We start from the raw sequence: 72,089 nt of genomic DNA on the forward strand, positions 1-72,089 counted from the left end.
ATAGATTTTAAAAATATCTTAATTGGAAATTAATGTACATTGTATTTTTGTCTTTGCGGACTCGGGTGACATTCGGGTGTGTGTGAAATGTTATAAATGAAGGACCAGAAAAGAAAAGGAGGAAGACACCACTGGCATGGATTATCATAGACATTAGACAAGTTTGAACGAAAGGAAAGTCGAATTGTGTACCAAAGTGATTGTTGCCCGAGTCCGCTTAGGTCTACCACAAAACTATTTGTCTTTTTGAAGTATTTAGATATACATGTATATCCCATATATATAAGATTATTTGTATCAATATCTTATAAAATCTCTTTCTGTCTCTCTCTTCCTTCCCCCCTCCAACTCCCCCTCTCTTCCCCTTTCTCTCCGTCTCCCTCCCCTTCTGTCTCTCTCTCTCTTTCTCTCTATTTCTTATCAAATTAGATTGTAAATATGTAAATAAAACTACCATCATGTGAATTTTTTCCCAATGTAAAATTGTATCGGGAGAGGGCTTAATATAAGTTGGAAAACTTGTGCCCAATCCCTTTGTAACAAATTATAAATTACAAATAAAATATGTTTAAATCAAAAATATTAACAGCTAAGGTCATTTAAGGACGGCCTCCCGTGCGTGCGATATGTATGTTTGTGGTGAGTGCGTATGTGTGTTTTGGGAGGCTGCGGTATGTTCGTGTTAAGTCTCCTTGTGATAGGCCGGAACTTTTGCCAATTTATAGTGCTACCTCACTGAAGCATACTACCGAAGACATCCAGCAGCACACCCCACCCGGTCACATTATACTGACAACGGGCGAACCAGTCGTCCCACTCCGTGTATGCTGAGCGCTAAGCAGGAGCAGCAACTACCATTTTTAAAGACTCTGGTATGTCTGAATGTTGAATGTCGTATGACGAGCTGCAGAACATTCAAAATCCGAACATCGTATGTCGAGCCGCTGAACATTCGAAACATCCCTCGTTGGCCAGTGATTACATTTTAAGTGTTGAATGTCGTAAGTCGAGCCGCTGAACATTCAAAAGATCTCTCGTTAGCCAATTATTACCTTTGAATGTTGAATGTCGTATGTTTAGCTAACTTCACACAACTATGGATGGAGGCTTATATATACACCAATAGCTGCCCATCGTCTGCGTTGGATAGTGCACTCTAGTACGATAGATTAAAGTCCAGGTAGTTCGAGGTCAGCACGTCGTCGCACTGGAATGTCTAAGCGGACATATGCAATAAGGCCACCTCCGTGCGCGTTTCTGTCGTTCCTGTACACCCTTAAACCGTTTATGTCAAAGTAAAATTTATTAAACGTGTCGTCGAGTTTTGTTTCTGCTAGTATAATGTTATCAGAGTTATTCTGTCATTACAGAACATATTTCAACGAACCTATTACACAGGCTATATTTAAATGGACATTCCTTCGTTCGAACGCCAGATAATGGTATGACGATCAACAACAGTATGCAATCATTTACTTAACATTAATCTTGAAAAGTATTTGACATGCATGTAGCTGATGAAGCCATGCACATTTTAGCAGTATACACAATGTTGCTATACTGAAGCTTAAATTATGCAGTAGTGAAAAGAAAAGACCATTTCTTACATAAATTCCAGTTATCCAAATGATTAATAATAGGCTAGTTGATAGATATTCTAGGCAAGTAGCTTTTGAAAATGACCTTGCCCTGGATTAGTGCATAAGATACATATATCTTCTCCCCTGACTCATACAAATATGATGACTATTAAAGAAATTATCAACTTTCTCAGTGAGGTACCCCCTTCTTGATTTTACTTAAATCTGTCCTGTGAACACTGCAATAATAAATCTGAATTTATCAATATCTCTCTTATAACCCGACATTTATGAAAAGTTTCTGGTTTTGTAATACAAAGTTGATCTAAAACCATTTTCAAGCCCATCACAAATGCATGGCAAACATTTTAAAAAGCCTCCCGAAATATGCAGATTCTTCTTAGATTCAGTGCTGATTTATGTAACTTTCTCAAACAAAAAAGTGTATCTAGATATTTGTTTGGTTTCTCCTAAGCATTAGTTCTCCTATTACACAAATAAGATTCATAGTGTTGAAATGCTATAATTATAATCAAATCATAGAATACCTTTAAAGTATTTAAGTATGCATCTTGTAAGTTGAAAATTGCTGTTAAAATTGTAAAATTTCTTGTTTTTTTTTTGTAGGAGTACCAGAAATCCAAGGACAAGGATTTTAGGCTATGTTGATGATGTTGTTCCAAAATATAATGCTACACAGAATTTCGTCGCATGTTTCGAATGTCGTGTGAGACAGTTAAAATATTAACTGATAACTTGAAAGAATGTCCTGAATTGATTATAATGGGAACGGGTAGAAGGGAACCCATCGGCGTCCAGAAACAACTTTTGATCACACTTTGGTACCTTGGAGGAAATGACAGTATAACAAAACTCGCAGATAGGTTTGGCATTTCTGAATCAAGCGTGATATTTTCACGCAGTCGTGTCATTGGTGCAATTTTGAATAATTCAAAATCGAAATTCATCACACAACCAACAAATCAAAATGACTGTGTTTCCAAGTTCTGTAGAAGAAATGGATTTCCTGGAATTGTTGGTGCCTTAGATGGCACCCATGTTTCAATCAAAGCTCCTTATGATAATCCCCAGTCCTATGTCAACAGGAAAAAGTTCCACTCCATTCAATTACAAGCGGTATGTGATACAGATATGGTATTTACAGACTGTTTTGTTTGCTTTCCTGGGAGTTGCCATGATTCCCGTGTTTTGAAGAATTCCCCACTATGGGAATGTGGACCAAGAATGTGTGATGGTAACCATTAGCGTCGCTGGTGGTTGACACCCTATAGAGATAATGGCCATCTTAATCAGGAACAGAGTAGTAATTGAAAGGGCATTTGGGTTGCTGAAAGGCAGGTTTAGGCTGACTCCCAAAGTGTGAAGACTGCTTCCGAGGTAATCATGGCTGCTTGTGTGTTGCACAATATTTGCATTCTACAGCATGAAAACTTGGAAGAGTTTATGGATCAAGACCAGCCTGAACACGATAGTATCAGGCATAACTTGGCTATTAATGAGCATGATGGTGAGGGTGTTGTAAAAAGGAATTTAATAGCTAGAAATCTGCAAGCAAGAAGAGCAAACAACTAGACTGATGACAAAAAAAAAATGATTTTATTATATAAATTCCTGTTTCTTTTTCTTGCGCATGCCGCAATGAAATTACATGTATTAAAATAACAAAAATCTGTATTGTTGAACATTTTCCTTATGAGTTTTATATGGGTTTTAATTGAATTCTTTGGAATCAGTTTGAAACATTGAACAAGATTGATTTGAATCTTTCAATGCAATATGACTAGAAATAAGAATGGAATATCTAGGAATATCACAGGTTAATTGCTTAAACAGTAAATGACATGGAAAAGGAAATTACTTAACCAGTACATGACATGGAAAATAACATTGCTTATCCAGTACATGACATGGGAAATAACAAAAGGTCCATAAAAAATGCTCCTCAATCATCATGATTACATATATAAACACTTGGATTCATTGATGAATAAGTGCTCTGCAAATAGGTCAGTTGACACATGAATCTGCCATTGCCATTTGACCATTCAACACTATTCAAAAGAACATTCCAGCTTTCATGATGGAGAAAGCTGCGATGTGATTGGTCAAATTAAGCACATGACAAAGGTCATCCTGACTTGACCCTGTACAGCCTTGTGTCAGACCCTACGCAACGCATCTATAGAATGTAGGGTCTGATTTCAATTCGACTGACTAGAAATGAGAATAGAATATCAAAGAATATCACAGGTTGCTTTACCAGTACATGTTGTAAAATAAAAAAGGTCATTGATATCAATGTCCATCAAAAATAACGTCAATCACATGATCACATAAACACTTGGATGCGTTGACGGATAACTAATCTGCAAATAGGGCAATTGACACATGAATATGCACATGCCCTGCATAAAAACTAAGTGCCCACAATCACATAGAACTGTGTTTCTGAAGTCATCCATACAGACCACACATTCTGAAAAATAAAAAAACAAAACAGTATTAAATGTGGTAAAATTTTGACAACGATAATTTATGAAGTAAACATTTTATCCTTTCAGTTTGGTTTGGTTTGGTTTATTTTGTTTAACGTCCTATTAACAGCTAAGGTCATTTAAGGACGGCCTCCCGTGCGTGCGACATGCATGCTTGTGGTGAGTGCGTATGTGTGTTCTGGGAGGCTGCGGTATGTTCGTGTTAAGTCTCCTTGTGATAGGCCGGAACTTTTGCCGATTTATAGTGCTATTTCACTGAAGCATACTGCCGAAGACACCCAGCATTATACTGACAACGGGCGAACCAGTCGTCCCACTCCAAATATGCTGAACGCTAAGCAGGAGTAGCAACTACCATTTTTAAAGACTCTGGTATGTCTTGGCTAGGGGACAGAACCCAAAACCTTCCTCACAGCGGCGAACGCTCAACTAAAGGCCAAAAGTGAGGCATTGTCAATGGAGACATGGGGAAGAAGAAAGTTGTTAAGAAAGAAGAGAAAAGATAAGATCCGAAGTTTAGTCGCCTCTTACGATCATGCAATGGGGGCAGCAGGTACAATTCTTACGCCCTACCTGCTGGGTATATATGAGGCAACTTTCCATTATACTCTCCATCTGCTTTCAAGCTCAGATTTTGCACAAGAAATTTTTTATTCATTGCTGAGTTGGATGTCCTGTTTTTAACATTATGAATGCAAGTTATTAACATGACTAATTCAAATAGTGATAAACATATTAATAATTGGTATTGACAAATCAAACATTACTAAAGCACCGCCCATATCATTCAGATATGATACATGTAATAAAGCCTGTGCCTGTCATTCAATGAATTAGCGACTGGCATAAAAACAGCATAGTGGGAACTTCTCCCATTTACCTTTCCTATTTATCTGAAAATGATTTCAGCACATCAATTAAGTTGCCCATCATTTCCAGACGTTTCTTTCGGTCTTCCCGTCGTTCTTCAATAAACCCTTTGAACAAGTCATGCATTTCATTTGTTTGCCTTTTAGGTTTTTTAGCAGAAGTACTACTAGACTGCACGTCACTGTCCTCATCCTGATCAGAATGCTTAGGGCGTTTGATTGGTCCACTAGAATCATTGTTTTCAGCGGATTGTGAGGAAATTGAGAATTTTATTTATTATAGGATTGTCTTCCAAAACTTCATCTGATTCAGTTTGATATTTGTGTGTCTTGTTTGCTGATCCACTTTTTTTGTTATTGTCCGTAAAATTTGTATACCCTCTCAACAAAGACTCCCAGCCCCCAGCAACTTGCTGGGCACTGAAGCGATGACCATGCTTTGCTAAGGAGGATAAAACTGCTTCCCACATAGCATTTTTTCTCATTTTGCCAGATTTGACAGCAGGTTCATAATGTTTTTAGCTGTCAATTAACAACAGTGTTGCTGCCCTGCTCTAAATACTACTACTACCTGCAGCATTACCTTTTTTCTATATTTTCACCCAAAGATCCAGTGACAGTGTTGTTGGTCTGGTCTAAGGTATTCCTGCAGGCATGTTCATTGAACACTTGCATGTTGTCAAAAAATGCTTTGCATTCATCACACTGAAACATCGTGCTTGAGTTCTCATCAAATATAATTTCTGTAGTAGGCCTTGGGTCTGGTTTACTTTGTTTGGTTATCTGAATTCAAAGGTAAATGATGACCCTATAGATTGTTAATATTTTCACAGAAGTTGATGAAATCGTGCTTTTCAAATATGATTGACAGAATCTAGGCCTAACTGACAGAGACCCCTTCCTTAAAAAATCACTAACGTTGTACCGTTGTACCGGTATGTATTTAAATATCAATGGTCACTTTACATCTAGGATTTTAAATGAAATTCAAACATCAAAATAACCAAAATCGAAACACGTGTTTTTTTTTTTTGATTTATGAGGTGATTTATACCATTTCTGAAGCAAGGATGTTAAAAGACCAGTTTGAAATATCTACGTTATAAGCTAACCTTTGCTGAAATTACACTTATGTGCAGTGGCAGCCGCGTTTGTAGCAAAATAGATGCCACATGCACATTTGTAAAATGTTGGTCCACTGTTTGCCGCCATGGTGCTTAGAGCTTGATTACGTCACTGTGCCGACTGTTTCTCCTTTCTCGCGGGAACAGACTCGACAGGTCCTGGACAGTGTTCTGTTACGTTCGATTGCGGTGCAATGTGTACAGGTTGTCTAGGACAGCGAATCGAACACACCCCTTGTGATAGGCCGGAACTTTTGCCGATTTGTGGTTTTGGTTCATTTTCTTGCATCTACAAATGGTGCAAAATTGAAAGAAATTGGAATGGGGGTGAAATGTTGACCCCCACTTTTGCTTTTAAGGCATTCTTTCTGTATGTGACCACTCAATAATGAAATGTAAGTTGTCGGCAACTTTATTACAATATGGGCACAAATCAGAATATCAAATCCTCTATCGCTTAATATTTTTTCTATGTGAAATTAAATCAAAAATAATCTTTCGTTTGAAGGTTTAAAACATATTCTTTATGTCATTGAATATATATATGCATATAAATCTCTTATGTCTGTCTTTTTACACTGAAGAAGATTATTTTATTATTATTCTTTTTTTTGCATGCATGCATGCGTGTGGCGAGTGCGTATGTGTGTTTTGGGAGGCTGCGGTATGTTCGTGTTAAGTCACCCTGTGGTAGTCCGGAATTTTTGCCGATTAATAGTGCCACCTCACTGAAGCATACTTCCGAAGACACCCAGCAGCCACCCGGTCACATTATACTGGCAACGGGCAACCATTCGTCCCATTTCCAAAATGTTGAGATCTAAGCAGGAGTAGCTCCTTCCATTTTTAAAGACTGTGGTATGTCTCGGCTCGGCTAGGGAACGGAACCCAAAACCTTCGTCACAAAGGCAAAGACTCCACTAAAGGTAAAAAATGAGGCATTGTGAAGTGACGAAGTTAAGAAAGAAGAGAAAAGATATCCCTAATGTAGTCGCCTCAGCTACGACTATTACGCACTATTGCAGGATATAAATAAATCTGCCGTCTGAAGTATTAGCATTAAAACTTCGTTGTCACTATTGATCGAAATGTGCTTCATGTTTCTTTCCAAATAGCATGTGATAACAATAATAGCTTATGAGAGAACATTAAATAATACAAAACCAAATCATATGTATGTTTGACTACTTAACCGATTAAGGAGGAAAGTTCAGCAAAGACAAATCAAATCAATCACTGGTGAACGATACGATGATTAGTCCTCCACCGGAAAAATCGTGGGGAGGGGGCTATAGTATTGAGTTTCAGTCCGTCCTGCCGTTCTTCCCTCCTGCCTTCTGCACGTTATTTTCTACACTGGAACTTCATAGTATGGGCGTGGATTCCCTTGAATCAGGTATTGTACTAAACGTAGGTCACTTTAACCCTCATTACATCAAAGTAATATTCTATCAATTATTCAACGCCAAACAATTACAGAAAAAATCTGTTTTTAGCTAAATTAAAGAATTTTTGAAATCATTTTATTAATCATTAAATCACTATCGATATAGGTCAAATTAATTGGAATAAATATATAAATTCTCGAGGGACACAGGGGTCCGTTTTGGAGCTTTATAGTAATGTACATGTACTCATTGATACCCAATTTTTACATTTCAGAATGTGTATGAGTATTTACTTGATTTTAAGTGTCTTGCTGATCCAGATGAACCTGTGATATCCCAATCTAAATATCTCATAGAATTAAGAATTAAATCATTAACCTTCGTGGCAAAACATTACTTTTTTCTTGCTGCTAATTTCGCGGTCTTTAAATTCCTCCTTTGTACATTTTGCATCCGCTTCCCGTGAAATTCCAACAGGAACCATGCTGTGTCAGCATCAGGGCAGAAATCCCATTATAAACTTTTACTTCGTTTTCTATATTTGCATGCTTGTGATAGCACATGTTGTCGAAATCGGCCTTTGGAAATGAAATGAAATCAATGTCTTTTACATGGACCTCAGAGCTAACTGATGAAGTTTCACATCCTACTGCTTATTGCTGACAAAGCGCGAATGAAAATGGCGAGAAAACAGGATAGCATTGAATTTCGGAAACTGCAGTTGACTGTATACTGTTTGCAAACAGGGGAATTTATGAATACGTTTGAAGTAAAGTGTACGTTAAGATCTATGACTAATCTCGCGATACTCTTATACTTCGTATTCCTTGAACTATTGACATAGTCCCTCGGAGTTCGAGTAAGCGAAGTTTTGTTCAGAACGATTGCTGTCTTTGTGAATTGGGTAAGAAATATTAACCTGTTAGCGGATCATTGTCTAACCTCAGAGAGACTTGGTTTTTCCTTACAATGACAACATATTTGACATCTGTTCAGAAAGATCACTGTTTTTATTTGAGAATTTGTTTAGAACAATTTAGCTAGAAGCTGAGCATCCAGCATTTTGAACTCTGGTCCAGTAATTAAGAGTGTAGCCTTGGCGACATCCGGTAGGTCCGCCATTATGGATCCGAGCGTAGCTCTCGCAGTTAGGAGCACATCCTGAACCTCCTATGTATCTAGACATGTACCTCTGGACACAACCCGATGAGCAGTGAAGGTCAGCAGCACAGACTTCCAGGGCTGCAATTGGACAGGTACACAGTATACACGTATACATATACTAATACTAATACGTTTAAAAATATAATCTCAATAAATCTCTAATAGGTTGTAAACTGTTCCGGATCCATGTCGCTTCTATGTGAGGTTAACGAATTATTATATTTAAAAAATAAATTTTGAAATGTTAGGTTAACAGTATTCTGTATACCGTATAGCGGAAAATTTCAGCGGGGCTTTTATAGGTCGCCAAAATTTAACCCGTCAAATATTAACACTGCCAATTAAAAAGACGCGAAAATTTCAATTCCACCCATAGTTTCCGTTCCGACCGTCATTTACCTTTTGATAACTCCAAGAGTAACGAGTGGTGCGTAACATTGGTTATTGCCTGGCAACTGTCGGCCGAAATGTCAAAAGGTACATAAGAATAGCTAGTGACTACTACTCACAATACATGTATAGCAATACAAGGAAGACATATAACACATTATAATTATTTTTTGTGAAAACAAAGCTATCTACCCATACCATTTAATGAACTGATGTTAACACTTTACATGTATATTAATTGTTAAACCTGTACGTATACATATCTTAAATAAATACCCACGGCGATATCATACGATTGGTTAAATTTGCGTTTGTACACATACTCATATAAACACCAATATAGCAAATCTACATAATTTGTATATGTGTTCGTCTGACGATTTTGGTAATAGTTTCCGGTTTCGAGACAGAAGATCGATAATACACAACACACTTTAATCAACATGTATATGATGTATGGACCTAACATGATTATTATATATATATATATACCGGTAGGTAATACATATGCTCAACGCCAAATGAAAACCCTAGATTTAAAGTAAATCGCTAAATTTTAACCCACCAAAATTTAACTTTCAGGTTTCATGACCAAATCGCCAAATTGTATGACCGCTAAAATTTCCTTGTATCCAGTAAATAATGATCGAGTAATAATGGCGAATAATCATCTTAATGAGCAGGAAATGCACTCATTAAAACACATGTTGAATTCCGTCTCAGTGCGACACATTTTTATACTTTTTATACTTGACTTATTCACTTACACCCTCCTGGCATCCCACAGTCCTGCCAGTATACGTCCTTCAGTTGGAAGTATCCACAGGAGTTAGAGTTAACATCCCAAGCACATCGTATTGCTCTGCATCCAGACTCGACCTAAAAAGATTGATGTTGGTAGCACAAACCTTAATTAAAAATAGAAAACAAACGGAACCGAGAGGGAGGGGTGTTGGGATGGCTTTAAAAGAATTGTCCCATTAACATAAATACTACTGTTAATCAATGTCAAACAGACGGTCAATCGGCCTATCACATGCTTTAAGCGAAATGTTACGAACGATAAGGACAAGTTTATTGTTTAGTAGGTAGAACCGGTACTGAAATGATATTGTTGATCACGCCTATTTACCGAATATGATTAAAGGAATGCCATTTTGGCGGCGCGATCTGCTTTTTCAATAGTAATCCCCGTATGTCCAGGAACCCAACAAAATATGATATGGCAAACGGGGGATCATATGGTAACGACAACCACTATAACGATAAATGCAGCCTTATTATGCCGTCTTCTAAACGACGCTTCGATATTCTCTTGATTTTACTATATCAGATTGCCTCAAATTGTCATATTTATTTTGTTAACTTCCTGTTAATAAATATTTAATATCATAGTGGCAAGATGAATGGAATCAATGCGACTCTTTTTAAAACTATTTGCATATATACAATTTTGAATTATCTAAAAGCTGTTGGTCTGTGAAACAAGTTTTGAGTAACCATAACCACTTTGTTTCGTTTCGTTTGATTGGTGTTTGATTTGTTCCCCGTAGGTCTTTTTGAAGTGTTGATTGACCGTTAATAATCAAACTTGATCTACAACCTACACGATATAGATTTGCATTTTTAGTATGTCTAAAACGTCTATTCGAGAATGTAAACATACACATGATTATGGACTATCTGAAAGTCGTCGATCTGTAAAAGATATAATCAACCATACCCACATTGGTTTGTTTTAAAATCCGTGCATTCCGTGTACCCGGAATAAAAAATGATAAGATTTTATTCCATTTGTACCACATCTTGGCTCTTTTTTTTCCCCTTCAACTATTAATTAATCATCTTGATTGATTTATTGCACTGAGACTTAATATGTATGCCCCTGTCAGGGCAAAAGGCTTTGACGTCGGATAATATGAAAAGAAAGGTATTCGACCGACCTATATTGCTTTGTTAACTAGCATTCCTGCCTATCTACAGTTATGCCATTATACATGTAGATTAACAAGTGTCAAAGGTGCCTCCGTCTGGCAGGTACCGTCCGTTCTGACATATCTATAACACAAGGGCTTTCGTAAACCAAGTAAATCATATGCTCTCAAATGATATGACTTTATTTTCTACATCTATAAAACATGGATATTCATTACAGAACTTCTTTTAAATTACATCCTGTTCGCTGAAATAAGTATATTTCCAGTATTGCATAATATTCATTGATAAAAAGAAAGGCGTGGCTAGTCTACATTACCTCAACTTATTATCAAACTATAGATATATGTTCCTGTAGATGTAATATGTCATTGAAGAAAACCGCTGAGTCCCATAATGGTAGGGTTTAACGAGTAGGGTGTTGGACAGAGACTGGATTCGTTTTTAGGATCGCGAGCTTCCCTGAAAGAGTCTTGAACACAGAAACATATCGTTCGTCTGTCCCACTTTCAGCAAACTGTACCCTTTGTTTCAAACCGCTGACAGGGGATATAAGCGGAAATTACACACTGTCTTCATGCGTGTTCCGACATGCATACACAACGTGTTTTTTCCTTCTCATTACAAGCTTTTTCAACTATTTGGGAAATAAACGTTTTCGCAATAGTTAGGGTCATTTGAAGACTGGTGTCAAGCAGACGCCTATAGCGGGAAAAACACGGAAAGAAAGAGCGATGAGGAAATAAAGATAAGATCCCAAGTGTTGCAAAGGGGTAGGACGTTTATCTGGTATCTTCAATGTCCCTTACCAAAAGACACGGAAGAAATCCTCCGATTCTTCAGGGGACCACGTTTTAGTTGCTTCTTACGACACAGTAAGACACATGTACAGCAAGTATATTCTTTCCCCGCTCCTACATTGGTCTATGGGTGTGTAAACGTTGTCATTTATAAACATCTATTAATATCACAACAACAAGAGGCACATGGGCCTTGACAGTCACCTGAGTTTCGAAATATTTTAGTTAATCTAATTGACCCTTTTTGGAACACCTTGGCTGTTGATAGGACGTTAAACAAATAAAACCAAAGTTTTAGTCAATTTGACCTGTTTTGGCACCGCCCCTAGAGTTCAGGACCATATAATTCATAATTGCGGTTCACCTTTAGCCATTGAAGCTTCCTACCAAATTTGATTTTATTTGGTTTATCGGTTTTGGAGAAGTCGAAAATATAAATTGTTTACCGACGGACGACGCACAAAGACGGACAAAAGGCGATTAGAATAGGCAACTTGAGACTTCGTCTCAGGTGACCTAAAAAGATTATTAAAACTATGTTTTATCACATGCCAGGCTGCATAAAATCTAATAGAGTTGATTAGTTTGCGTTGAACTTGTGAGGTCACGTTTTGGACACCGAAACGGGGTCATCGCTTCTGTGTCACACTTCCAGAAATATTTTTATTTCTTTGAAACGAAAGTCGCTATGGCTTTCGTGTTTTCTCCACTTTCATTTATAAGTTTGGGCATTTTCAAATTTCATAAAGCAAATCGTTCCGGGTACACTTTAATACAATGTTTGCTCACTATTTGCCTGTCCATTGACTTATTACATGTCGATGGACCTTTAAGAATATATTTATATAAATTGTTAAACCTTGATGCATTTGAAATCAGTGCGATCTTGGCTTCTGCCATTGAATGATCTTAAAAGGTCCAATGATAGACTAATATTTTCTCTACTTTTTTATTCTTAATTGTCATTTGATAACCGATAAGACTCAAAATTGAATCGGCGCATATTTAAATTTGATTTAATTAGATTTACAGATTTTTTTTCTCAAATAATTTGTTTGGCTTAATATTCTTGAACCTTAATAATTTTTGAAAATGACATACATGGTCTATCTGTCAAATGTTTTTCAATGCGTACCAAACATAGTAAAATTTCTTTGAAGTTTTAAGCATAAACACAATATTTTAATGGAATTCCTGATGTTATTAACTATGCATATTTTGCTTTACCCATGGTTTTCGTTTGTTTCTGGATTTCCAAATATGCCATTTTGTAACAATGATGATAGGATTCAAAGTTAAAGAATTAAAATTTAAATGATAACAAGAACACATAACATCTGTTTCAGAAAAAGTATAAAATTCTTTTTGGTTTGAAATTCTGTTGATTGCTCTATTTATAAGTGTTGTTGCGTTTCATTATTGACATTACAAAAATAACATTTTCCATCTGATAGACCCATTTTCATAAGTTTATGAATTGTAAAGACTATATTATGAATACATCTCCAATGAAACTCTTTACTTTTTCTGTCTGCTATAGGTATTGTTAGCGGGGTTGTGGAGAAGAACTTCTTCCAGACAGAAAATTAAGCTGGAATCACCAGGGGAAATTTAAACTATTAGGTATAACTTACAACTTTCAAGCAGAAAAATTTTTTGAAGATAACTTCAGACAAAAGTTAATTGCTGTCAAAAAATTATTGAATAATTGGTCTTTTAGAAATCTTACATACATTAGAAAAGTAACGGTCATAAAATCACTGGCATTGCCCATTTTTATTCAAACGTTCACTGTTTTACCAGATCCAACAAATTAATGTTTGTTAGAGTTACAAAAATGCTTCTTCCAGTTTTTATGGAATGACAAAATTGATAAAGTTAAGCGAAATGTAATGTATGGTGATTATAATGAGGGAGGACTACGGGTGCCTCATATAATTTCATTTTGCCATGCTTTAAAAATGTGCTGGATCAAAAAATTACTTGACCCTTTGAATTCTTCTCCTTGGAAAACACTGATTCTAGACAAAATTGAACCATATGGAGGAGATAAAGTTTTTAAAATGAAGAGGGAAGGTCTTTTAAAAATTTCTAAATCATTAAATATTTTCTGGAGTGAGATATTTAATGAGTGGGCTGAACTAAATGGTGATGATCTCCCCACAACCCCTGAAGATGTGGCCTCTCAGCCAATATGGTTTAATAACTTTATAAAAATTGACAACAAGATCTTTATTTATAAACATTGGTGTGAAAAGGATATTTTCTTTAACACATCAATACTTTTGTGAGAAATTTAATTTGCAAATTAATTTTATTGAATATTATGGTGTTTTGAATGCAATTCCAAAGTCATGGAAACTTATACTTTTCCGAAGAAATGAGCGGATTGAAGCCAAGCAATGCATATTTATAGAGTACTTGAAGAAACATGAAAAGGTAACAAAATATTTTTATAAATGTTTAGTAAAAACAGCAACAGAGGTACCAAAGAGAAGTCAGGAAACATGGCAGGAAATTTTACATGTCAACATTCCCAAGGAATCTTGGAGTAAGTTTTATTTAATTCCAAGATACATAACTGATGACACAAAACTTCATAACTTTCAATTTAAAATTCTTCACAGAATAGTATATACTAATACAAAATTAATGCAATGTAAGTTGATTGAAACAGAAAGATGTTCTTTTTGTGGGGATGGGAGAGAAACATTGATTCATTTATTATGGGAATGTTGTCATGTACAATCCCTTTGGTCATCCTTTTTGGATCTCTTAAAAGCAAAATTGGGTATAGTGATTACAAAAGATCCTGTCAACATGTTGTTTGGTATTTTTGAATCGGATCATGAGTGTGAATTAAATTTTTTAAGTTTATTATTAAGATATTATATCTACTTGTGTAGAACAAGGGGTAAAATTCCAACAATCATGGAATGGAAAACATACATGATCTATTATAAGAAAATTGAAGAAATTGGACTCTCTGCATATCCAAATAAAACAAAAGTTATGATAAATCAGAGATGGAATACTTTTGAACGACTGTTCATGGATACATGATATATATAGGTACATGTATATATTTAATTTAATTTCATACATTTAATGTACAAATACTCATTTGCCTAAATCCCCCTAAAAGACGATATACCAGTACATACAGTGGCCTTTTACTCCTTATTTATTATTATACCAAATTTAAGTATAACATTATATTATGTATTATTTGTAATAAACATATGAAATGTGACAACAAAAACCTGAAAAAAAAAAAAAAAAAAATTAAAATTTAAATGATAACAAGAACACATAACATCTGTTTCAGAAAAAGTATAAAATTCTTTTTGGTTTGAAATTCTGTTGATTGCTCTATTTATAAGTGTTGTTGCGTTTCATTATTGACATTACAAAAATAACATTTTCCATCTGATAGACCCATTTTCATAAGTTTATGAATTGTAAAGACTATATTATGAATACATCTCCAATGAAACTCTTTACTTTTTCTGTCTGCTATAGGTATTGTTAGCGTTTTCCATATACTTTCCCAATCAAATAGTTTATTTATATTTAATGATTCCCATTTGTGATGCGCTTTAGATTCATATCTTTGTTCCAGTATAATATTTAACAATATTTTGTCGTTTGATTTATTTGTTTCTATAGCTGACTTTATGTTTTTGATAATCGAATTCTAAGTTATTATATACTGTTTTTCATCAGGCAATAGGTCATTTGACTTCAATTTAGATAACCACTTATTAGGTATTGCATGTTTAAGTCTTGAAAAAATTCGAAATCCAATTTCTTTTTTTCTTAGCTTTTGCAGTAGTGTTTCTGATGTTGTTCAAGTTTTGCTTTGTACATCCCATGTGTCTTTAATCATGGCTATTTTGGATTATGTCCAGTTCTTTAAAGATAAGGGACTTCTTTTGAAGATTATTTTATTATTTCCAAAATTATTTCTCTGGGAATGCCAAGAGGTTCAAAATCTACTTATATTTTTCTCCTGATGCTTTTTCATATCTTTTAAGCGTTTTAAATGTTTCTGTACCTACGAAGAATTGGGAGTCATCAGTAAACATACTGTACTTATGTTGGCCTCAATGTTTTCATTATCTAAAACTGGGATAGTTATACCTGTAATGTTTTTACATTTTGTATTGTTACGTATGGAACAAGCTAAAGGCTCAGCTTGTATAATGTAGATTAGAGATGCGAGAGGGCATCATTGTTTTACTGAGCGAATTATTTTAAACACCCTAGAAAGAAAGCCATTTCAATCCATTGTATAAGTCTTTGTATAAGTCTGTTACCAAAACTAAATTTCTCTAGACTTTTTTTTAACCCATCCCCATTTTACTCGATCAAATGCCTTTTCTTGATCCAAAATGATTATCTCACCATCAATATCAATATACGTTTACATAATCCGTGATATATTGAATTAATCGTATATTTTCCCCGATGTTCCTGCCTTTTACGAGACCTTTTTGATCTTGATGCATGATGTTTGGCGAAAAAGTTTTTATTCTCTCAGCTAATATTTCAGTTATTTTCTTGTAATCATTAAGTATTATCTTGTAATCATTATTTAATAGAGTATTTGGACGCTAATTTATTTATTTCTTCTCTTTTTCCTTGTTTATACAGCAAAGTTAATTTACCTCTATTCTGAATCTCGGTTAATTCGTTGGTTTCGAAAACGTGTTATTACCTCTGTGAGCTCATTTTCGCTATGTCCCATCGTTCTTTTATCGTCCTGAATTCCTGCTTTTTCATGAGTTCCAAAAACTAGTAAATGCATTTTTATAAACGGCCACTATCTAATATTTTTCATTCATATTCCAATACCCTGGCCCTTTTATACTATTTACAAGTTTGATATTGAGCTAAGGAACACCAAAGTGATCTGTTTTTTGTGAAAGGGCAAAACTCTATGGATTCAGTGGTGACATTTTATCAATTTCAACATATTTTTTATTGACTGATGTTATATCAATATAGGATAAGACATCAGGCAGAGCCTATATAAGTCCTTTCCTTACATAAAACAGGTAAACAAACTTAAACATATTTACATACAACCAATATGGATTATACAATAAGAAGGGAGGTATCTTAGATTGTTCTGATTTTTGGATGATTAGAAGAAAGTAACTTCTTAAAAGATGATTGAATTGTTGTGAGATGTATACATATGCCTATTTGGTCAAATTGAGCTTATTCCCCCAACAGTTACAGGCCGACAGTGGTTACATTAGCATCAAGATATTTAGATATATACAACTTATTAATTCGGGAACGTTTATTTCCTTTTCCATAGCTTCGTTTGGTGTCTATGCATTAACTAAAATACCGTCCATCTTTATCCTGAAGTATTTTAGTACGTTTTAATGTACTCCTTTCCTAAATGAAACAGCCGCTCCTCTCAAAGCTGATGTTCCATTAGACCAATAACTTTCACTATCCCATTCACCTTTCCATCTAGATAAAGAATTATTATCACCACAATGAGGGCCACATTCTGTTTTCTCGATCAGACTAAAATTTTACCTACATGTGAAGTTCGAAAAACATCCCTTTGTACTTTTCTAGAAATATCAATGGCAACAACTGTTACCACAGGCCACATACCACAGACGTAGGGCTAGCTAAAAGGGATGGTGGGCTAAAGAAATGGAGGAATTCCAATTGCTTAACTTCAGTATTTTCTAAAATGGAAAAAAATGTGTATACAAAACATTAGTATAATTTGTTTGATAATAAAAACAAATCCTATAAATCCTATGGTAGATACAGGTGACCACGGACAAATGCTCCAAATATTGATATAGGATTGTATGCTTCCATATATCAAGCTTCCGGCACAATGTGAAATTAATTACATTTTAATATGGCCTTACCTGACAAATACATGATAGACACTTTGCCGATACATCGCCTGCAAATATAAAAAAAGAAAACCTAGATAAAATGGGAGGACACTATTACATTGAACAATAATATGTTAGAGCAGCAATCATAATGGATTAAAGGACTAATGCTCTTACTAGGGATAAAATGCTTATCTGTTACACAATAATTTCTTGGCTTAAATGTCAATGTAGATACCAGCGATGAAGATTATGTTCTTCACTTAATTACCTGTGGCAAGGCTGCTTCGAGTGGACGTTTCCGTGCTAGTACCACTACAGTGTGACGACGAAGACGTTCTGAGATAGTTTCCGGCAATCCAAACTCTCTGTGACAATGTATGAAAGAGAAAAACTACAATTTAGAATGAAAACAATAATAAAGTATCAATTTAAAGTTAATTCCAAATGGATTTTATTTAAATAAGTTTGCAACTTGTATGGTGGAATGTGGTTGTAGCAGGGACATATTTTCGTGTGTTTTGGTAGTTTTATTTTATAGGATTTTGCCGTCCGTCCAACGTAATATGTAACGTGTCCGTAACTTAATTCGTCCGTTATAGTATCGTCCGTATTATTGTAGTTATGTATACGTTTTGTGTGCGTTCGTTTCGTTTGTGTTGTACTCCTTAACAATTGTAGTATCCGGATGTTCAGTCTGTGATGTTACGTCATGTAGTGACTGCTATTTCATTGGTTTGCTTATTGGCGGGATATATTATTTGTTAGGGTCAGACATACATTTTCCTCTGACTGGAAAGGACTTTCAGCAACTTCTTTGTGACCCGACCTAATCGCTTTTGTTACGTAATACCCGTAGAGGTACGTGTAATGCACGGGTGCTCTCTGTACCTGGACGTTTGGAGCTTTGAGCCATACTCAGGAATAAAACCTCGAACATAACCCCGTGTATTTTTGCAATAAAATCACCTCCATTACATTGGAGCCCACAGTAAGCATTTATTTAGAGTGTCGGAGCCACTTTGTAGCTTGACGTAGAGATTCTACTGGTACATGAGTATTTGTGATCATGACCGTGTCAAGGTTGTGTCCCTATCTTCGACTCGTTTGATTCAAATGTCTATGTGATCATCACGAGTGAAAATGGCGGTTTGGTTTGGTTTGTTTAACGTCCTATTAACAGATAAGGTCATTTAAGGACGGCCTCCCTGCGTGCGACATGCATGCGTGTGGTGAGTCCGTATGTGTGTTTTGGGAGGCTGCGGTATGTTCGTGTTAAGTCTCCTTGTGATAGGCCGGAACTTTTGCCGATTTATAGTGCTATTTCACTGAAGCATACTGCCGAAGACACCCAGCAGCACAACCCCACCCGGTCACATTATACTGACAACGGGCGAACCAGTCGTCCCACTCCAAATATGCTGAACGCTAAGGTCATTTAAGGACGGTCTCCCGTGCTCGCAATATGCATGCGTGTGGTAAGTGCGTATGCGTGTTTTGGGAGGCTGCGATAAGTTCGGAACTTTTTCCGATTTATAGTGCTACCTCACTGAAGCATACTGCCAAAGACACCAAGTAGGACACCCCGCCCGGTCACATCATACTGTCAACGGAGTTGCCGTGTAGAAGACATGCTTATCAAAGCTTCTGAATGCATCCAGCTAGAAGACAGTGAGACAGATTCTATGTTACGGACTGCATTTTGGAATGGTTTGAAAGCAAAGTTGAAGGATACAACTGGGTACATATATGAGCAGATTGGTGGTTTTGGTGAACTACGTGTAGCCATCAGAAGAGTTGAGAGGGACCATGCTGATAGGAAATCATCTTCAGAAGACCAGACTCAAAAGAAACGGATGTCTGCCCAGTCTGCTATAGCTGTTACTCCTTCTGGTGGACCTGATATAGAGGAACTGAATGGAATGATTCAACACCTGGCCACAGACGTCGCCCACATTGGTTTGGTTTTATTTGTTTAACGTCCCATCAACAGCTAAGGTAATTTAAGGACAGCCTCCCGTCCGTGCGATATGCAGGCGTGTGGTAGGTGCATGTGTGTTTTGGGAGGCTGTGGTATGTTTGTGTTAAGTCTCCTTGTGATAGGCCGGAACTTAACCGGTTTATAGTGCTATCTCAATGAAGTATACTGCCGAAGACACTCAGCAGGACACCCCATTCGGTCACATACTGTCAACGGGCAAAGCAGTCGTCCCACTCCTAATATGCTGAGCGCTAAGGATCAATGAGAAACAACAACATCATCAGCAACCCAAGCAGCAGCAGCACTCTAAACAGCAGCAGAATCCACAAAAGCCATTCCAGCAACCATTCAGACAGAATGTCAACCCTAACAAGCAACAATGGTAGCCCAGTCCAGGACAGGACATTGTAGATGGACCTGTGTGCTATCGTTGTGTGCAGTGTGGACATATTGCCGTTGTTTGCAGATGGGGTTATATCATCTTAGAAGAGATCCTTTAAACAGGAACGGACCTTCGTCGGGGGCAGATGTTAGATCGACAAGCTTGGGGGACACGACAACCTGCTGATTTAGTTGTAAAAGCCACAGAATCATCAGTCATCATTGAGGGTAACCATGTGAAGGCACATATGGACACTGGCTCTACTGTTTCTTCTGTAAGCCAAGATTTTTTTTATAAACAGCATCTTTCACATCTGGAATTACTTTCTCTTCATGTGATTTTGAAACCTTACAAAGGAATTATAGAGGCTGATATTTCATTCCTTTGTACTGGGATCACATATTAGTGTTTAGTATTGAAAGGATGATTCCTTGTCGTCCCTACTAGCTCCTACAATACTACTTTACCAATACTCATTGGAACTAGCATCTTAGATGTTCTTATGTCTACCGTTAAGGAGGAATGTGATATTTGTTTTCTACAGAAAGCCACACTTGTGACTTCATTACGTATCTTACTTTCAAATGTATGGTACTCAGGGAACAAACTCCAGAGGAACCAGAACAAACTTGCTATTGTGAGATGTGCAGAAAGAAGACCTGTGACTTATATGCCCAACTTAACTGTAATAATAGAGGGATATCATGAGTATAAGAGTATACATTTACCCGGAGTTTGTGCATTGTTACAGGCTACTTCTGGCTCTGCAATACCTGATGACGTGGACATAAATTCATCCATTATTCCAAACCATCAAGACACAGACACTTAGCCCTTGACATGATTGATCAGGCTACCAGGAAACTGAATATGTTTGTGTGTGTTTGTATATTCTGTGTCGGTGTATGAGGATGTGTGTATGTTCTGTATGTTTGATGATGATGATGATGATGATGAAAGACATAATTTGTGATGGTGAAAATGAAAGTATGAAAAACATACCGATTGGAATCGATGTATGTATGTGTGTGTGTGTGTGTGTGTGTGAATATTATTGTATTTATGTATTAAAAATGCCTTAAAAATTAAAAATTTAAAAAAAAAAAGACCAGCGATCCTCAGTGCAAGCACACGTTAGTAATCTTTCTACTCGGACTGTCACTAGGCTTAGGCTTTGATATGTGAACTACATCCAGTCACCGTGGAAGATGTACAACAGGAGACAACTGATGTATCTGAAGATATCCTGGACCAGGTAGAGGTTTCCTCTAACAATGTTACTCCTGGGCATAATAGAAGAGTTAGACAGCTGTTGGCTGCTGGCATTATTCAACATTCTCATTATCCATGGAGTTCGAATGTGGTGTTAGTACGGAAGAAGAATTGTGCACTTCGTATGTGTGTGGACTTTCGTCAGTTGAACAAGGAGAACTTTAACACCAGAAGAAGTGCGTCAATTTCTCGGTTTTGTTAGATTCTACCGACGTTTCATTCAGAATTTCAGTTGTGTTGCCAACCCGTTGAGTATTTGATGCCCACTCCAGTTTAACCAAAACGAACCAAGAAGAAAGATAAAGCTGTTCAACCATGGGTGTGGGAATCTGAGCAGGAATCTGAGCAGGAAGATGCTTTTCAGAAACTGAGGAATTGTTTAACAGGACCACCTATTGTAGAATATCCCGACTTTTACCAATCTTTTAAACTCCATACAAATGCCTCCTTGTTAGGACTTGGTGCTGTGTTATATCATGAGCAAAATGGGGTTGTCATTGCCGATGCAAGTAGAGGTGTATCAGAGTCAAGAGATATCCTGAATATAAGCTTGAATTTCTGGCGTTGAAGTGGGCAGTGACTGAAAAGTTCAGCGATTACCTTAACCGATGTCAGTTCACACAATCACCTACAACAACCCTTTGACATACATGTTGGCATCACGAATGATTAAAACCATTTACCAAGGAGTCATTGTCATTGCTTCACCATTTCTTAATAGCTTGTCTATGTTTAACACAGGTGTTTGATGACATACCAGACAATCATCACTATCAATGGTTTGGTTTGGTTTATTATGTTTAACGTCCTATTAACATCTAAGGTAATTTAAGAACGGCCTCTCGTGCGTGCGACATGCATGCGTGTGGTGAGTGCGTATGTGTGTTTTGGGAGGCTGCGGTATGTTCGTGTTAAGTCTCCTTGTGATAGGCCGGAACTTTTGCCGATTTATAGTGCTACCTCACTGAAGCATACTGCCGAAGACACCCAGCAGCACACCCCACCCGGTCACATTATACTGACAACGGGCGAACCAGTCGTCCCACTCCTTGTATGCTGAGCGCTAAGCAGAAGCAGCAACTACCATACTACCATTTAAGACTCTGGTATGTCTCGGCCAGGGGACAGAACCCAAAGCCTTTCTCACAGGGGCGAACGCTCAACTAAAAGCCAAAAGTGAGGCAGTGTCAAGGGAGACGTTAGGAAGAAGAAAGTTGTTAAGAAAGAGAAAAGATAAGATCCCAAATTTAGTCGCCTCTTACGATCATGCAATGGGGGCAGCAGATACAATTCTTACGCTCTACCTACTATCAAAGATGCCTGATATTAGAGAAGCGCAGAAGAGTGACTCCACTATTCGATTTTGGATTTCTCGGGTACAATCGGGTCAGAAGCCTAAACGAGATGAGATACCACAATCAGCTGCAAATCCACTTTTGTGAAGAGCTTTGAGAAATTGTGCCTTCGAGATGACATGCTGTATAGAGAGACCAGTAGAGAAGGGAAACCGATATACCAGCTCGTACCAGGGTTTCCACCATACTGACCATAATACACGATGACACGGGACTTCAGGGTCGTGATCAGACATCATCATTCATTCAGGATATGTATTTTTGGATTGGCATGATCCGAGATGTTGCGAACTACATGAAGAGATGCGATAAATGTTTGCTTAAGAAGACACCACAAACCAAAGAGCGTCATTGGTGAGTATCCATACCTCTCAGCCTTCTGAACTTGTCTGTATGGATTTTTTTAAAAGGAAGACAGCAGTGCATACTCGTCATTACTGACCATTTCACGAGATATGCTGTTGCTATTCCCACCATGAACATGATAGAAAAGACAACAGCAATCATTATGGACTGCCTAAAATAATACATTCAGATCAAGGTCCAAACTCTATGAGCAGACTTTGTACCATTACTTGAATGGAGAGGTCTGACACCACACCGTACCATCCTATGGGAAATTGGCTCTGTGAGAGGTTCAATCGTACGCTCCTTGGCATTTAAGGAACTTTGTCTGAAGATAAGAAAACAAACCGGAAGTCCCACGTTGTTCCACTGGCTACACACCGTACTTCCTTATGTTCGGTCGAAATCCAAGATTACCAGTAGATCTAGCCTTTGGAGTTGACAACACTTTTGATTCATCACGATCTTTTACAACTTACGTTGATTCCCTGAAGGACAGACTTTCAAAGGCGTGTGAACTTGCATCAGCGTTCTCGAAGCGGAAAAATATGAGACAAAAGGATGTGTATGATTCGAAAGTTAGAGGTGCTGTTCTTACCGTTGGTGACCGAGTACTTGTCAAGATTGTTGCTTTTAATGGAGGAGCACAAATTTTCTGACAAGTGGGAGGAATATCCACATGTCATTTATCAGCCAAAATCCGACGTACCAGTGTGTGAAGTTAAGAGAGAAGATGGAGAGTGAAGGTTTGAGACGCTTCACTACAATCTACTTCTACCAATTACCTATCTACCTGGACGACAGCAGCCTAAGCTAGATTGAAAGGTGCGAGCTCAATGTCTGAAGTCTGTCGCAAGGTCTAATGTCTTAAAAGGAAAAGAAGATGATGTCGCTTCATCCCTACTCAACAGCATCTCTGGACAATAAATGTGTTTTAATTTTATCTATTTGTTATTCTAACAAGTTTTCATTTGTTTCAGCATGTCTTCTTGGTCATTGTCGGGGACGACTTTTCGCAAAGTAGGGAAGGATGTAGCAGGGACATATTTTAGTGTTTGATAGTTTTATTTCATAGGATTTTCCCGTCCGGCCAATGTAATATGTAACGCGTCCGTAATACAAGAGGCCCATTTTACCTTTTCCTCAACAGAATTTATCAGAATCATGTCATTCAACAAAGAATTTAACATTTTTTTATATTGTTCAGTATGTTATCTGGTTTCGGTGTGAAGATATAATCATAAATATTGCGAAAGACATTATCTGTACAGTACTAAAGGGTTAAACACTTCAAAATAATAAAGAATATACAAAATATGGATTTTATTGTGCTGATTGTACAGTTAAAACTTTCTGATGGTTACATACCTATACACCAGCATGTCAATATCTTATCTAGTTAAACTGAAATATACTTTAATCAATCTAAATTGTAACTTTAAACCTAAAATATGAGAGGGAATCAATTTAAGAAATTTATAGCCGCTAATTCAATAAAACCAATACAGGCTGATGTAACAAAATGAGGGTCATTATGCAATCATTACATAAGTTAATTATAATTACATAAGTTCATTATCAATTAATTGCAATTTCATCAGTTCATTGCTACTTTATTAATTTAGGAACTTTTGAAATGTCCAACTACCTTTGGTTTAGGTTATATAGCCGTAAATTAAATGTAGCACTCTAGAGTGACCAATGTGTATTGCTTGGAATGATAAGATAATCATTTGAAGAATTTTAATAAATGTTGTCTCCATCTGGTCAGTCGACCCACCAGGATAAACTGAAGTCTAGATTTCGTGTCCATTTAATTAACAAGAGGCCCATGGGGCCTGTATCGCTCACCTGGTTGGATTAGACCAAATGTCAAAATAATGTTTATATTCAATTTGTTTTATTTGTAAATCTCTAACAATGCTATATATGGTTATAGTGTGGGAATCCGAACTGCTTTAAAGATTAATGAAGTCCAGACTCTCTAAGGTCTGAAATACCTCAAGAATTGTTTTTAGAACATGCATGCATTCATCACTTTATGACTAGTAGCGATTTAAAGGAATTACCTCTATTTCCCCTATTGGGCCCCACCCTTTTGGCCCCTCGGAGGGTCAGAGTCACCATTTATGCAAAATCTGTTCACCTTCCCCCAAGGATGTTTCTGACCAAATTAGGTTCAAATCCATTCATAACTTTATGACTAGTAGCGATTTAAAGGAATTACCTCTATTTTCTCTATTGGGCCCCGCCCCTTTGGCCCCTTTGGCCCCTTTGGGGTCAGAGTTACCATTTATGCACAATTTGTTCCCCTTCTACCAAGGATGTTTCTGACCAAATTGGGTTCAAATCCATTCATAACTTTATGACTAGTAGCGATTTAAAGGAATTACCTCTATTTTCTCTATTGGGCCCCGCCCCTTTGGCCCCTTTGGGGTCAGAGTCACCATTTATGCAAAATCTGTTCCCCTTCCCCCTAAGGATGTTCCTGACCAAATTTGGTTCAAATCCATTCATCACTTTATGACTAGTAGCGATTTCAAGGAGTTACCTCTATTTCCCCTATTTGACCCCGCCCCTTGGCCCTTCGGGGGTCAGAGTCACCATTTATGCAAAATCTGTTCCCCTTCCCCCTAAGGATGTTCCTGACCAAATTGGGTTCAAATCCATTCATCACTTTATGACTAGTAGCGATTTCAAGGAGTTACCTCTATTTCCCCTATTTCGCCCCGCCCCTTGGCCCCTCGGGGGTCAGAGTCACCATTTATGCAAAATTTGTTCCCCTTCTGCCAAGGATGTTTCTGACCAAGTTCTGACCTTCGGTCCAGGTGAGCTAATAATTCGTCCGTTAAAGACTATCGTCCGCATTGCTGTAGTTATGTATACGTTTTGTGTGCGTTCGTTTTGTTTGTGTTGTACCCCATAACTGTAATGTCCGAGTAGTCAAGTAAGTGTGATGTTACGTCAGGTAGTGTCTCTTATTCATTGGTTGTTTTATTGGCGGGATATTTTCTTTGTAAAGGTCAGACATACATTTTCCTCTGACTGGTGTTAGGGTCAGACATACATTTTCCTCTGACTGGACAGGACTTTCACCAACTTGTTTATGACCCGACCTATTCGCGTTTGTTACGTAATACTCGCAATAAAATTAAAACTATTACATGTACATGGTGATAGATCAGTAGGATAATTAGACTTTAAGGTTGATAAAATGTAGGTGATACCGGTATTTTATTTAAATGCATATCTCACATATTTCAACATGAAATACTTCAATTAACTCTCTAAGATCTGTCTTAATTTGTGTTGTTGAAAACATGTGCCCAATAATCTACGAACCCATTGCCTTTGTTTTGTTTTTATTAGCTCACCTGGACCGAAGGTTATGCCATGGTGCGGCGTCCGTCGTCCGTCAACATTTGCTTCAAATCGCTACTAGTCAAACAGTTCTTATTGGACTTTGACCAAATTTGGTCAGAAACATCCTTGGCGGCATCAGATTTTGCATAAATGGTGACCCTGACCCCTAAGGGGCGGGGCCCAATAGGGGAAATAGATGCAATTCAGGGTGACCTTTGGGATATGTGTATGTCACTTTCAGGGCGAATTGTCTATTTGTCGATGAAATTAAAGCAAACCATTTCGGCACAGCCCGTATATAGCTACATGTATATGCTACATAGGACGAAATGACTTGAAACAAATTGACAGATCATGAACTATAGTCATGCTAATTCGGACATATACAATTCTGGAAGTAGTCATTTGATTGGCTAATCCAAAAGATCACCCTGACGTGACCCCATATGGGATGTTGTTAGATGTTCATGTAACGTAGTGAGAATGACCATCTTGATTTTAGTTAGATTATTCAAATCGCTACTAGTCATAAAGTTATGAATGGATTTGAACCCAATTTGGTCAGAAACATTCTTGGGAGTAGGGGGAACAGATTTTGCATAATAGTGACTCTGACCCCCGAGGGATCAAAGGGGCGGGCCACTAAACTTATCTTTCCTCTTCTTATTTTTAACAACTTTCTTCTTCCTAATGTCTCTCTTGACAATGCCTCACTTTTGGCCTTTAGTTGAGCGTTCGCCGCTGTGAGGAAGGTTTTGGGTTCTGTCCCCTAGCCGAGACATACCAGAGTCTTTAAAATGGTAGTTGCTACTCCTGCTTAGCGCTCAGCATATTTGGAGTGGGACGACTAGTTGGCCCGTTGTCAGTATAATGTGACCGGGTGGGGTGTGCTGCTGGGTGTCTTCGGCAGTATGCTTCAGTGAGATAGCACTTTAAATCGGCAAAAGTTCCGGCCTATCACAAGGAGTCTTAACACGAACATACCGTAGCCTCCCAAAACACACATACGCACTCACCACACGCATACATGTCGCACGCACGGGAGGCCGCCCTTAAATGACCTTGGCTGTTAATAGGACGTTAAACAAAATAAACCAAGCCAAACCAAACCCATAGGGGAAATGGTGGTAATTCCTTTAAATCGCTACTTGTAATAAAGTTATGAAAGGATTTGAACCCAATTTAATCAGAAACATCATTGGGGGAAGGAGAACAGATTTTGCAGAAATGATGACTCTGACAACCCGAATGGGGCCAAAGGGACGGGGCCCCATAGGGAAAATAGAGGTAATTCCTTTAAATCGCTACTATGCTACTAGTCATAAAGTTATGAATGTATGTTCTAAAACAATTCTTGAGGTTTTTCAGACCCTTAGAGAGTCTGGACTTCGTTATTTCTTTAAAGCAGTTGGGATCCCCACACCATAACCAAATAAAACGAATTGAACATGAAAATTATTTTGACATTTGATCTAATCCAACCAGGTGAGCGATACAGTCCCCATGGGCCTATTGTATTCACTCATGCCGTAACAATGGTAAAGTTTACTTACGTGATGTCCGTGCACGTCCTGAAGCTCGTACCAGTGGTACCCGTCATGTGTCCGAATTCCACCATTGAATTTGTAGCACTCGCCGGAGTTCAAGGTGGCCAATATAGAATTGCTGAGACCAGCTGTTGAGCATATAAGAGGTTATACTCATTACCTTCGTAAAACATATATATTTAGTGTTTGAAATAATATCAACAACAGACAGATAAATAAAACGGCGACAAAGAAATAGAATATTTCAAAATAAGACAATGATTTCGTCCATAAAACCGTTAGATGTCACATCAATGTATAGCGACCGAGCTCCCCTTTAGGTGGAAGGCGAATGTCGACTTAGCGTTAACAACCACGTAGAAATTAATCGTATATGTTAGTTCTTGATTGTAGATTTTGATATGAAATTATACTGGTACATTTAAGGGAAAATTTTTAAAACTTTACATAACATAATTATAACGTCATGATACAATTTGTACATAATACGAAGTAAAATAACAGTTTGAGTATGCGAAGATAGGGAATAAAGGTGAACAGATTGGGAGAGGATAAGTTAATAGCCGCATTTAACATTTTTAAAACGCTATACTTCCACTTCTCTGTCCTGTAGGGTGTAGGGCGTAAGAATTGTACCTGCCGCCCCAATTGCATGATCGTAAGAGGCGACTACTAAATTTTCGGATCTTATATTTTATCTTTTTTCCTAAAAACTTTCTTCTTCCTAATGCCTACCTTGACAATGCCTCATTTTTGGACTTTAGTACAGCGTTCGCACCTTTGAGGAAGGCGTTGGGTTCTGTCTCCTAGCCGAGAAATTCTAAAAAATGGTAGTTGCTACACCTGTTTAGCGCTCAGCATATTAGGAGTGGGACGACTGGTTCGCCCGTTGTGAGTATAATGTGACCGGGTGGGGTGTCCTGCTGGGTGTCTTCGGCAGTATGCTTCAGTGAGGTAGCACTATAAATCGGAAAAAGTTCCGAACTTATCGCAGCCTCCCAAAACACGCATACGCACTTACCACGCGCATGCATATTGCGAGCATGGGAGAGCGTCCTTAAATGACCTTAGCTGTTTATGGGACGTTAAAAAAATAAAACCAAACCAAACCTCCACTTCTGGCGTTAACTCCGCTGGTTGTGAGACATACACAGGTACCCGATGCGATGTGACCGGAAATACTAGCTGAGATAATCCCAACAAAACCTAAACAACAAAGTAACGTTGGCAACATTTCTATTGGTGAGCGACGTGTGTGTGTTCTACTCTTTCGAAAATTCTTTATATATTTGCATAAAAGGGAATTACCATGTTTAAAAGATAAGGTTCACACCTTTAAAACCAAGATATGATGTTTATCTTGACAACCTTTACTCCTGAACTATTTATTTTAGTAAGTAGGCCGTAGTATAATGTTTTCTTTCTCTTCAATTTAAATTGAACCAATGTAAGTCCTATTTGCTACCACTGAAAACTAGTTCAATGTCATATATGTAAGTATGCAGTGGCCTGTTTTAACACTAAATACTAACTTAATGTTACATATGTAGTGGTCTGTTTTACCACTACAAACTAACTAAACGATACATAGGAAAGAATTAGTGGCTTGTGCGCGCGTTGTTGAATATTGAAATAAAACAGAGGCCAATAACTCTCACCGATAAAAAGACTGTCGAATCATCTTTCTGGAAGATATAACTTCATAACAGTAAATGTATTATATCAAAATTTGAATGAGATCTCTATAGATGTAGAAGATTGCCGGACTAAAATCAACTACTGAAATAAACAAAGGGCAATTACTTCATGATTGTAACGCCTACCAAGTGTCAAGAAATTTATTGGAAATGCAGATATCCGGACGAAAAATTGCATACTGTAAAGCGATTCTTATCATTATCATAAGCTACATGGTACAATAAGTATTTACATATTGATATATTAAAAACGCTTCCGTACCTATCCCCTGTGTTCATTGAAGAATTAAACAAATCTTTTGAGCTAGCATTTTGTTCTAATGCTCTTCTATCTAGGGAAAGCAAAGTCTTTCTTTAATAAAGCACTGGACAAAGTGTCAGTGCATACTACCCAACAGAACTCCAAGTAATTTGCATGGAACTTGTATCACCTATCTTTGACCTTTAACTTCCAGGTCTGAAGCCATATGTATTTTTCCAAGCCAAATACTTTCTTAGTAGCAGTGACCTTGACCACCAAGCCTGATAAGTTATCCCGGCAAGTAAGTACAAGGTAGAACTTGATAAAGTCTCATAAGCGTGATCAGCTCAGTTGAATTCGAAATATGTTCAATCTAATTAAATTCAAGATGGGCATTCTCACTACGAAATGAACGTAGTGAGAATGACCATCTAGATTTTAATTAGACTGGAATATGTTGACGCATTATCAATCACCTGGTTTTCTGGACCTCTTGGCTAGTGAGAGAAAAAATGTGCATAGACATATATATTAGCATATTTCACTCCTGTGAAATTGAATGTACGTAATCGTCGTTCATTTTAACAATCTTGGAATCACTACACCACAGCATACAAACTACAGTGCCAATATCAGGTCCCTTGGCATTGGTTACTAAGATTTTAGCATATCTGGCCATGGCTATGTGAACTTTAATTAAGGTAAATGTCATTCCTTAAAGCAAACATGACTGCCTTTCGGGCAGGTGATCGAGTTAAAAATAGACAGACAGTTGGACACCTTATTACCACATCACATCTAGATAAGGCGTAAAAATGTACCTGCTGCCCCCATTGCATGATAGTAAGAGACGACTAAATTTGGGATCTTATCTCTATCTTTCTTCCTAATTTCTGCCTTGACTATGTCTCACTTTTAGACCTTCAGTTGAGCGTTCGCCCCTGTGAGGAAGGCTTTGGGTTCTGTCCCCTGGCCAGGACATACCAGAGTCTTTTAAAATGGTAGTTGCTGTTCCTGCTTAGTGCTGTGCATTTTGGGACTGGCACGACTATTTTGCCCGTCGACAGTATAATGTGACCGGGTTGGGTGTCCTGTTGGGTGTCTTTGGCAGTATGCTTCAGTGAGGTTGCACTATAAATCGGCAATTACACGAACATACCGCAGCCTCCGAAAACACAAATTCACACTCACCACATCTAATAATGTATGACCATAACTTCAATATGTTCATTTGAATCGTAGAATCCACATTTTTGACCCCACTCTTCCCCTTAGGACTGTAACTCAAATATAATCAAAAGAAAGAAAATCAACTAGAAGTGCACAAGTAAGTAACTGATTGTCATGTCGAGATACATCCAAAGCCAAACGCCTGATACCTAGGGCAAACATAAAACAAAGTATCAAAATAACCCATTATTAAGGAATGGTATTCGATGCGCCCGCTGTATCTAACTGTATGTCGTGAGAGGCGACTAAAATTTGGCTTCCTGATAACTGATTTTCTTCCGTGTCTTTTATTACGGGGACATTGAAAAGATTTAAATAGATGTTTGCCCCATTTTGGATTTAAAATCTTCACTTTCATTTCTCACCGCTATCTCTTTCTCTGCTTTTTTTTCTTACTCAGTCTCTTTGAAACCTGTTCTCATATGACTGGCTGTTGAAAGGACGTTTAATCCCTTAAAACGAAAACAAATGATTTCCCAGACAAACAAGTGTAAAACTGCCCTAAACACATAAATGAAATAAAGTGATAAAGTACCACAATATTAAACAACCTTATAGCAATACAGCCAATAACCTAATTAAAAAATGAAATTCGACCAACTTAAAATAGACGAAATTTTCCCAACACATTATCCGTTTGGACAATAAATGTAACAGCAATAAACTCTGAATGCATCGACAAGACCAATTACAAGAGAACACTTTTAATGCTTAAGCAAAAGCATTATCGACTATAGAGGATAAATTTAAAACAAAGTAAAATTCTACACAGATGGTTAATAAACTTTAAACGATAAAGAAGGCCTAGTTTTTATTTATTCTTCTGAAGAATTGAAATGTCAGTCTGAATAATTGTATATTCCATGTACGCAAGTGAACTGATAGCCATTGGACATTATATATTAAAAAACGCAAACAGGAGCAGTTATCATGACAAGACAGCCTATCATCCTTAGTCTGTGCAAAATCGAAAAAGTACCGACCGACCTTAGTGATAAGTTCTATCTTAAAAGGTGGGGTTTCCAGCAATGTTAATTTCCCATAGGTATCGGCCTTCAGATTTGTTTACACTTGGAGACCTCTCGCCGATAAATTGCTTTGTGCCATCAAAGTTGGTTTTCTTGGCTACACATTTAACCCAAATTTATCGATGATGCACTTGCCCAATTAACAAATCGTGTAACTTAATTACTAAATTAAAAACGGAGATTGTCACAAACAGATGAAAAAACAACAATTTATATGAATGAAAAAAAGACAGTTTGATCCAAAAACTAAGTACCAAAATACCAAAACAGAAAGTGTACCGCCAATAATGTTTTTAAACACTTTCTGAAAAAATTGTAATTTGTTTACAAAAGATGCGTTTTTTCACTAACAAATTACATTTAAAATTTCTTCCATATTCAGTCCGCTCAAAATTATAAAACATATGGAGAGCTTTATTACTCTAATCCTGTCCAGATATCAAAACTTCAACATTTTTGCAAAGAGTAATTTTTGGTTTTGATGTGTCGCCCCTATGGTTTGGTTTGGTTTGGTTTATTTTGTTTAACGTCCTATTAACAGCTAAGGTCATTTCAGAACGGCCTCCCGTGCGTGCGACATGCATGCATGCGTGTAGTGAGTGCGTATGTGTGTTTTGGGAGGCTGCGGTCACCCCAATGACTTGATGAACGATAGTGGACATACATTGTAACAGACCACTCTGTAACAATCCAAACTTTAATGCACACAGGTGCCTTATCTAATATATAACAACTACCAGGACACATAAGTAATGCCGACATGTGAAGGCAACATTCTTAAATGACCATCGCAGTCAATTATAATTAGAACGTTTAATACGATATATTACATGACCGATATTGACTAAACAATTCTTGCAACAATTTACTCCATATACGCAATCTCATTGCTCTTCTGATATTACTTTTTACATTTTCTTTAAGTAAATATCTTCTTTGTCAATGATATGAAATGTTGTATTAAAGTGCTTCTATCCTATTTACAAAATCTCCCCCCTGATGGAAACACAGTATCATGCTCACAAATGGGAGTTGTGAAGTTGTCTTGAAAATTAAAACCAAGAAATCTGCTAGAAACAGAGTTCCTCAGCACAATTAGTTGCTTGATGTTTTAGAAGCAAATGGTAATAGGTTTTGTGATGATGAAGACATTGGCTTGCGTACAAAGTAATTTAAGAATTATCAGAAACGAGACTCATTCAAATTGTTCAACATTTCTTTCCATTTTTCCTTGGACTTGAAACATTCTTGAACATAACACGATTTTCTCTGGAGCATTTTTTGACAAGCGAGCGACTGTGATACTTAAGTATAAATGTATCTTTATTCCAGCTCCATAGAATGTTCTACTGTCACCAGAAGAAGCGAACTAATTGATGTTCATTAGCATTGCTCTGCATAATGGTTACATTCTGGATAAAGAAGGCCCTTTTCCTTGAAGCGATAATGATGCGAAGATTACAAAAGCCGTCATGTCTCTCCTGACTGGAGAAAGATGAGAATGTCGTTATTGATTGGGGTTGATATATGTGTAAGCAGATTTGGAATTACGTGGTTTGACAACAAAGATGGCGTCTGATCTTAAACCTGGGCAAACTAAGCTTGGCAGATCCAGTTGGGTAGTAGTCATATCACACATGATTCAAGCATTGGCTATTTTTCAAAACACAACTTGCCCTCAGCTATTTCATTGATGTCATCGAGGCACTCGGTAGAATAGTAACAATATGTCTTAATGAAATCCGCTGACCCAAATATATCAAAACACTAGAACGACATGCATTGGATAGGGTTGGTTTGGTGTGGTTCATTTTGTTTAACCGCCTATTTACAGCTAAGGTCATTTAAGGACGGCCTCCCGTGCATGGCACAACACTCCTGATTACTATTTTTGGACAATTTATTTTCTTCTGTTTGGAGATGAAGCACATAATTACGAATGGACAGCAATAGGAAGTTGTATTTTTGAAAATAGAACATTTCGTTTAACGTAAAAAGAACAAAAGTATTAAAAACTGATATTTTGCATTTTCCCCGAAATCCATACATTTTTTTAAAATTTTGGCACAAAAAGGGCGCTACGATATTGTGTATGAACAGGTTTGAAATTCAATGTCAACTTGTAAACGTAGGACTACATAGTCTTCTTATAGTATATACACGTTATCGTATTTGCTTCCTAGGCCATTTTGAAACCTCTCAAAAAGCATGGTATAAGCATTTCACTCGAATATGTACCAATACATATAGATGTTCCAAACAGTTATAAAGCAGTCAAACAACCCAACAGCGCACTGAAACATGATATACATTGGGAAGTTAACCAATATTTTCTAAAAATGTTTATTCGATGATAAATCCCAGAAAAATAATTGTCTAGGAACATGGTTTAGTTTGGTTTACCTTGTTTAACGTCCTATTAACAGCTAAGGTCATTTAAGGACGGCCTCCCGTGCGTGCGACATGCATGCGTGTGGTGAGTGCGTATGTGTGTTTTGGGAGAAATACACCTCTTTATACTGGCACTTCAGACTTGTGTATGGGTTCACATAAATGGAGCAGTGTATTGCGTGCAGAACGTAAGTAACTCCATTGAAACCTTTGACCCACATTAAGAAAAAAAGTTGCCCGTTCTCTATCTCCTACAGTTCTTACACTGGCATTTAACCAAGGGACTTGTTTTCACCAAAATGAGGCAGTATATAAATGTAGTCCGACACTCTAACCACATTGTGACATTTGACTTACATCAAACAGACCGACATCAGAACTACTGTGATTGAGATAATGGAAAAAAACAACAGATTCTTTCTTTCATGTATGTTTGTAATAATTTAGATATTCACTTTCCATACAATATGTTCCTCGTTGTGTATGGTGACAACGAAAGACAAATATTCAAATATTTCTATATACAAATTTTTTCTACATGTTGAAATATATTGGGAAGTACACTTTATATATCAAAGGAATAACTTATTACACATAAGTGAAAATATTGGAATACATGGACTGACTTACAAAACTGTTTATTTTAGAGTAAGGCTCTATGACAACTTGAGTGGTTAACTTTATTAACTACTCTTGTTAGTAGAGATTTTCAACATAAACTTGTATGAACTTATGCAAATAGGACTTCTTGCATGTAATTCGACTAGGCAAGTGGTCAGTGCCTAGTTCACTGGCCCAGTTGAATTATAATAAATAATATACGGCAACGAGGGAATAATTCTTTACAGTAACCATTGCAGAAATATCTGTGTTTAGTTTGTTTTTGTTTTGTTTAACGTCCTATTAACAGCCAGGGTCATTTAAGGACGTGCCAGGTTTTGGAGGTGGAGGAAATCCGGAGTACCCGGAGAAAAACCACCGGCCTACGGTCAGTACCTGGCAACTACCCCACGTAGGTTTCGAACTCGCAACCCAGAAGTGGAGGGCTAGTGTTAAAGTGTCAGTCCTTATTGTGACTATTCGTACCATGTAAGACTATAACTCAGCTGTGAAAAGGAGATTTTACATGTTTTAAACAATTGATGACATCTCCTTTCACTCGCTCTTTCTTTCGGTTGATGATACTCCCACTCCCTGCTTATTAGCATTATGACATTGACAATATATCTGGACAAATGTATACACCGAAAAGATCACTTAAGGTTCGTCAAACCAACTGAGCTTTTTCGTTACACACCCTGTCATTACTGAGCTTCTTACTACCTATCAACACCTTGACCACCCCTAATTCTCCTGTGAATACAGTGTATTTCATTTCCTGCCCTGCTATGCAGGTAGGATGTAAGAATTGTACCTGCTGCCCCAATTGCATGATCGTAAAAGGCGACTAAATTTGGGATCTTATCTTTTCTCTTTCTGAACAACTTTCTTCTTCCTAATGTATCCCTTGACAATGCCTCACTTTTGGTCTTCAGTTGAGCGTTCGCCCCTGTGGGGAAGGCTTTGGGTTCTTTCCCCTGGCCGAGATATACCAGAGTCATTAAAAATGGTAGTTGCTGTTCCTGCTTAGCGCTCAGCATATTAGGAGTGGGACGACTGGTTCGCCCGTTGGCAGTAAATTGTGACCGGATGGGGTGTGCTGCTGGGTGTCTTCGGCAATATGCTCAGTGAGGTAGCACTATAAATCGGCAAAAGTTCCGGCCTATCGCAAGGAGACCCACATGCACGGGAGGCCGTCCTTAAATGACATTAGCTGTCAATAGCACGTTAAACAAAATAAACTAAACCAAACCAGATATTGACATATTATTTCACTTTCGGTGGAAGGGCTGTCATTGGCTGAATTGTCTTGATCATCTGTTTAATAGGACTCTATAATCTCTTTTTAGGATTTTTTACCTTTGACCTATTGTTTTTGATTGTTTCTCATTATTTTTCTGCCGTTTCTGTGGCATCTAAATATTTTGATCGGTAAAGAATTCATTAAGACTTAGTGTGTTGTTGGCCAAGGAACGAAGATGTTTTATCAGCCTTTTAAATAGGTCAGAAATTATATATGGCCGCCATGACGTCATAACTAAAAAGTTTAAAAAAAAAAAAAAGCCATAATTAAAAAACAAAACGTTGAATTTGCAGGATTCGTGAAATTATATAATTTGAAGAATCACTTTGGGGCTAACTTTTCCCCTATCCCGTGTTAATACAAAACATGTCTAATTAAAAAGCTCGCTGAGGAGTAAAGTTCGTCTTCTTTTTTTTTTTTTAGAAAATCTTTATTTTTCAACCATTTTGATTTTTTTCTCATAGATCTATGTAGTATGTCATTCCTATTAGTTTGATGTCTTTAGTTTTTCGGTAACTTTTACCGTTCACCTAGCATGCCAGGTAAATATTTTTGGTATGCCGTCCATTCACATTTAAAACTTCTATGGAAATTTCTATGATTGTGCAATCATTTCCAAATCTTTAAGCGACAACTTATCAATAACCAAAAATTGAATGAAAGAAATGAATGACCTTGACTTATATTCAAGGTCATCGGGGTCAAATAGGCTAAACAAACTTAAATGACTTCTTCTCAATAACCAAGAAGGGACCAGGGACTTGATATTAGGCATGTAGCATGCTGGGTAAAGAGCTACTTAGTTTGATCAAATGAATGACCTGGACCTACATTCTAGGTTGCAGGGATCAGATAGGTGAAAACCTTTAAATGTCATCTTCTTAATAATCAACAAGCCAATATACCTGCTATTGGGTCCGTACCAAGCTGGGATGTGGGGCTACAAAGTTCGTTGATATAGATGACTCCAATTCAGTTATAAATGTCATATCCGCCTTAAAATTGTCATAGGTGTAAAGCCCGTCATATTGTCCATGACGATTTCCTGTTTAATTTTGTTAGGAGTCTAACATCCTTGCCACAGCCAGAGACATGAGGATGGTGTCAAGGAGACGTCTATAGGAGAAAACAAAGCAAAGAATGACAGAGCAGTGAGGGTAGGTTTAAGATCTAAAGAATTGCAATAGGGACAGGAAACCTATTTTGGTCTCTTTTACATCCCTTTAATAAAAGACACGGACGAAAATTCCCGATTCTTTAATATGACAAAAAATAATACCAAACCAAATAGCACATGAAGCTTAATCTGTATGACCATAGCTATTGGTACACTAGTGTAGGACATTAAATAGTACAAGCCTTACTTGAAAGCCTAAAAAGATCATGGAGAAATAAATTCATTCTTCTCGGGCATAATCCATTGTTCATGCAGAGATGCACAATGAGAAAACATAGTTAATAAACGGTTCTAACCTCAGGGGGACACGGTCATCTTTACAATGACAACACATTTGACATACATATACTGAAGACCTGACTTATTCGAACCAGTATTACAACCCTTGTCCGTCGAACTGTTCGCTCGGTCCCAACCGCGTCCTTGTATATTCTTTGTAAATCAATCTCGAATTGCTCGAATTGCTCGAATTGCTCGAACCGCTGCGTCACACATGGCTGCGTCGGACCTCTTACTGCGGTCGATCTTACAGGTATCGGGTAAAGACTTTGGTTTGGTTTATTTTGTTTAGCGTCCTGATGACGTCATGATTACATGCCTACACTACCTAGTACTTATTAAACATTCTGATCAGTCTATTGTTTGTTGATATGATAGCCTCCAATCGCTGTACAAACGGAAGTTACATGTCGATGTAACTGTAAAACCAAATTACGAAATGGCAATATCAAACGAAGGTAATAAAGGAGTATGATTTACATAAATGTGGATCGCAATATTTGATATTTATAGAAGGGACTGATTATATTGCTTATTGTGATATTATACAACAGAGATAACTTTACTTACTGTTTGTCTTGAACCTCCATACACACTTTTTACAGTTTCGTAAATTCAAATTAACCGTGAACGGATGTACTTGTATGGTGGACTATCAGGTAGGACTCTTATGCCATTTCTTGCAACTGGATGAATATAGCCTATATCTTAAAATAGTTAAATTTTTCGTTTTTATGTCTGAATTTTCCGTACTAAAGTATTTAAAATCATTTTAAATCACGAGTATCACCGTGGTTTCCCTTTAGACTACTAAGTACACTGTGCAGGCAAACAGCGAAATGTTAAACTTAAGATTACGTTTGTTGTCAACAATTGACCAGTACGTTATGATCTATGAGGAACGCCTCGTAAGTCAAATACCTCGTATTCCTCGAACTATTTAGCAATTAGCGGATCACTGTTCTAACCTCAGGGGGACTTAGCTTTCCTTACAAAGACGACACATTTGACATGTGTTCAGAAAGATCACCGTTTTTATTTCAGAATTTGTTTAGAAACATTTAGCTGTTAGCTGAGCATCCAGCATGTTGAATTGCGTTCCAGTAATGAAGAGTGTTGCTATGGTGACATCCGGCAGGTCCGCCATTATGAATCCGAGCGTAGCTCTCGCAGTTGTGAGCACATCCTGAACCTCCTATGTATCTAGACATGTACTTCTGAATACAACCTGATGAACAGTGGAGGTCAGCAGCGCAGGCTGCCAGAGCTGAAATTTGACAGGTAAATATATACTGAAACGTTTGAAAAAAATATAATCTCGAAGCATCCCTTATAGATTGTAAACTGTTGCAGGTCCAAGTCACTTCAATGCGAGTTTGGGGAATAGTTATATTTTTTTTCAAAATTTGTGATTATAACAGTATTCTGTTCAGTCAATCAATAATTATCGAGTTATAATGACAGATCATCAACTGAACGAACAAAAAAGTTCGAATTACACCTCAGTCCGACACATTTGTTTCTATCTGTTAAGCTGGATGAAAGATGTTAACAATATATTTGGTGGCGGTCATAGGCCCGAATGTTTACAGATGATAAATTGACTTACACCCTCCTGGCCTCCCACAGTCCTGCCAGTATACGTCCTTCAGTTGGAAGTATCCACAGGAGTCAGAGTTTACATCCCAAGCACATCCTAATGGTTTACATCCAGACTCGTGCTAAAAAGATATATATATATAAGTAACACAAAACTGAAATGGGGAAAATTATATAAAAAAAACGTTACCGAAGGATGTTTTTGATTTTTTTTAAACATTGATCGCATTAACAGAATAAATTATATTATCAATCGGTTACAAACAGACTGCCCATTGGCCCATTACATGCTTCAAGGGAAATGTTACGAAGGTGGAATTTAGTTTAGTATCTTAGCAGCCAACATCCCAATGTTTCATATGACGTAACCATGGCTACGGCTACCTTATGATCGCCATTAGAATTGTCAAGGTCCATTGCACACGATGCACTGAGGTAAGACTCTGTTCGAGTCTGTTAGTATATACAGAATTTTGAACTGTCTGAAAGTTATGGTCTTTATCACAAGATTTGAGTAACTGTAGCCAATTTTTGATTTTAAACTGATCGTGAGTGTACCAATATATATCTACATTTGTACATGTTTCGGTTTTTTTAATGTGATTTTGTCTCTTGCCCATTTTGCTCTTGTTTTTAATAACTTTTTTTTTTGCCCTTATGACCTTCATAGTATTGAGGGCCGTTAATCATTGTAACTAATTAACTAACTGTCAATGTAAAATTATTGAAAATCAGTATGTTTTGACTGTAGATTAAACAAGATGAACGAAAGATATAATTAGGGGCCAGTGTTTCATAGAACGACTCCGTTTTTATCTGTCTTTTAATCTTGATTACAGTAATCTTTATACATTTTTTTACACAAAATACTACTACTACATACTCTTACCTCAAGTTATTATGTAAGTCTGCTTGGTTCCTGAATATACATGAGCACCCAGGTAATAAAGAAGATAGCGCCGAAAAACGGCATTATCACTTCCACCAACTGATTTTAAACTCATTTTACCGACTGTGAAACTATTATTACATTTTAACATCGCTATGGGAACACGAATGGAATCAATGTGAAGATTACAAATTAGAGTTGTAATGAAGAGGCTGTCCTCGCCAGTACTAGGATATATATACATTTTGCAGATGAAAATTTACCTGATTTTGAAGACCCCATAGAATCATTTAGAACAAAACTTTCCAAGAAAGCAAAAGAATGCATACAAAAATCCATAGGTAGACAAAACTCTAAAATGTGCCTGGATTGGGAATTCAAATACAGTACACCAATATCATTATGAATAAATACGAAGTTGTATGGAGTAGTAAAGCTAGAAGGACATTCCGACCTAACAAAAAGATTTCTTAGAAATCCTATTATTGCAACTTAAATTCGAATACGTCTATGAAAAAAGAGATGGTCAGGCAGATCAGTTTAAAACATCTGTAGAACAACAGGACATTTTGAATCTATACATAACATTGCTACATTAAATAAAAAGGTATTGCCAATGTTCTGGTTTCTATATTTGCAAATAGTTCATCCACTTATAACTATGATAAATATATATATATATATTGAAACTTTCCTTTGATAATAACGAGAATTATAATAAACAATTAACATTGTTTGAATTCCAGGAACCACTACAAAACGCATGATTCGGCACATGTCTCGATGTCCATCACTGTCGACACCACATCAAAGCCACGTACACTTGATTAAACATTTGCGTCGGGCTTTTCTAAAGTAGGGACACCTGGTTGCTGTTATCTTCGATTTGGAAAAGGCCTCGACACAATGTGAAAATACGGCATAATGAAAGATCTTGATGACACAGGTATTCGTGTTAAATTGCCAAATATTATTTCAAGTACGGAACGGAATTACGCATTTGGACGTAAGGATCAGGAAATGGGTGTATCACAGGGAAGTATACTCTCTGTTACATATTTGGACCTGAAAGTTAACAGTACTGTCTTTTGAGAAATATCGCCCAGTACTTTTCAAGACGATAACAAACTTAACTTCCCTCTTGTACTTTTGCAGAAACAATTATGACAAAAATTGTTAACGCACGGACCACAGACGTAGGACTGACTAAAATGTATTTGTGGGCTAAAGAATTGAAGGGATTCTAAATGTTTAAGTGGCATAAAAATGTTACAAGGACAAATGCACGCTCCATTGTTGATATAGGAATGTAAGCTCTTACATATTAAACTTCCATCACCATATGAAATTAATTACATTCTAATTAGCCCTTACCTGACAAATGCATGATAGGCAATGTGCCGATACAACGCCTGCAAATATAAGAAAGAAAGGCCTAGACACAATAGGAGGACAATATCACATAGAACAATAATATGTTAGAGTAGCAATCATCAATTGAAATAGATTAATTCTAATGATAAAATGCTTACCTGTAACACTAACTGTAGATCGTTACAGTACTAGTACTAATACTATAAAACTTAACTCAATCATAACTTAAGTGAGATAAGTTAAGGTTGCTGTCCAACTTCTGGGACGACCGGTGCGTTCGTTTTCAGTATAATGTGACCAGGTGGGGTGTCCTGCTGGTATTCCTCGGCAGTATGCTTAAGTCGGATAGGATTATAAAATCGGCATCAGTTCCGCGCTATAACATGGAGGCAAATACCAATATACCGCATCCCCCAAATACACACACATTCATCATCCGTCCTTTAAAGCGATAGATGTTGGTAGGATTTTAAACAATTTTAAACCAAGCTACCCAACTTTGACCTTTAGTTCGCCCCCGTGAGGAAGGCTTTTTGTTTTGTCCAGTGGTTGAGACATACCGGAATATAACAAAATGGTAATTATTTTTACTTTTGCAAACGCTTAGCATTTTAAGAATGTTACTAGACATAATTATTTACTTATTATAAATGTCATCGTAGGAACCAGTGATAAAAGATAATGTTCTTCACTTAATTACCTGAAGTAAAACTTCCATGAGCGGACGTCCCCGTGCTAGTCCCACTACCGCTACAGTGTGAGGAAGAAGACGTTCTTAGAAAGTTCCCGGCAACCCAAACTCTCTGTGACAGAGTATGAAAGAAAAAGCTATTAAGAATGAAAACAAAAGTAAGACAGCAATTGTAGATGAGTTCCAAAAGGATTTCAATTTGTATTACATTTGAAACGTGTGTTGTAATGTTGTAAGAGATCAATGATAAAGTTTACTTACGTGATGTCCGTGCACGTCCTGAAGCTCGTACCAGTGGTACCCGTCATGTGTCAGAATTCCACCATTAAATTTGTAGCACTCGCCGGAGTTCAAGGTGGCCAATATAGAATGGCTGAGGCCAGCTGTTGAGAATAGAAGAGGTTATACGCTTTACCATCTTAAAACAGATGTTATATATTCAATCGCTGAAACAACATGTACAATTGTAAAATTTTCGGAGCGCTAATGAAATAGAATATATTTCCAAATAAGATAGTGCTGTCGACCAAAAACGTCACCGGTGGATGTCACATCAGTTCAGTCGGCCATTACATAGCAATGTTCAGTAAGTTCATAGCAACACATTGTACAGTACAAATTATCAGGATGGTGTAATAAGGATGGTATATAATAAGAAGCATGTAGAGGATAAGTTTCGAAAAAGCTGCATTTGACATTTATAAAACGCCATACCCCCACTCCTGGCGTGTACACCGCCCGTTGTGAGACATACACAGGTACCCGATGCGATGTGACCGGAAATACTAGCTGAGGTAATCCCAGCAAAAGCTAAGCAACAAAGTAACGTTGGCAACATTTCTATTGTTGTGTGACTTGTGTGTAATCTACTCGTTCGGAATGTTATATATATATTAACATATAACGGAAAACGAAGTTTTAAGATAAGGCACGCACCACAGAAGTAGATATGGTGAAAATCGTGACAATATCTACCTGTATTTTAGGAAATAAAGCCATACATCTTTTCCATACATGTACAACCTGTATAAATTTAACCAATAGAAGTCATATAAGCTACCACTGAAAACTAACTTAGTGTTGCATATGTAAGTATGTTGTGGTCTGTTTACCACTGAAAACTAACTTAATGTTACATATGTAAGTATGTTTCGTTTGGTTTGATTTTAATGGTTTAACGTCATATCAACAGCTAATGTAAGTATGTAGTTCCCTATTTAACCACTGATAATTAACTAAATGTTAATACATAAGTACATGTACATATGTATGTAGTTCCCTGTTTTACCACTGAAAACTAACAAAATGTCACATGTGTAAGTATATAGTGGCATGTGCGCGCGTTTTTACATGCAAGAAGTGAATAATTAACTTAAGTAATTATGAAAAGTCAATGCTTTGTATTCTTATTTTATCCTTTTAAGATATTTGTGCGTTTTGACACAGGTTATATCCCTTTATGACGATATGTGCGCAATCGATATTTATGAAGTATAACGTTTTCCGAATGCCAGATATACAAAAAAAAGTCATCTATTCCTTCTTAAAAAAAATTGTATGTATTTAATTACATTGCAAATGCACCATATCTTATATAGGATTATAGTTACACGGATCCTACAATGCTGTTAATAGGACGTTAAACAAAATAAACCAAACCAAACCTCACCTCTATTTTTAGAATATCTACATGTATGGTAATCGGTTCCAGCAGGGAAACGCGTCATTGATTCCTTCAATGGTTGTGATGACACCACGAAAATACAATTACACTATGAGTTGTCTCCCTTTAACTGTGTAAAAAAGAAATGGAAAGTTGTCTAAACAAAAGGCTGTGCTAACCAGGTAATGTGGTTAATTTAGTTGATAACCTCACACTCAGGCCTTGATATCTATCCTTCTGAAGAAGAATTTGAAATAAGTCTCAATATGTGTTTGTTCAGTGAAACTTGTGAATTGATAGCCATTGGACTAGCACTTAGCATTATAGATTGTAACAAATCCCCCAACCTTTCATCCTTACAGTCAATAAAAACTAGAAAAAGTACAAGCCCAATGTTTTAAGTTCTGTTTTTAATTTCGAATTCAAAAAAGGATAATAATTAATGGTATATGTGTCACACACGAAAATATATTATTACATACGGGGTGAAGATATTTCAGGCAAAGACATAAAGCCAATAGAACATGTATGCAATTCACAATCAAAGACAAATTATCTAGGAACCAATAAAAACAAAAACGATGATATTACATAGATACAGTAAACTATAGCCAATCTCTATACTCTACTATCATACTATTAAACAATCTCTACACTCTACTATCCCCCTTATGCTTACGCTGTTTTTTTCTTATCTAATAAGCTAATATATCAAGGAGACAAACACTAAAGTGAAACGCCGGAAAGTGAGTTTGCTTTGGTTTGGTTTATTTTGTTTAACGTCCTATTAACAGCTAAGGTCATTTAAGGACGGCCTCCCGTGCGTGCGACATGCATGCGTGTGGTGAGTGCGTATGTGTGTTTTGGGAGGCTGCGGTATGTTCGTGTTAAGTCTCCTTGTGATAGGCCGGAACTTTTGCCGATTTATAGTGCTACCTCACTGAAGCATACTGCCGAAGACACCCAGCAGCACACCCCACCCGGTCACATTATACTGACAACGAGCGAACCAGTCGTTCCGCTCCTAATATGCTGAGCGCTAAGCAGGAGTAGAAACTGCAAAAAAAATGCAATGGGGGCAGCAGGTACAATTGTTACGCCCTACCTGCAGGGCAGCCGGAAAGTGAAAAGCAACTCATGAAGTGAATGTTTCACCAAGGAAAACAGCATGGAGATAATAAGTAGTGGAAATAAGTTTTATCGCTGTTAAAACGTCTGGAGACGGTTTAAGAATGGACAATTAAAAATAAGTCAGTTCACTGGCACAATTTTAACAACCGACATCGAGTCCTTCGGATGTTTCGTGTGAGAAATGTCTACCTTGCACGGAGGGGATCCCTCTGTGGTCAATTTGCGAAGAGCAGGCGCGATAACGACGGCCCGAATGCTAGGAACATTCACAGGAAATATTTATTATGAGACTTTTGACATGCATTCAAAATACAAATATAACGAAATGCATTAGAACACCACCTTTACATTGGCATGTTAATTTACATTGAGTCTACGAGTAACGTCTTAACAGTTCCTGAAACTCCTTCCAGATTTCTTGTTCAACATACTTTTTATGATAGCAATGCCGTATTTAGCAACGACAAAGACCATCCTTTGTGGGAAAAGGCTACAATCATTCCAATTCCTACACCAGGAAAAGGCACCACTGACCCTTCTAGCCAATTGTTCTCACATGCTGCACTTGTACAACTCTCCAACGCATAAACTCAAGACTTGAGGTATTTATAGAATCAAACAACACAGTACTACTTAAAAGTGGATTTAAAATTAAAAGAGGTACTAACATTTATTTGGTGGGACCTAAAACGTTTGTGCGTGAGTTTTTTTTCTTAAAGTAGGAATACCTTAATATCGATGTCTTCTTCGATTTGGAAAAGGCAACACATCTTGGAGATACGGTTTTTATGAAAGATTTGCATGACATAGGTGTCAGGTTATTTGCCAAAGGTTATTTCAAATTTCTTATCGGATAGAACGTGCTAAGTTCGAAACGGAAGAACGTTTGCTGGTCAGCTAATATGTCAAATACAAAGAATATTAATGTTATTGAAAGACAATTACAGAAATGTCTGAATGAGCTCCAAACTTGGGCTGACGAAAACACATTAATATGAAACGGTTTGTATGTTTTTTACGCGAGTTATGCAAGACAAACGACGATCTAAATCCCTCGACGGTACACCAATTCCTTTAGTTAAACAAACTTTGTTTTTGGGCATGATATTTGACGGAAAAAAACGTTTCTTCCTATGGGTAATACTTTAAAACGCTCGAAACACTTAATATTCTGAGAGTTGTTTCCCATACTGACCTAGGTACTGATAGGAAAGGTTTGCTACGACTCTACAGAGCCCTAGAACGTACATCATCAAGGCTTGGGACTTTCTCATGGAGCCGTCAAACCCACACCATCTGGAAATCTTTGCGTGAAGACAATTTCAGACAAACGAACCCTCACTATCATTGTTAAAAGAAAACTGCAATACGCATTCCTCCGAGACGACGTTGTCCGCATTAGGATGGAACATTTATATAAAATACATATTGAAGAGTGAAAACAAGCCCCAGTGTGTCGCATATAATGAACCGTTAAACACATCTTATTGGATTGTATCGATCTAAAACGTTCAACAGATAGTGTATATAACAATATAATATGACTGCAGCAAGCCATATGTATTATTGTATGTATGTACTTTCTTTTTACATATTTCGTTTGTTTGATGGTCGTTTGTGCCTTGAAGTGTCGATCGACCATTTAGAATAAATAATGATTTGTTTTTTTAACAACCTATCATTAATTGAAGTAATCTTAATATATGTAGATATCAGACCATTATTAATGACTTTTGTTTCATTTTCTGGGAATTCATTATAAGATATATATACCAGTGAGTATCGCCCAGAACAGTAATTTGTACATCAATATGTATATAGAGCAGAAGTTAGCACCCTATCATCGTATACCTCATAAGCACGTGTTGTGCATTGTTATACAAATTTCTGTCTAATAAATATAGTTAATTTACTATGATAATTGTATTTCGCCTATCCCTCTGCGAACCATATGGGTATGTCTTTCACACTCTTCATCTGACAATCGGTGACATGTCCATATGCCGCTGTTGTTACTTTTATTGTCCTTATTAGCCCCACGCTCATCCCACTGTAAGAAGATAAACATAGCCTTATTAATGAGAAGTACGAGCGAGGCGAATGATAACGCCGTAGGTTAAACTGTAATATTAACACCATAATCACACAATAGTTTTATAACCCATAACCCACATCATCAATACTGTATAACATGAAATGTTCGCGTGTACTTTCTCTCGTAGATTGGTACTTTCAAATTATTTCGTGGATACAAACTTCCGTGGTTACTCCATGCACCATATTACACAGTATTCGTTATATTTTTATTTGTGGTTCAATAGCAACCACAAACATTTATACACAACTGTCTACACAACGACATTGAACTTTTTATCGCTATTTCCCAGAGTTATTCATGAATCTTTCTCAAACTTCATTTCCATTTTGTTCCATTTTGAGACTAATCGAAAAACAAGATGGCCGATAGGTGAACCATTTTCTTAATTTTGACAGTTGACGTTTTGATACATTTTATCCCTTTCCTATAAAGTCCTCAAGGATATTTCTCTTTCTCAAATTTAAGCACAAAAATCCCCTTGATCTATAGTTTTTTTTGTTTTTGTTTTTTTAGTTCTTTAGTTCACGGATATTAATTTTAAAAGATGGCTACTTTTCAGTCATTTAATTTTTCCATTAACTTTCAAAATTGCACAAGCACAACTAGATAACAGGAACCTACATACCGAGTATCGAAGTGGCGATATCAAACTCCAATCATCACTAGAGACCGATGTTCGATAACCCACGGTCTTTACGTCCAGGAACAGAGATCGTGGGACGTTTAGTTGTTTTAGTACACTTTCGTCGTTTCCGAAACAAAAGTCTTCGGGAATCAAGACCAATCTTTCTTGGATGTTTTCGTTCCACTGTATAAAAATGTAATGGCGGCTTTCAGAGATTACCTTCCGGTAGTGAAAGCACTAGCTGTTTCAAATACATATTTTTGTGTTCAAGAATTTCAATCGAACAAACTCTTCAGTATCTTAACAAAACATTCAACTGTCCCTGTGCATTTTGGTTATTAGAAAGTAATTTAACAGATTTTAACATATTTGAACCATCTGATCCATTAAAAAAAACTTGCTAACAGTTGAAGTTTAGCATACCGCTATTTATAATTTCCAGACAACTCTCAAGATCTGTATTATATTTCATATGCATGTTCCCCTTACCTCAAACCTAAGACGTATGTTTCTATCATTATCATGTCATTAAAGTAGAGAAATGATCAGTTTTGGTGTCCTACTCGGTGTCTTCGGCAGTACGCTTCAGTGAGGTAGCACTATAAATCGGCAAAAGTTCCGGCCTATCACAAGAAGACTTAACACCTACATACCGCAGCCTTCCAAAACACACATACGCACTCACCACACGCATACATGTCGCACGCACAGAAGGCCGTCCTTAAATGACCTTAGCTGTAAATAGGCGGTTAAACAAATAAAAAAACCAAATCTTGAAGGAACCAGTAAAGAGCATTCACCGAAGGGCGCTAAGATTCCTCTTGGAGACTGCCCTGCAGGTAGGGCGTAGGAATTGTACCTGCTGCCCCCATTGCATGATCGTTAGATGCGACTGAATTTGGGATCTTATCTTTGCTCTTCTTTCTGAACAAGTTTCTTCTTCCTGATGTTGACCATGGCTCACTTTTTGCCAGTTGTTGAGCGTTCGCCCCTGTGAGGAAGGCATTGGGTTCTGTCCCCTAGCCGAGACATACCAGAGTCTTCAAAATGGTAATTGGTACTCCTGCTTCGCCACTCAGCAAATTAGGAGTGGGACGACTGGTTCGCCCGTTGTCAGTATAATGTGACCAGGTGGGGTGTCCTGCTGGGTGTCTTCGGCAGTCTCCAAGAAAGCTGGGTCCACGTCCCGAGACTGGGTACACTGGTGCTCTGCCGACATCGATTATTTCGGGGGTATGGTCGATGTGCGTTGGGTATTAGTGTTGCAGAAGGCTTTCACAGCAGCTCCAATTTGAGCCAACCTGTTTGCCGTGGGTTGCATCTCGTAATCTGGGGAAAGATGATCCTGGTGGTTGAAACACACCACTTTGGCTTTGGACTCCAGTGAGACGAGAGATAGTACGGGCCCTGTAATATCAATCGGCTGGTCACGCTGAGCCCGGGATATTTAATATCTAGAGGGCGGTGGCTTAGGGTCAATCGCGAGAGAATAACCATTTTCGCACAGATAAAATCGTATTCTTTCTCGAGTATATTACTCTGTGTAACCCTGACACTTCGGGTTTGGACTCCAGTGAGACGAGAGATAGTACGGGCCCTGTAATATCAATCGGCTGGTCACGCTGAGCCCGGGATATTTAATATCTAGAGGGCGGTGACTTAGGGTCAATCGCGAGAGAATAACCATTTTCGCACAGATAAAATCGTATTCTTTCTCGAGTATATTACTCTGTGTAACCCTGACACTTCGGCGCTGGAGAGCCGCGCCTCAAGCAGTGTCCCCTTGTTGGGCTCCGAGGAGGGTGGGGGCACGAGTAATGAATCACATACTTACTTAAAATGTCTAAAATAAACCCCAAACCCCAAAATGAGAATAAACTAAACAACACAAACATCACAACTTCCGATACAACTTTCCCTCAGTATCTCCTTATATCAGCGAAGGAGACTGGGGAAAAAATATCATCGCTGTCGCCCATTATCATCCAGAAAACTATTAAAGGATGCATCGGTACAGGTAAATCCGTCAAGCCTTTGAGATCGGGAGACCTCCTTGTTGAGGTCTTCCGCAAGCAACAGGCGGATAATCTCCTGAAACTGTCAGAATTCTCTGGGATCAGTGTCCATGTTAGGGCCCATCAGTCTCTTAACTTCAGCAAGGGGGTAATCAGATGCCCTGCCTTGCAGAACGACACTGACGCAGAGATTCTGCAACATTTCAAATCGGAGAATATCCCGATCTCGGAGGTAAGGCGGATCAAAATAAAACGCCAAACAGTAAGCACAAATACGTTCGTCCTCACGTTCGCGGTGCCAAACCTTCCTCCATCGGTAATGGTAGGTTACATGAGATGTAACGTCTCGCCCTACATACCGAATCCTCTACGATGCCGTAACTGCCAGAGATACGGCCATCATGAGGACAGATGCAGGCGGAGAGAGGTTTGTGAACACTGCGGACGAGAGGGCCATAACGACACAGATAGCTGTGATATCACCGGCAAACGATGTCCAAATTGCAAGGGCAACCACGCGGCGTCATCTCGAGACTGTCTTTCCTGGAAGAAGGAAAGGGAAGTTCTGCGGGTAAAGTATACCCGTAACATTTCCTTCCCTGACGCCAGGAGGGTGGTCGAGAATAATGACCCTGCTGCGTTGTCCTATGCATCAATAACAAAATCCAAAACACAACAGCATCAAATTACAGTCAGCGATGCGAAAGTACAAGCTTACTTTGATAAGCCAGCTTTCGGTGCGGAGGTACCACCTTTGATGGACGAAAGGAATGACACGATTCTTTTCGGTTTGGCATGCCGTTTCAAGTCAGGAAGGGTAGCGTCTAAGACCACCTCAACATCAGTTAGACCTTCCCAGCCTGACGAAACGGCAGTTATCAAGACCAATATGCCAGCACCTTCAGCACATATACCTGCACGCCATATAACACAAACATCGACGCCGAGGGCCACCCACCATAGACGGACTGTATCACAGCCGTCAGACCTTAAAAAGATTGCTGGTAATACCAATAAACGACCAGCAACCACACCACCTCAAGACCAAAGAAAACCGAAGGTAAAACTACACAGATTACCTTCATTAAACAACACAAAGCCTAGCAAAGGCTCAAACGACCCTATCCATGGTCATAACAGGTTCGACGTTCTTGCGGACGACAGTGAGTTTGGTGACAGCAATGCTGCTGTTACCAGACAACCTACACCAAGTAGTCCTGTCAGTCCAAAGGGCGTCCATCACGAACCTGGATAGTGGTCAGGAATACGAACAATTTTATCATACAATGGAACATACGCGGACTAAGGGCAAATTTAGAAGAGTTTCAAAATTTATCAAAAGAATTTAGACCTGCCTTATTTTGCCTGCAGGAAGTCATGTTAAAAAACCCAATTACTTTCAGAAATTTCTCGCTCTACAATAGCATCGCAACGGTAGGAAACAGAAGTGGCGCAGCTGTAGCTGTCCATAAAACTATTCCTCACAGAATCATCACGTTAAACACAAATTTACAGGCTGTTGCTGTCTGTGCAACTTTACACAGACAAGTAACTGTCTGTTCAATTTATCTTCCTCCGAGTATTGCTTTCACTAGTGAGCAACTTAATAATCTCGTCTCGCAACTCTCAGCACCATACATAATTCTCGGAGATTTTAATGGGCATAACAGTCTGTGGGGCTCTCCGAACACAGATGAGAGGAAGACGTATTGAGGAATTTATAGATAAAAACAGCCCAGCCTGTGTCTTTTTAACAATAATACCCCAACATATCTACACCCTGCTACAGGCTCCCGTACCCACATAGACCTATCATTATGTCATCCATCCATTTTACTCGATTATGACTGGAGGGTAAATGATGATCTATGTGGGAGTGACCACTTCCCTATTTTTCTTAAGAATATTGGGAACCCTCTTGATAAACCACTTCCTCGATGGAATGTGCACAAAGCAGATTGCGGCCAATCCCAACACCTGTGCAACGAGGAGCTTACTGTTGAAAAATTCACTAACCTCGATGACCCAATTAAAACATTCAATGAAACGATTACTTCTATTGCCACAAAAACGATACCAAAGTCCGTCCCAAAACCTACAAAGTTCCTTTTATCTGAAGAAACTGAAAATTACAATAATTTTAAAATTTTGAGGGCGAAGGCTCGGCGATCTATTAAATCCGACAAAAAGAATAGCTGGAAGGAATACATTTCTAAAATATCTTCAAACACATCATCTAAAAAGGTATGGGATAAGATACGAAAAATAAGTGGAAAAAGAAAAACGGCACCATCATCCCATCTTATCAATAAAAAACAAATTTTCTCTTCTAAATCAGAAATTGCAAATGCATTCGCCAAAAATATAGCCCAAAACTCATCAGCCAAAAACCACTCCCAAAAATTTCAAAGATTTAAAAAAGAGAAAGAAAAGAAACGCCTTAATTTTAAATCCTCCAACACAGAAAGTTACAATAAACCATTCGATCTCCCAGAGTTGCTTGAATCCTTAAACAAATCACAAGATTCAGCAGCTGGGCCAGATGAAATTCCGTACCAATTCCTGAAACATCTACCGGAATCATCCTTACGTTGTCTCCTTTATATTTTTAATCAAGTCTACGAATCTGGAAAGATCCCAGATTCTTGGAAGAAATCTACAATTATTCCAATTCCAAAACCTGGTAAGGACACCACTGAACCAAATAATTATCGTCCAATCTCTCTAACGAGCTGCATATGCAAAACACTTGAACGGATGATAAACACTAGACTAGTTTGGTTCCTTGAATCTAATAATATTTTGAGTCCACACCAAAGTGGATTCAGAAACCGCAGAGGAACGGTAGACCATCTGGTAAGATTAGAAACTTTCATTCGAGAAGCTTTCGCGAAGAAGGAGCATCTTGTCGCTGTGTTCTTTGATCTGGAAAAGGCATACGATACTACATGGCAATATGGTATTATGAAAGACCTGCATGAAATTGGTGTACGTGGGAATCTCCCAAAATTCATCGCAAACTACATATCTGACAGACATTTTAAAGTTCGCGTAGGTTCAACTTATTCTGAAACAGCCAAACAGGAAATGGGAGTCCCTCAGGGTGGGATCCTTTCCGTAACACTTTTCGGTCTGAAAATCAACAGTATAACTAAATGTCTCGGTAAGTCAACTGAAGGGTCTCTCTTCGTTGATGACTTCTTGATCTGCTATAGGTCAAAGAACATGCACACGATAGAACGACAACTTCAACAATGTTTAGGCAAACTACAAACATAGGCAGATGAAAACGGCTTCAAATTCTCCAGATCAAAAACTGTCTGCATGCACTTCTGCCAAAAACGAAAACCACATAATGATCCAGATCTAACATTAAATGGCATCAAAATTCCAGTTGTCGAGCAGACTAAATTCCTCGGACTAATGTTCGATTCGAAACTTTCCTTTGTTCCACATATAAAATACTTGAAGGATAAGTGCTCAAAGGCAATGAACATTTTACGAGTACTATCCCATACTGACTGGGGCGCAGACCGTGAAATGCTTCTGCGCCTTTATAGGGCACTTATTCGATCAAAACTCGACTATGGGTCCATCGTTTATGGATCGGCACGGAATTCTTACCTGCAAATGTTGGATCCTATCCATAATCAAGGATTACGTCTAGCACTTGGTGCTTTCCGAACAACACCAGTGCAGAGCCTTTATGTAGAGGCAAATGAACCATCTTTAAATGACAGAAGGAAAAAACTTTCTCTTCAATATGCCGCCCAATTGAAATCCAACCCGAAAAATCCGGCTTTTGACCTTGTCAATCCGCAATACCAAAACATATTTACTCAAAACCAAAAACTCTGACCAACATTTGGCATTAGAATTTCGAATTTTCTTCATGAACTTAACATATGTACCGCCATGGCTTGTCGAAACACCTGATATTAACCTTACTCTACACGTGAGGGCAAAATCGAGTGCATTACCCGAAGAACACAAATCCTCCTTTCGGGAATGCATTAAAGATTTCCCCGATCACGTTCAGATCTACACTGATGGCTCAAAAGATGGAGTAAAGGTCTCCGCAGCATGCTATTCCGATCACCATTGCTCTTCAATCCGCTTACCAGATGGTGCCTCTATCTTCTCTGCGGAAGCATGTGCCATCGATTTGGCCCTCGAACATATCGAAGAACAACGCATTAGAAAGGCAATCATTTGTTCCGACTCTCTATCTGTCCTTCAGAATTTACAATCACGAGATCCAAAGAATATACTCATACAAAACCTTGTTTTACGAATATCTCGTATCTTAAAAAAAAGCAAAATAACACTACTTTGGATTCCGAGCCATGTCGGAATTAAAGGCAACGAACTTGTTGACCGCCAAGCAAAACTTGCTCTAAATCTGCAACAAACAAATATTAAAATACCATATACAGATTTCAAACCTATAATTAGTTCTGCCATTCAGAGTAAATGGCAGCAACGCTGGTCTCTCGAGACGAGCAACAAACTTTTTAAAGTACAACCAAAACTTAAAACATCAAAACCAAGTCGGAAGGATCGTAGAGAGGAAATAGTCCTCTCTCGGCTCCGTACCGGGCACACATATCCTACTCATTCGTTCCTTTTGAAACGAGAGGATCCACCGGTGTGTTATGCATGTGATGCTCAATTCACAGTGGAGCATTTTTTAATAGAATGTTCCGATTTCAAGCACATTCGTGATAAATACTTTCGAGTCCCGGATATGAAAACCCTTTTCAGTTCCGTGGATTCGAAAACAATATTTAGCTACTTGAAAGAAATCGATCTATTTTATAGACTTTGATGTCTTTTACGTTACTGTCTTTGACGTTCTATTTATATAACAAAGTTCACATAATCTATTCGTACATATACATATTTTACCATTTTTAACCACCTTTTTTTATCATAATGATCTAAATATACAATACGGATGCTTTTAAAAATGACAAATTTTATCTGATTTTAACTTACAAAATAAAACATGTTAGTATATTTTTTGGCCCTAAATGACCCTAGTTGTCGATGGGCCGTAAAACATAAACAAACAAACAAACAAACAAAATCTTCGGCAGTATGCTTCAGTGAGGTAGCACTATAAATCGGCAAAAGTTCCGGCCTATCAAAAGAAGACTCAACACGAACATACTGCAGCCTCCCAAAACACACATACGCAATCACCACACGCATGCATGTCGCAAGCACGGGAGGCCGTCCTTAAATGACCTTGGCTGTTAATAGGACGTTAAACCAATAAAACCAAACCAAACCAATCGCCCGTTGTCGGTTTAACGCCCTACCTGCAGGGCAAACAACGGGCAAACTAGTCGCCCCACTCTCATAAGGCCTTTTATGATCATGCAACTGGGGCTGCATGTACAATTTAATGATGAATACTGCACAAACCCTGCCAATAGCTCCGATATACTTTATTAAGCATTGCCGATACAGTTGTGTGAATATTTAGAAAATAGAGTTGAAAGAAACAATGTCAATATTTTAACTATTAATGCAATTTTACTATGTCCGGTCCTGTTGGTCTTGGTTACCATCTTCAAGAAAACCACATTTTCAACTTCCCCGTAGCACTGGTAAATTAACAGATATATGTTGTCAGATAACAGTTTAGTCCATAACGTTATCGTCATTGCCTATCCGTTACCACACAGACAGTTTATTGTAGTGTATTTAATCCATAACTGAAAATCTTCTCGCTGATAAGACTAAACGCATCTAATCACTTTTTTGTATACCGGAACTGGAACAATCGATAAGGAGGAGCACGGGAACATATATTTCTGTGGATAAAAACAATGAAATATGTGTTATAATACCTATACAATTTTATGCCTTCAGCTGGTTATCAGAAATAGTTCATTGTAGTAATATGATAATCGCAACACTTAACACAAATCATCGATATAAAAGTACATTCCATTGGTTCAAGACATAGACAACCAACAGGATGGGAAAATAATATCGTCGAATGGTAAACACAGCAGAGATTAAGATAATGAAAATGCGAACTATCATTCTTTAGACATTTTAAAAAGTTCTCAAATCGGTCCCGAGTAAAAACAACTACATCAAAACAGTTGCTTAAATATCAAACAAACAACAAACGTCGGTGTAGTGTAGGTTCAATAACACGAGGGTCAATTACGTTTTTTAGTGTAAGGGAATGCAATGGTTTTTACCTTATGCAGCCAACACATACATATCCATTATTTAGATAGATCGTTGGACGTAAGCAGTGGGTTGGAATGGTGTGTCCGAAGCTTGGACAGTTCTTCACCGGACATTTTCCCGGTATATACGACCAAAAAGGATGAGTCGGTGGACGGAATGTCGGGGCGGTCTTTGGAATATAATTACCTGCAATGTATGAATATTTATTAAGATTGAACTTCATATGTAAAACAATATTCATCTAACGAATATACTGGTGTATATACATATGCTAGCATCAGGCACGAGTTCAAATGCATCGTTGATTAATTAATTTATACATACATAGTAAAAATGACATTATCATTGCAAATATATACCATTGGGTTTATAATATCTTATAATGCCCAGTAATTTTCGTGGAAGTCATACACTGGCGGAATATTGCAGACGAGACTTTTCGTAAGCCATGAAATGTTGTTTGAAAGTATGTCTTTTCAAAATAAACGATTGCTCTAGTCAGAGTCTATTATGAGCCGATAAATTAAGTCTCCCGTCTACTTTGACCCCTTTGTCCTTTTCTTGTGAGACGTGTTCTAGATGTATCGTTCATTTCCGATATTCATTCATGTACTATTGCATTCTGACCTTCCTCTTAAGTAAGTACTTTACTTTTTGTGTGTACAAAGTTTAATTTAAGATATACCAAGATTAAACACTTAAGACTATCAGCAATGCCAGCATTTTTTTGACAACCGTCTTAACTTTGAAACATAGATTTTCTTCTAATAATATATAAGTAGAAAATTGTTGAAATATTAATGCTTACCTGCCACTTCGGTGGTGATATAGAGAATAAGGCACACGACAGCAACAGCAGACTTCATCGTGTCAGTGGTCAATTATGTGCGGCGATGCAGGCGAGAGACTACATATACCTTATATTATTACGAACATCTAGTGATTGGGTGCCTCTGACTAGCTGAAAATAGATATTGACGTTTATCAGCGGAAATCGACAAAATTGCCATAACAGGTTATGTATCTAATATCGAAATGGGTCAGAGATGCTACAGGCATAATTAAACTTCTACGACAGTTGACAGGATTGAAGTGGACAGTAGGTAAAATAATATCGTCTACACATAACTCTCTGCAGGTGGTCGTTTTTCTAGTTGACTATAACTAATTATTATGTTGTTTTGGGGTCGCCGAAATCTGTCACTTCACGACTTTATGAGTTAACTATTACCATCATTAGTATTAAAGGCAAGTTTTGGTTTGGTTTTATTTGTTTAAGGTCCTATAAACAGCTAAGGTCATTTAATGTTAGGTTTGGTTTATTTTGTTTTACGTCCTATTAACAGCAAAGGTCATTTAAGGATGGCCTCCCGTGCACGCGACATGCATGTGTGTGTTGAGTGCGTATGCGTGTTTTGGGAGGCTGTGGTTTTGTTTAGTTTGGTTTTATTTGTTTAAGGTCCTAAAAACAGCTAAGGTCATTTAAGGTTAGGTTTGTTTTTTTTGTTTAACGTCCTATTAACAGCAAAGGTCATTTAAGGATGGCCTCCCGTGCACGTGACATGCATGCGTGTGGCGAGTGCTTATGTGTTTTGGGAGACTGCGGTATGTTCTTGGTTAAGTCTTCTTGTGATAGGCCTGAACATTTGCCGATTTATAGTGCTACCTCACTGAAGCATACTGCCGAAGACACCCAGCAGGACACCTCACCCGGTCACATTATACTGATATACACTCCTTGTATGCTAAGCGCTTAGCAGAAGTAGCAACTGCCATTTTAAAAGACTCTGGTATGTCACGGCCAGGGGACAGATCTCGAAGCCTTCCTCACAGGGGCGAACGCTCAACTAAAGGCCAAAAGTGAGGCATTGTCAAGGGAGATATTAGGAAGAAGAAAGTTGTTCAGAAAGAAGAAAAAAAGATAAGATCCCAAATTTAGTCGCCTCCTACGATCATGCAATCGGGGCAGCAGGTACAATTATTACGCCCTACCTACAGGGATGGAAGTGATGAGAGTATTAGAGTTCAAGAATGGTTTAGGAAGAAACGCAACTACAGAAAGAGGAAATATGAGGTATATTAATGTTAAAGATATATAGAATTTACTCGGGCAGTTGTATTTCCTGTTGGAGCAATAGGTATGCTAATTTTATCAAAACAGTAGTGCTTCTTGATTTCTGAAATTGGAAGATATGTTCGAAAGTTTTTTACTAATGTAAATCTCAAAATGTTAGTTGTGTTTCTTAAAGATATGTTGTCACAAGTCATGATAGAAATGCAACAGTATTTCATAAGAAAATGTATTTTCTCTCACACCTCGCCATGTTGGATAGAGTTTGCCCATGTAAGATAGGGATATTCCACCCGAGGGGTCACAAAATGTGGTAAAACCCGAGGCTCCGCCGAGGGTTTTACCACATTTTGTGACCCAGAGGGTGAAATATCCCTATCCTACACATTCCCCAACCTAAAATATGCAAAAATAGGCACTATCTGTCGATAGCTTTCTCAGATAGACGCCATTTTTTCTCAATCCAAACTTTTTTTCTACTGCATATAATAAAAAAAGAACAGCGCCAATCGATTTACCATACCCCATATATGCAAACGCCGTTTGCTGTTCTAAAAACGAAGAAAGCCATTCATTTCCACAGTCTAACGTTGTTTCAGCAGCCCTGTCATTGCAAGCGAAGGCAAATCACTTGATGTAGGCCAAGCTAGTGGTCCTTTCGCGTGAAAATATAGTTCCATGTTTTATTAATAAAAAACAATAAAAGAACGTGTTTTTTTTACAAAATTTATATCATAAATAAAAAAATATATAATCTGATTACATATCTTAATTCAATGTATTGTTGAAATGTTTAAATCATGGAGAGATTTAAAGTACCGATGACCTACAAATCAAAGGAATGTTCAGTCAAGGCTAGTAGCCGCACGTGGTGTGACGTCAATATTTAGGTCAACAACGTTTAGTTTACTCGCTGTCACTGTCGATCATGTTTACACGACGACGAGATGCTGGTGTTGGATTTGAAATTGTTATGTTAATGGAACAGTTTTGAATGTACGATCCAGCAAATAATGATTCAAGACGACTGTTTGTGTTGCTTGTTGTTCTCGACGATGTGCACATGTTTGATCGAGCCGGCGCGGGAATGTCCAATGAATGAGAAGGAGATGTTGTCATTGGCACGATGGAATGTGACACACTTGTAACAGGCCGAACACTTTCATTGGAAGGTGTGTGTTCAAAACAGATTTCACTCGTATTTTGCGTCGGTCGTGTAACAGTGCTCGTGACAGGAGGTTTGATGGATTTGTTGGACGTGCTCGACAACATACTGGATATTGCGAACTTGTGATTGTTATTTAATGTGCGGTAATTGTTCAGTGAAGTGGAATTCTTATGACCGGTTACGTAGGTCTGCAAATTATCGGGCACATTATTGTCGGTCATCTTTTGGACGAGTCTTCCTCACACTAGTGTTTGTTAACCGTTTTTTAGGTAAGTCAAGCTCTGCTTCTTTAGCCATAGTTTTCATGATGTTTGACAGTTTGTTTTTTCCTATGGGACCTTTCAAAAACCATTGGTCTTGGACACGTGGGTGTTTATCATGAGTTACGGTCGCGAGATAGAAGGGGTCGTCTTTGTTAGAATAACCCTCAGGTCGTTTTGCTTGATAAAACATAAAAAGTTGAACGGGACATCTGTCCGGTTGCTGCGGTGTAGCATACATCCTAGGGGGACACAAACGGGTTGATCGAATGTCGTCACCATTTCGAGTTTTTGTCAAACGTTCGTGATACTGCAGATAGTTCAACTCTGTGTCGTGTTTCAAAACAACATCACCCCAAGACATGGCTCGGTGTTCCATGGCCCCGCCCCTCATTCCAAAGTGAAGCGTATTTTGGTACCACAGGTTATTTATAATGGACGACGGATTCATATTGCCTAGCTGTCCACATTCATATAATTTGTCGATGTCATTATCGTTGAGAGGATCGGCTCTCAGAGGTTTAGAACCTTTACCTTGGCCTTTCAAATCATGTTGTTTCGCTTTTAAAGCATCGCGAGTTTTGGAAAATTCAACACTACCACCAATGATGCTGATACCATAATTCCTTTTTCGCAAATGTCTATCAAAACTGCCAATCATGCCACGTTGGGTACTAGGTTCATATTCCTTGTGGTCCTTCGTTCTGACCGACACAATAAAACTAGCCAGATAGTTATCCAGATCACAAGCAGGGATGCAGTGGATTGGCCTTGTTTCATTTGAATATTTTGAAGTCAGAAATTCATTCAAAAGTTTCAAATTACTCAATGTTTTCACCAAAGTGTTTTTGTTTTCGTTTCCTTCAATGAATTTACCCACATCCACTTCCTGGAATCTTCCAAAATTAGCCATGATTTCTTGAAATTCAATGTAAACAAATTTCGCATTAGATCTGGCCTAGCACATGGAGCAGACGATGTGTTTACAAATCTATAGATATATCTTCTTTCGGTTCGGCGACCTACTTTTGTATCATTGCGCGCGCGTGGCTATCCTACACCGGAAGCGAGGTAAGACACACACAGCAAGCATGGGTGTATTTACCTGGACAGACCAGTATGATACCGGTAGGGATGAGAGAAAGATTTATAGCTATCTTACATAGCATTTCACACGCGCGGAGTAATCTGCGTTCAAGGGGGACAATTCTTACAACGTCTTCTGTTTGTGTTAACATCCGACAGTCTTTATCGTCGGTGTTGGTTTTGAAACGTTGGACTTAACTATCAAAGATAGCATACATTCTGAGATAAATATATATCATATCAGCAGTAAACCAAGAGGGCTTCGCGGTGAAACAAGACATTTCATCTGAGGGAAAATATAACTCCGTCACTGTAGACTAGGCCTACTGTAAGTACAGTCCTGTTGTAAGTTACAGTACAGTACAGACTTAACTACCTACAGGTTTGTTCATTTGCCATTAAAACGTGCAAACACAAACAATCAACCGGCAATGATATGAAGTTTAATAAAAGCCAGAAATAAAAAAAAAAGTTTATAAAAAAAGAAAATGTCAAACATCATAACCGATGAAATGGTTCCGTTTGCGTCAGCACAGGGGCCTGGAATTTAGGCCCACTCGTGTCAGTTACCTGTGTATTTGGAAATTGGGAATTGGCTCTCAAATGAACGAACATACGGTAAAAATGACACCCCTCGTTCATATCAAAAATATTTATTTTAATTGGAACTGATGAGTCTATATTTGTGTAGAGTAACCAGGAAAACTAACTGTCGTCCTAGCCTTTCAATATGATCATCGTTATCGACTGACCTACCTTCGTCATTCCATCAAGAAAACCGGTTTAACACTTGTAATCCTATATTACAGAAAAGATCGCATTCTCGTATCGAGTCACTGTTTGCTGGTTCACACATGAAGTTGCCAAAATCACCGTGAATTTAAAATTACCAACCACGAAACATCACCGCGTCATGGCGATCGAGATCGACACCCTCAATAGCCTTGAACTATGAATGGAATTCCAATGACAGTCGTGACGTCATGCAGTGACGTACTTTTTTGTAAAAAAAAAATGTGACTTGGCATTAAAAAGTACAGTGTTCCGTGAAATGATTAGATATGTCGAGGTACAAATCAAAGTATATGTAAAATTGGAAAACTCATTTCAGCGTTGGATTTTTCAAAGAATTGTTGATAGAACTTCTTTTTCTGTTGACAATTTGATCACGGCCATGTCAAAAGTCGGTCAGAAGAAAATGGATGGCCGAGGGACACTTTCGCCCGAAATTTGGAAGTGATATGAGAGGAAAAGACTTTTCATTATGTGTATATGTAGGATAGGGATTTTCCACCCGAGGGGTCACAAAATATGGTGAAACCCCAGGCTTGCCGTCTTATAATCTCCCATGATTAAATTATAACTCGCAAATACTTTATTATGGGTAATAACATTGTATATAAGGACATATTTTTAAAGAGGTGTGGTTATTCAGATAATTGTGATACATGATATCCGTATACATAAGTACATAATTGTATTATTCCATATCTATTTTTTTTCAAAATAATGGTTTCCCGATGGTTTCATTGCAGTGTAGTATATTTTGAGATTTTCAGCCTTTTGCGAAATGTAACAACAAAACTCTTTCTGTATGAAATATACTGATTTTGCAGATATATTTCATTCGAAATGTTTGATAATACATATTGATGCTATAAAAAGCGGAATTTTGTTGTATTTACCGAATACATGTAGGTTCATGGTGCAAAACTTTTCATCAAAAGTTTATTTCATACTTTTGTTTAGTCATCTCATAATAGCTTTTCATATATGTTTGTAGCTTAAAAGGAAATATCCATGGTGGTGTAATGTGTGAAAAATAAGCCAAATATCAAAAATAACATTTTTTCAATGAAAAACAAAGTGTTAAATGAAAACAAATGTGATCCTTGTTACCTTTGACCTATCCTAGTTGTAAGGTCATAGATGAAAAATATTGAAAGAAAAAAATATGAGTAATACCCTATTTCGTTTTATATAACGCTCAATACACAGAAGATTAAATTTATGAAAAAATAGAATTAGAAAACTTGTTCATTTTAGCGACAAAAACGCTCAAAAATCTCCGAACAGGAAGGCGTTGAAATGGTCACAAAGGAGAAGAGTTACTTGAAATATAATACAATTATACTTTGGTTTGGTTTGGTTTATTTTGTAAATACACACAAAACAAACAGACATGAGTAGCAAACACACACAAAATGTAAGAGAAATTTGTTATGAAAATAATAGCATTGCTATAACTTTGTGAACAAACAGACAAGTATTGTACTTGGATTATGATCTATAGGCACCAGATCAATGAAGCTGTAGTGCTTGATTATTAACACAACTATCATTTCCACTATAAACCTATAGTCTTGATTGTCTTGGTATCATTATCATCCTCATCATGGTACGTATTACCACAGTGACAGGTAAGGGTAACCATCATTATCGTTTTCATCATGACATATATTATTCTTATAATTATCATCATGGTGTTGCGTAACACAATAATGATAACTGTACTCATTATCATCATCATGACACATATCATCAGAATCATCAGGTGATCCATACACTCATCCTTATCAGACTAACTGCGCTGACTAGCCCGCGGTTTGGTAGTGAAAATTTATGTCATAAATCTTGATGAAAAGCTAGATTCTTATCTCTTTTTCTGTACCAAAAGTTTCTTTATTATTCTTATTACAATCTAGATTTTGGTATTTCTCACTACGTTTCATGAACATTTAACAATATCCCATATGGGGTCAAATTCTGATGACCTTTGAGATGTATGTGTATATCATTTCTGGGCGAATCGTCAATTTGTTGATGTTCGAAGCAAACCATTTCGGCACACCATGTATATGCTTTCTGGGACGAAATGACTTGAAACATTGACAATTTATACATGCAAGCCATGCTCTCGAATCATGCTAATTCGGACATGTAAAATTCACTTTCAAGATTCTGGAAGAAGTCATTTGATTGGCTAATCCAAAAGGTCACCCTGAGGTAACCCCTTATAGGTGAACATCTAGATTCTAATAAAACTGTTCTTTAATAAATCTTCATAAAAAGCCAGTTTGTGAAGTATCTTCATCTAGGTGTACTAAATGCTTAGGTATGCCATTGAAAGGAATGAGGAATGCAAGCTCACGAGTGACCCAGATCCAAACACATCACATACAATGTAAGGATATATGGATTTTTTTTTCAGCTGAGTTGAATATCGTTTGTGCTCCTATATGTACTTGTCTGTTTTGATAGGTGTTATATATATACAAAGCAAAAGTGATCACTCTGTTTTTATAGATGTTATATATATACAAAGCAAACGTGATCACACCATAATTTTTAAACTGCTGGTTTTCTATAAAGAAACGCTGAAACAAGAAATATCTTTAAAAAGGATAAAACGGCCTAGTTTTAATGCTGGTGGTTATAATGTAAAACTGCTGGTGAAATAAATCAACGAACTAATAACAAAATTAGATCAGTTTGAATCATTTTTGGTGATAATAAGACTGCATTTGAATCAGGAATATAATCTTATTAATGTGTCATTTGAAAAGACACATCCACTTATTCAGCTTGCATTTAATCTTAAAATTGTTTCGTTTTTAACTGCATATCTGCATTTTGCATCTACCGCTACATTGATCAATCACATACATTTTGTACTTCATCTAGACGAGTAACGCCACCTGTCGCGTCATTTCCGGGACCAAAAGAAAATTATACGGCTATGCCGAAAAAAATTGTAGATATGGATAAATATGTATTTGATAGATTACATGTTCGCAACATCATCATTTCAAAATACCCACTGCCCTGGTAGGGCGTAAGAATTGTACCTGCTGTCCCCATTGCGTGAGAGACAACTAAATTTGGAATTTTATATTTCCTCTTCTTTCTGAACAACTTCTTCCTAATGTCTCCTTTAACAATGCCTCATTTTGGTCTTTAGTTGAACGTTCACCCCAGTGAGGTAGGCTTTGAGTTCTGTCTCCTGGCCGAGACATACCAGAGTCATTGAGAAATGGTAGTTACTACTCCTGCTTAATAAGCGTTCAGTATTTTGGGAGTGGAGCGACTGGTTGGTCCCTTGTCAGTATAATGTGACCTGGTGGCCATGGGGTATCCTGCTAAACGTCTTCGGCAGTATGCTTCAGTGAGGTAGCACAATAAATCGACAAAAGTTCCGGCCTATCACAAAGAGATTTAACACGTACACACCGCTGCCTCCAAATCACACATACGCACAAAACACGCATGCATGCAAACACGGGAGACCGTCCTTAAATGACCTTAGTTGTAAATAGGACGTTAAACAAATAAAACCAAACCAATCAAAATCTCCGAGTTAATAATAACATAGTTATCAATTAAAATTTGAACTTAGCTTTTCATAGTTTCCTATGATTATAATTAAAAGATAGGGGTTATGTCAATTCCATTGATATTGGCAACTTTAGTTTAAATTCCATGTATATTTTGCTAGGTTTCATTGTTTCCTTCAGAAAATCAGATAGAGTATAAAAAAATCTAGATGGAAGTAGATCAAGATGTCTTATCAAATTTCAAATTCACTATGATATGAAAACAGACGCTATTTTATAGGTGTGATTGCATTTTGGTAATCAGCCTGTGTTGGTTTTATTAGATAAGCAGCTATACATTTCTGAAATTAATTCCCTCTCAATTACAATTTAGATTGATTAAAGTATATTTCAGTTTAACTAGGTAAGATATTGACATGTTAGTGTATTGGTATGTAGCCGTCATAAAATTCACACAGAAACCAGATACCATACTGAATAATGTTAAAATGGTTTAATTCTTTGTTGAATAACACAATTTATTCTGTCGAGAAACGGGTAAATTACTAGAATACATGTACGTGAACTGAAAAAATGCAAAGGTGGAAGGGCGAAAAGAATTCTGATCAGGGCTTGTGGAAAATTATCATCGTAGTTGTAATGTATTCTGTGCTAGTCACTGCCGGTTGCCCTAGTGTCTAGGACTGCAGTTAGAACTACCCATATTGGAACTCTTCTGTATCTGGAGTGCTGAATAAAACTACTTCCTATATCGTACCTCATGGTGTCTGTGGTGAATATAAAACATGGTGTCAGAATCGACCTCCATCGCTCACAGTTAATGCCATCGACATTGGAAAACATAGAACATCATAACTAGAAGACCTACCATTAACAATGGAAACAGGGAACATAAATTCCACACTCAAACTCAACTGGGAAGCAACTGACCTTCATCCAACATTCAGAATTTTGGTTTTCTGGACCACTCAACAAGAAGTCAGAGGAAGAAAAATGTAACTACCTGATGATTTGGATAGGAAATAAAGGTAGGGACATCTACTCTACATGGACACTGACTGAAGAACAGAAAAAGTCCTTTAACTATCTCAAATCAGAGTTTGAGAAACATGTGAAACCTAAAGCTAACCGTGTTTACTCGAGATACAGGTTTCTGAGCAGATCTCAGAAGGAATCAGAAACATTTGAAAAGTTCCTCACTGACCTTAAATTACTGGCTAAGGATTGTGGCTACCCAGAGGAGGACAACATGATCAGAGATGCTATTGTGTTTGGGACTAAAGACCACAAGGTAAGGGAGAAATGTATAAATGAGCGTTCTGACCTGACCCTGGAGAAGGCTACTAATTTCGCTAGAACAGCTGAAATGTCTAGAGAGCAAGTGAAATCTATCGAGGACAAAACAATTCATATAATACATAAAAAGAGTGCGAAACAATCCTCAAGAGGCTCCCAGAAGTTTCAGCAAACTAAAAAACCTCCAAAGAATAAGTTTGGTGAAGGGAGATAGTCAATTTGATTGTAGGAACTGTGGAAAAACTCATGGTTATAAACAGTGTCCTGCATTTGGCAAACAATGTGCGGCCTGTGGGAAAATGAACCATTTTGCCAACAAGTGCATGTCGCACGCTCGACAAAACCCTAGTCAATATCAAAAGAAAAAGGACAAATTAAGATGCGTTAACACAGTCGAGTTTTCAGATGAGGAGTATGACGAGTTATTTGTTGGAACAATTTTTGTTGGCTCTATGGAAGTTAACAGTCTGCGCAATGACAAATGGACAGAAAGTCTCCACATCCACAAACGTCCCATTAACTTTCAACTGGATACTGGTGCCAAGTGTAATGTTATTCCAAAGAGTGTTATACAGCAACTTAACAAGAATGTTACACTACAACCCACACCAGTGACGCTCCGATCATTCTCCAACCACTCTATTAAGAGCCAGGGAAGTGTACTTCTGCCTTGTTCCTATAAGGGCAGAGTCAAAGACATTCTATTCTATATTGTAGACATATATGTTAACCCAGTGCTTGGTTCAAAAGACTGTGAAGACTTAGGTCTTGTACAACGAATTTACACAGTCAAGCAGGAAGACAAGTCAGTGCCTTTAGGGATTTCTCCAAAATACTCGGACGTGTTCCAAGGATTAGGATGTTTGCCAGGAACATACAAAATAAAAACAGACCCTTAGGTTTCACGACTATGTGTATGGTCAACATGTGGAAGTGGAGTCTGACCATAAGCCCCTCTAAAGTATCCTCAAGAAACCGCTACTCAGTGCTCCTCCAAGACTTCAAAGACTGATTCTAGCTCTTCAAAGATACAATATTGAGGTATTCTTCAAACCAGGAAAAGAACTGTTCATAGCAGACCATCTCAGTCGCTCGTACTTGAATGAAACTAGAGAATCACTTGTACCTGAACTCCAAGTTAACGAGGTACACATGACTGCATACTTACCCATTATGCCTGAAATGAACACACAACTTCAAAAAGAGACGGCGAACGATCAAGAACTTCAAATACTAATGGATACAGTTCTGGAAGGCTGGCCAAATGACCGATGCGACGTATCATCAACCATGAGACCGTACTGGAACATTCGCAATGAGATATCCTGCATTGATGGAATATTATATAAGTCTCACAAGGTAGTCGTTCCAAGAGCTTTACAAAAGAAGATGTTGGAAAAAATCCACTCTGCTCACCTTGGCATAGTGAAATGCAAGGATCGAGCGCGGGAGATACTGTTTTAGCATATGTCTAAGGACATTGAAAACTATGTAAGCACATGCCAAACATGTGCAAAGTATCAAAATGCCAATCCTAAGGAGCCTATGGTAGCTGCTGACCTGCCCTCAAGGCCATGGTCCAAGGTAGGGATGGACTTGTTTGAATTCAGAGGTAACCACTACCTTTTAACTACTTCTCAAAATGGCCTGAAGTAGAGAAACTTGAATCGCTTACTACAAAATCGGTCGTAGTTCATGTTAAGAGCATGATCGCCAAGTACGGAATCCCTGACGAAGTAATCAGTGACAATGGGCCACAGTTTGGAAGCGCAGAGTTTAGAGAGTTTGGGAGAGAATACGGATTCACACATACTACATCAAGTCCATATCACGCGCAGTCTAACGGCCTGGCAGAACGTATGGTTCAAACGGTAAAAAGACTGTTATTAAAGGCAAAGGACCCCTTTTTAGCCTTACTGGAATACAGAAACACTAGAATTGATGGTGTAGAAATCTCTCCAGCACAGATGTTCTTAGGACGTCGTCTGAAGTCACCATTACCAACTACAGCTCCACTGTTAACACCTAATATGAACAACACTGGTACCTATGCCAGTCTGAAGTTACGCCAAGCAAGGCAGCAGGAGAACTTCAATAAACATGCTCAGCATAAGCCCCTCAAGGAGCTAGATCCAGGGGACAGGGTTATGTTAAAACACCCTGTGAAAGGAAGCTGGGAACCTGGGACAGTTGTGAAACGCCATGGTACTCCACGTTCATATGTAGTATTTACTACAGTATGATTTTGAATCTCACTCAATAATGATCATCTTTCTTTAAGGATGTTCTAGTAACTATAATGCGTTCATAATCTAGTCAGCTAATTATCCATATTTAAACATTCAAATAATTTTATATTTTCATAAGGAGAAGGATGTGATGTATTCTGTGCTAGTCACTGCCGGTTGCCCTAGTGTCTAGGACTGCAGTTTGAACTACCCATATTGGAACTCTTCTGTATCTGGAGTGCTGAATAAAACTACTTCCTATATCGTACCTCATGGTGTCTGTGGTGAATATAAAATAGTAGTGACTAGCATATTATCATCACCACGGAGCTATGAATCATCATTATTATGAAATGTTTCATGTTATAATGACGTAAACGTAATATTTACAAGATGATGAAATATTAACATGTTATTAAGACTTCATCACCTGATATCACGTGTCCTCATTTGTTATTATCCTTTCAGTTGATCATCCTAATTATCATCACGGACCGTTATTTTATTATCCGTAGTATTTAAAGTTACAATGTGATGAAATATTTACAATCCTAGGTCAAGTTCTTTATTACTTTAAGCCTTTTGGCTCATCCGTAGACATGTGAATATACATATTATAATAAAATAATCACGTTCGCACTTCACACACACCGACAAATGAACGTGATATATAACGTTTAGTGTAGAGAATAACCATAACATTATTATTATAGTAAATTAAAATACATATACATTAACAATTGCTGGTATATTGTAAAATTTACAGATTGTAAATACCAAGTAGACATCATGTAGGCATATTAATTATATCTTTATCCAATATACACACATGTATGCCTGTTCACTCATATATAAATAAAAATGTACATACATATGTATACAACACTTATATACATATATACCCTCCAACATTTTCATATGTATTATATACATGTATACAACAATTAATTTACTATTGACATCATAAACAATATCATATCATAGATTTGTACTGGAATCGCCCATAGAGACAGATCAACTACTTATATAGTAATAAAACATATGTGTGCGAAACATTATATCACTATACACAATTATTTAAGAAATAATTAACGATGACTCGTGTATTGTTGCAGGATATACAACTCGGACTCGGATATTTTGCAATTAAATTAATAACGAAAGCCGCAGGCCTTCGTTATTAATTAAAATTGCAAAATATCCTCGTCCTCGTTGTATATCCTGTAATACATGAATCATCGTTAATTATTTCTATTCTACCATGTACTGTTTAGTTCTGAGATCGACCTCTTTCTAATAGAAAAACAGCAAAGAAACCCCGGGAAAACCCTGTAATTTATTTCTTGAGTATTGCCTTATTTGTTGATGAAATATACATTTCTTTACAGGCACTACAGTACTACGATCAAGAGCATATATATGGCGTTGAATATGAAAATTAAAAAAGGGGGATAAAGAAAAGAAAAAAAGGGGGCCTCCGTAGGATTCGAACTCGCGTCGTGATAAAACTTTAATGAAAGACTAACCCATTAGCCCACTCGGCTATTGTAACCTTATAGAAATAAGTGAATATTAGATATATAAAGTTGTAACAGCCGTGACTCACGAGCGTGTATTATTGGCACGAGCGTGTATTATTGGAAAATAATACATGGTTTTAAACCAATCAAAACTGCCGTTGCAAAGCAAACATGGTAGAATGGTTATTAAGCCCTACTAATCTTCTCTTCCTTGCGAACTTAAGATATTTAGCAAGATTTGAGATATCCTTTCTATTATTTGGTGTTAACAGCTCTATTAATTTGAACATGCTAGGATTTCTAATATAATGAGGTTTAAGGTAAAACTTTTACGCTCTACCTGCATGCCGATACAAACAAGGAAACGTTTTGTGAAAGGTGAGGAAATAGGACATGTCATCAGCTTCACACGTAAGCTAGGTGATTTTATGTGACGCTAATATTGACTATTTAAACTAAATCGGTTATGGTTTGTCACTTGTAGTGAGAAGGAGTGATAACGAGAACAACATAGACCGTCTGTACCACTGTATGATCGTGTTTCTTCTCCAGGGTAAGACAATAAATTATGTTTTTATCTAACAAATAGGTAACAGGAAAATTTTGGAATAGCGAACATTATTTGAAATATTTGAAATAGTCAATCATGCTTATTGTTTTAAACTGCATCAAATAAGTCACCATCCGTTTCTAATGATTGTATTGTTCAGAAAATGTTTTATTCAGATTAGATATAGCCAACGTTATATCTAGTTTATTATTTCAGTTTGTACCCGATGTTTTACCTGGTTGTCTCGTCTGGTTTGTCTGGGTCCGACCTTCAACGTGTACTTAGCCTACATAATGACCCGATAACGTGTGTCGCATTTTACATTGTTTATATACCCCCACCAAAAATTCTTTGGGGGATCCTCTTTTTACTTATTAAGATGACACCTTTTTAGTATTTCATCCCTTATTACATCACTTTTGAACCCCAATTTGATACTATGTATCGCGTTACAAGAGATACATCACCCCTTACATATGTTGGTGTATTGATTTCCTAATAAGTTATTATTCATAAGCACAGATCAGGTGGAGTATAATCATTAACATGGAAGTTCAGGTCTAAACGTGCTTTTTTTAAATATCATTATCATCGCACATTGTAGTCCACCTGTAACACTGAATGATCGTGCTACTTCTCCAGGATAAGACTATGATTCATGTTTTTATCTAACAAATATAAAGAAAATTATGGAATAGCGAACATGATTTCGAATATTTGAAATAGTCCATCATCCTTATTTAAGAAATAATTAACGATGATTCGTGTATTGCAGGATATACAACGAGGACGAGGATATTTTGCAATTAAATTAATAATTAATTAAAATTGCAAAATATCCGAGTCCGAGTTGTATATCCTGCAACAATACACGAGTCAAAGTTGATTATTTCTATTCTACCATGTACTGTTTAGTTCTGAGATCGACCTCTTTCTAATAGAAAAACAGCAAAGAAACTCCGAGAAAACCTTGTAATTTATTTCTTGAGTATTGCATTATTTGTTGATGAAATATACAGGCAATACAGTACTACGATCAAAAGCATCTATCATATGGCATTGATTTTGAAAATTAAAAAAAAAAAAAAGAAAAAAAAAAAGAAAAAGAAAAAAAGGAGGGCCTCCGTAGGATTCGAACTCGCGTCGTGATAAAAATGTATTGAAAGACTAACCCATTAGCCCACTCGGCTATAGTAACCTTTTATGAAACGGGTGAATTTTAGATATATAAAATTGTAACAGCCGTGACTCACGAGCGTGTATTATTGGCACGAGCGTTTTTTATTGGAAAATAATACATGGTTTTAAACCAATCAAAACTGGCGTTGCATAGCAAACATGGTAGAATGTATTATAATGCATCAACTAACTCCGACCGTTTCCAATAATTAAAATGTTCAGGAAATGTTTTATTCAGATTAAATATAGCCAACGTTACATAG

The 72,089-nt window shown here is 37.5% G+C and overlaps 5 protein-coding genes across 6 annotated transcripts in view; 2 read left to right on the plus strand and 3 right to left on the minus strand.

Annotated features, from left to right (window-relative positions):
* Positions 1-8,468: 8,468 nt before the first annotated feature.
* Positions 8,469-30,094, minus strand: LOC117335703 (lysozyme-like). Its single transcript, XM_033895870.1, has 6 exons — positions 29,001-30,094; positions 27,897-28,018; positions 17,917-18,013; positions 17,676-17,713; positions 9,799-9,910; positions 8,469-8,719 (listed from the first exon to the last, which is right to left on the minus strand). The coding sequence occupies exons 1-6, from the start codon at positions 29,122-29,124 to the stop codon at positions 8,514-8,516; spliced, it is 699 nt and encodes a 232-aa protein (XP_033751761.1). The 5' UTR covers positions 29,125-30,094; the 3' UTR covers positions 8,469-8,513.
* An 8,754-nt stretch (positions 30,095-38,848) lies between these two features.
* Positions 38,849-43,292, minus strand: LOC117335701 (lysozyme-like). Of its 2 annotated transcripts, none has more exons than XM_033895868.1 (6): positions 43,104-43,292; positions 42,651-42,772; positions 42,399-42,501; positions 41,699-41,736; positions 39,446-39,557; positions 38,849-39,103 (listed from the first exon to the last, which is right to left on the minus strand). In XM_033895868.1, exons 1-6 carry the CDS (start codon positions 43,225-43,227, stop codon positions 38,898-38,900), a joined length of 705 nt encoding a protein of 234 aa, XP_033751759.1. In that variant the 5' UTR covers positions 43,228-43,292; the 3' UTR covers positions 38,849-38,897. The 2 variants fall into 2 exon arrangements, with proteins under 2 accessions (XP_033751759.1, XP_033751760.1); XM_033895869.1 differs by having other exon boundaries at positions 42,399-42,526; positions 43,104-43,252.
* Positions 43,293-59,580: 16,288 nt separating this feature from the next.
* LOC117336692 (zinc finger MYM-type protein 4-like) lies at positions 59,581-60,546 on the minus strand. Its single transcript, XM_033897303.1, has one exon. It carries the CDS (start codon positions 60,544-60,546, stop codon positions 59,581-59,583), a length of 966 nt encoding a protein of 321 aa, XP_033753194.1.
* A 7,509-nt stretch (positions 60,547-68,055) lies between these two features.
* On the plus strand, positions 68,056-68,592 carry LOC117336693 (uncharacterized protein K02A2.6-like). Its single transcript, XM_033897304.1, has one exon. It carries the CDS (start codon positions 68,056-68,058, stop codon positions 68,590-68,592), a length of 537 nt encoding a protein of 178 aa, XP_033753195.1.
* A 1,955-nt stretch (positions 68,593-70,547) lies between these two features.
* Positions 70,548-72,089, plus strand: part of LOC117336516 (sulfotransferase family cytosolic 1B member 1-like) — a 9,879-nt gene continuing 8,337 nt past the window's right edge. The window contains exon 1 of the mRNA XM_033897127.1: positions 70,548-70,650. The gene's annotated coding sequence lies outside the window, so the exon portion shown is untranslated. The remainder of the gene's footprint in view (positions 70,651-72,089) is intronic.

This window comes from Pecten maximus, chromosome 10 (genome assembly GCF_902652985.1).
Source record: "Pecten maximus chromosome 10, xPecMax1.1, whole genome shotgun sequence".
In the NCBI taxonomy this organism is placed as follows: domain Eukaryota; kingdom Metazoa; phylum Mollusca; class Bivalvia; order Pectinida; family Pectinidae; genus Pecten; species Pecten maximus.

Excerpts from the sequence above, each read along its gene's own strand:
- LOC117335703 (XM_033895870.1), bottom strand. The coding sequence starts at position 29,124 with ATGTTGCCAACGTTACTTTGTTGTTTAGGTTTTGTTGGGATTATCTCA. Across the intron at positions 17,714-17,916 it reads TCGAAGCAGCCTTGCCACAG|GCGATGTATCGGCAAAGTGT; the intron begins GTAATTAAGTGA and ends TTATATTTGCAG. Across the intron at positions 9,911-17,675 it reads GTCTATCATGTATTTGTCAG|GTCGAGTCTGGATGCAGAGC; the intron begins GTAAGGCCATAT and ends CAATCTTTTTAG.
- LOC117335701 (XM_033895868.1), bottom strand. The coding sequence starts at position 43,227 with ATGTTGCCAACGTTACTTTGTTGCTTAGCTTTTGCTGGGATTACCTCA. Across the intron at positions 42,502-42,650 it reads AGGACGTGCACGGACATCAC|AGAGTTTGGGTTGCCGGGAA; the intron begins GTAAGTAAACTT and ends ACTCTGTCACAG. Across the intron at positions 41,737-42,398 it reads TCATGGAAGTTTTACTTCAG|GCGTTGTATCGGCACATTGC; the intron begins GTAATTAAGTGA and ends TTATATTTGCAG.
- LOC117336692 (XM_033897303.1), bottom strand. The coding sequence starts at position 60,546 with ATGGCTAATTTTGGAAGATTCCAGGAAGTGGATGTGGGTAAATTCATT.
- LOC117336693 (XM_033897304.1), top strand. The coding sequence starts at position 68,056 with ATGATCGCCAAGTACGGAATCCCTGACGAAGTAATCAGTGACAATGGG.